This window comes from Astyanax mexicanus, chromosome 15 (genome assembly GCF_023375975.1).
Source record: "Astyanax mexicanus isolate ESR-SI-001 chromosome 15, AstMex3_surface, whole genome shotgun sequence".
NCBI classification, from domain to species: domain Eukaryota; kingdom Metazoa; phylum Chordata; class Actinopteri; order Characiformes; family Acestrorhamphidae; genus Astyanax; species Astyanax mexicanus.
In genome coordinates this window covers 12,506,262-12,578,350 of record NC_064422.1, presented here as the reverse complement: position 1 = coordinate 12,578,350, position 72,089 = coordinate 12,506,262, and the positions used below count along the sequence as shown (strand labels likewise).

The 72,089-nt window shown below is 37.0% G+C and overlaps 3 protein-coding genes and 1 long non-coding RNA gene across 22 annotated transcripts in view; 2 read left to right on the top strand and 2 right to left on the bottom strand.

The window, feature by feature from the left end:
• ebf3a (EBF transcription factor 3a) overlaps window positions 1-15,979 on the bottom strand; it is a 140,513-nt gene extending 124,534 nt beyond the window's left edge. For 5 of the 19 annotated variants that reach the window (XM_022669086.2, XM_022669094.2, XM_022669100.2 and 2 more), the window contains exons 1-7: window positions 15,454-15,978; window positions 14,060-15,100; window positions 13,588-13,744; window positions 13,017-13,080; window positions 12,681-12,736; window positions 10,290-10,363; window positions 8,510-8,578 (exon numbers count right to left, since the gene is read on the bottom strand). In XM_022669086.2, coding sequence (XP_022524807.1) covers window positions 8,510-8,578; window positions 10,290-10,363; window positions 12,681-12,736; window positions 13,017-13,080; window positions 13,588-13,744; window positions 14,060-14,193 — 554 coding nt within the window. In that variant the 5' untranslated portion in view covers window positions 14,194-15,100; window positions 15,454-15,978. Of the gene's footprint in view, window positions 1-8,509; window positions 8,579-10,289; window positions 10,364-12,680; window positions 12,737-13,016; window positions 13,081-13,587; window positions 13,745-14,059; window positions 15,101-15,453 lie in introns of all 19 variants that reach the window. The other 14 variants (XM_022669083.2, XM_022669093.2, XM_022669098.2 and 11 more) reach the window with 5 other exon arrangements.
• Window positions 15,980-16,248: 269 nt separating this feature from the next.
• Window positions 16,249-32,198, top strand: LOC125781176 (uncharacterized). Its single transcript, XR_007424313.1, has 3 exons — window positions 16,249-16,427; window positions 25,558-25,663; window positions 30,224-32,198. It is a non-coding gene; the product is annotated as an uncharacterized LOC125781176 (long non-coding RNA).
• An 11,577-nt stretch (window positions 32,199-43,775) lies between these two features.
• Window positions 43,776-48,600, bottom strand: si:ch211-221j21.3 (uncharacterized). Its single transcript, XM_022669101.2, has 4 exons — window positions 48,170-48,600; window positions 46,348-46,509; window positions 44,896-44,958; window positions 43,776-44,300 (listed from the first exon to the last, which is right to left on the bottom strand). Exons 1-4 carry the CDS (start codon window positions 48,248-48,250, stop codon window positions 44,268-44,270), a joined length of 339 nt encoding a protein of 112 aa, XP_022524822.1. The 5' UTR covers window positions 48,251-48,600; the 3' UTR covers window positions 43,776-44,267.
• Window positions 48,601-49,516: 916 nt separating this feature from the next.
• On the top strand, window positions 49,517-70,254 carry glrx3 (glutaredoxin 3). Its single transcript, XM_022669102.2, has 11 exons — window positions 49,517-49,644; window positions 52,013-52,121; window positions 53,863-53,937; window positions 56,252-56,453; window positions 62,466-62,638; window positions 64,475-64,536; window positions 65,305-65,362; window positions 67,134-67,186; window positions 67,446-67,485; window positions 68,425-68,517; window positions 69,985-70,254. Exons 1-11 carry the CDS (start codon window positions 49,580-49,582, stop codon window positions 70,033-70,035), a joined length of 981 nt encoding a protein of 326 aa, XP_022524823.2. The 5' UTR covers window positions 49,517-49,579; the 3' UTR covers window positions 70,036-70,254.
• Window positions 70,255-72,089: the final 1,835 nt, after the last annotated feature.

Genomic DNA, 72,089 nt, shown 5'->3' with positions numbered 1-72,089 from the left:
TTTATGCAATTTCAGCTTAATAACCGAATAATAGGCTTTCAGGTTAAGGGAGTCAGGTTCCCCAGCGTGATCAAGAACCCCTGCTTCCTCGAGCTGCTTCCACACTTTCTAGCACACTCTGGCAAAGTGAAAGTGTACGTGCACATGTTTTCTTGTTGTTACATTATAGTGGAGGAAATAGTTCTGAAGTGCAGTGTAAAAAGTGTGTAATGCAGTACATCTGTTGGAGTGTACGCTCAGTGCACGCCCGGGGTAGCGGCAGTGAGGTTTTGGCTTTTTGACCACGCTGGCTGTTTCTCGTTTTCTGTGTGAGTGCGAGCGGAGCGCTGCCTGCCAAAAGCAGGTTAAGCTCTCTGCCTTTCCCCCCTCCTGTAGATCTGGCAAACCTGCCTCTCCCCTCCTGGAGATCTGGCAACCCTTCACTTCCTGGCATAAAAGGTGACAATCTTCATTAAAACCTCTTACAGACAACTGTCAGTTATCCTCAGTTAAAGGAAGCCAGCTGTTCTCTCTCTCTCTCTCTCTCTCTCTCTCTCTCTCTTTTTCTCTCTCTTTCCTCCTGTCTCTCTCTCTCCCTGTCTCTCTCTCTCTCTCTCTCTCCAGTGAGACAGAGCTCATGGTTTATAAGCTGTGAGCGTTCTGAAGAGTTTCAAGGTGAGAGTGTCATCTGCTCTGTGCACAAAAAAGGTATTCCTGAATATCATTATTTTGCCGCACAAAGACAAAGGACCAATTAACAAATCATTCTGAAAGACTGCGACGCGACAAGTCATGCTCACTGTCGCACAAAGGCCCTTAAGTATGTTAATGGCTGTAATACATTTGCATATGAAAACAAATACACATTTTTACACTTGTTTAGACAGTTTGCAAACAACTTCACAAAGTCCTAACATACTGAATTAACTCTAAAAAGCTGTCATACTTCAATGTAAGCATATTAAACTGCATTAGCACTCATTATTATAACTTTATAAGTGAATTTTGCCCTGTTACACAATACTATAAAGGTAGTAAAGCCTTAATTAATGTGTTTTACGCTTTATAATAGTTATAATAAGGTGTTTAAGTTCACCAGCATGACCAAAACACACAACAGGAACCACAGAAACTCTGTTAGTTGTCCTACAGTATTTCAGTCTGAGCCAATTTTCAAATTACCTTTAAAAAGGATCACTCAGGTTTCAGGTTTCAGACCTTAATAACACTATAACACAATATTACGTATATTACTTTCAGTATTTTAAGTTAATAGATATAACAAAGCTTCCTTTAAGCCTGTGAATGGCTTAAGCCTTAATGCTTAACATTTATAACATTTATAACCATATCATTACACATGATTTACAGCGATCGAGTCAGAAACAATCCCATTTTTATATTTTATATTGAATGTGATAACAGAATAATAGCTACAGTAAATAGTAATTATTAAGCTTTTATTAAGACCAGCCAATAAGCTTAACAGGTCAAAGAGGTTAAGTTCACCCATATGATTGACATATGACTGCACTAATTCGCACTTTGAAGAACTCCTTTGATATTTATAAGCACATATATTACACATTAGTATGGCAGTAATTACTGAGCAATGAAAAAAAACTGTTATTAATGCTTAATAACATAATAATAAGCCTATAATTAACATAAATATGAACACTTCTGAGCATCACGTCTGCAGTTGTAGGGGTTAATTCACTACAAAAACACAAGCTCTTATAAAATATCACTACTGTAAAATATATAAAACTGCGGTAGTTTTATCGCAGTAATGCTAAGCGACGTGTAAGTGCTGTTTTTTTTATCGTGTAGCTGATAAGGCCGTGTGGAAGAATGTGCAGTAGTGTGTTTGTGCTATCAGCACACTCCCTTACAGGGGTTTCTGACATCTCTGACTGTCTCCTCGACTCCCTCTATCTATCTCACCCCATCCACTCCTCCACACACTCACACACACTCACAAACGCTCCCTTGTACATGCGTCTCCCAGAGAAGGTTCACACGCCACAGGCAGAATCAGACCGACCTGAGCTGAGCGCCGTGTGACTGAAGCTTCAAAAGCACAGCGCAAAACACACCTGCACCTTAAACAAGCGGCCGCTTAGCACGGCCAGATACACACACACACACACACACACACACGCCTATACACACACTTATACACACACACACCGCATTAATGACCTCTTAGAATAACACAAATACCCCCCAGTAGGACGGCAGTGCTCCAGAAAACACATGCTGCAGATGCAGTGCGCAGGGAGCGGGGGCTGTACTGCTGCGTTAGCTGCTTTATCAGTGGTCAGTGTATCTGTAGCACGGCCTCAGCCATCACCTGACTTATTTAGTAGGCGAGCTGGCTGGAAAGAGATGTTCTTTATTTTCTGACTATATATATATATATATATTTATATATGTGTGTTTCTGCGTATGTGAGTTTGTGTGAAAGAGAGAAAGAGAGAGAGAGTGTGTATGTGTTTGTTTTTTACATACTGTTAAGACGAATAGCCCTTTGTATGCTTTTATAGATGTTATAGATCACATACTGTGTATACACATTGTGCACTGTAAAACCTATAGATTATTACCTATAGATTACCTATATAGCTACATATATATAAAATATATATATATATATTTTTAAAATATTATAACATATAAGAATGAATACATTAGCTGATATATTATATTATGTTATATTATACCAAATGTATTTTAATTTATTATACTGTAGTTGCTTGTCTGTATATGTTCTGTATATATGTGAAGTTACGAAATATGTTTATGTTTATATAAAATATTTAATTGGAGTAAAAGTTGGTATATTATAAAGTATAAATCATAGACAGACATTATTAATATTATTTTTTTTTTATTTTTTATTTTTTGTAGTTTTTTTTGTAGTTACCTATGTGTGACCCTACATCCTGAAATTTTATAAAAACAAGTATATATATATATATATATATATATATATATATATATATATATATATATATATATATATATATATATATATATATATATATGTGTGTGTGTGTGTGTGTGTGTGTGTGTGTAAGGTAACAGTAACGGAAAGCTTGCTGACTGCCCCATAAATAAGGGCAGCAGAACACACCTGTGCAGCTGCTGTAGTGCGGCTATGAGGCTGTTACCTGGCCAGAGATATATCTGCTGTCTGCTCCCCCATTAATCAGAACTAATGAAGCTCTAGGCTCTCTCTCTCTCTCTCTCTCTCTCTCTCTCTCTCTCACAAACACACACACACACATACACACACACATAGTGTCTTATAAAAACACAACCTGGCACACATGGACACAAGCACACAGGGTATGAACTTATGCACACACTTGCTTACTTACACACGACACACTCTCGCTCACACACGTGAATGTCACCTGAGCGAAGAGCGAGAGAACGAACGAGGGAGGGAAAAACGAGGCAGAGCTGAAATGGCTGGAGGCAACAGTAACAGCTGAGCATCCCTCTGCTGCTTACTACAGAACGAAAGGACGAGAGAGAGCGAGAGAGAGAGAAAGAGAGAGAGAGAGAGCAACAGAGCACTCTCCACTTAACACTCTCTTAATTACTCTGCGTACAGGTCTGTGAAAATCTGCCATTCAGGAGCTTTTCCAAACAAGCCCTTTTCTCTCTCGCGCGCGTTCCCTCTCTCTCGCATCAAGGTCCCTCTCTCTCTCTCACACACACACCTGCCTGCCACACGGCCCTCTCTGCTCCACCGCTGATATGTAATTAAAGACGCCTCCAAAATCCTCCTCGACAGCCCGGGACGCGGCCAAAAATGTAAATGACATTAAGGGAGACAATGAATTGAATTTTTTTGTCTAATGTCCCTCGGCTTTTTTTCTTTTTCCACCGCCACTCATTTCCATAGCGCTTTCTTTCTACCCCCCCCCAACAAAAGCTCTGACCTTCTAAATGCTGGCATTTGTTCAGCCCAAGCTCGGAGAGGGCCGCAATCGAGCATCCGCACGCCCGAGAGAGGAAGAGGGAGGAGAAAGAGAGATAGATAGAGAGAGGGAGAAAGACAGAGAGAGAAAGAGAGGAGAAAGTGCATGTCGAGAAAAAGAGAGAGACAGAAAGAGACAGAAAGAGACCAACATAAATATAAAAATTGATTTGGAAAGATTGTAAACAGCTTCTGGATGGTCATCAGAAGTCAACTGATAAAACAAACAAGACAAAAAAAGAAGTGAAATTCTCCTCCACCTCATGTGAGGATTTCCCTGCACGCGACTTCCTTTCAGGCGAGGCCTGCTAATAATCAGCCATAATCCGTTTCGGACCCCCCCCCCCCCCCCCCCCCCCTCTCGTATGGAAATATAATGAATGTTAAACGAAATCAACAACAGGCCCGAATTACGGCCCAGTGCCCAATAGGAGAACAGGTGCAGGCTCGGCTCAGCAGCTATAGGACTAAAACCGTCCGCCGCACAACTGTGTACGGACAATAGAAGACGAAGGGGGGGAGAAAAAAGTCAATCTCATGCATTATTCAGCGGAGGGGAGGCTGTCTGCCAAGGGTCAGGCCGTCTTGACCTTAGTGACAGGAAGTGAAAGGGAGATCGGTGGCTAGGAAAGCCCTGATCAGCGGCGGAGTCAGGACGGTATTATTAGTTCTGCGGATACAGACACAGAAATCACCCACAATCCTCTAGCTCCTGATGTAGCAGTGCTGCTAACCCGTCTGGTTAGAGATTATGCAGCATGCATGGCTTTATATTAGACCCCTGTGTTCCATATCTCACTCTCTCTCCATATCTCTCTCTCTCTGTTTTTCGCCCTCGTTCAAAATCCCTGCAGATCAATAATCTATGCCAATGCGGGGGTGAAATATTTAAAGATGCACCGCGATCGAATTTCTGCAACAGCTGTTAAATGCAACCAACTTTTTCTTCCTTTTTTTTGCTGTTTTTTTTTCTCCCTCGATTTTTTTCCTAAGCTGTACCAAAGTCCAAGAGAAAATAGGATAAACAGATGTCTGGCTTGCCTACAGGAAAATAGGACACATTTGGAATGATAAGTCTCCTAAACTCCATTGAAAATGCCAGGAGCGTGAGGGTGCCAGTTACTGTCCGTGCCCGTGCCAGCGAGCAGCGCGCCTGGCCCGTGTGCCATCTGGGAAAAAATGGTGCTGAGAGCGTTATTGATAATGGATCATGAGTTACTCTGGTCAGCATGGCCCACTGCTACATAAAACTGTCTCTTTCCTTCCTTTTCTCTCCTTCTCTGTCTGTCTCACTCTCGCAGAGATTCCCTCTTTCTGCCCCCCCCGCCTTCCTTTTTTGTCCATTCCCTCTCCAACTCCCCCCCTTTAGTCAAATGTTTTGATTGTAACGTAATCGGCCCTCTCTTGTCTGCCTAAACAATCCCTCCATTCACTTTCCAGATTCACTCCCTCCATGTCCGCACAGACCATTATTTCCAAGCGCCTGTTGAACATGCACATATGAAGGCATCCCTGTTTGAGTCACACCAGTCATTACATACCCACAAACCTCTGTGTCGTAGCCTTTTTCTGAGGTACAGGGGATACAGAATTTAGTCCAATGACTAATTGAACACAGCGATTGAACAAATATATCTTTTATTGTGTTCATTCTTTCAATCTTTTGGGTTGTTGTTTCTTGATGTAAGTTTTGTCTAATACAGTTTTGGATACCCATGATACTCAAAATACTGAAATCGTTATCAATGATAAGTTAGCATCATGCAAAGTAGGCTTAAAAAAACTTAAGCCCCAACTCAAAACTAAGCAGCTTTAATTGAAGCAGTCTTGCTATGTGATTTCTGACACTCAACAACTTTTAAAAAAATGGGTAAATCTCTTCTCTGAAGTTTCAGGATTTCAGCACTCTTACAGGCCACCCCAACTTGGCTGCTGATTTCTGGGAGCGAAAGGATAAAATCATCTGCTCATAACAGCGATACGCAGACAATGCAGTGGGCTAATGAAGCACGTCTGCCTTTGTGATCCCAAAGAACGGATGAAAACGATACTCCCGGCCCTTTCAGGCAGCCCACAATGAAAATGTGAGCTTTTTTATCCACTGTTTGAACTTACGACAATATCCCCTCCTTTTTGCCGCGGCCTCTTTCCCTGAGACTCAATCCCTTCTCCACTGTTCCCCTTTTCCTATTTTACTTGTGTTACACACATTGTCTGCCAGATTGAAGCACAAAGCACAGACACCCGATCTCTCCAACTCTATTTAGCCGGGACACAAAGCCAAGCAATTTATGGGAAGAGCCAGTGCGTTAAATATCAATGACGCCCTGTTGTACAGTGTTCAGCATGCGCCTCTTTGAAGGTAAATATATACTGTAAGCTCGGCTGCTTGGATGAATGGGCCCGGCGTGGCCGAGACGTTGCAGGAACCACAGAAGAGGAAGTGAGACATGTTTTATCTTTGCTCGCAAAAACCAAAACAAACCCCCCACATGCACTCGTCTGGGCTGCACTCTTCCTCTCTCTCTCTCTCTCTCTCTCTCTGCTCTGCTACAGGGCAGTGTAACACAATTCTCTCCATTAAAACATCCTGCTACTAATTACTGTTCACACGCTGTAGCAGCGTATCAGCATATCTGTTCAAACGCTTCACCCGTTCACGTGGAAGAAGCTGGAAGGTTACGCAGCATGGCTCAGGCCTGTCACCTGAATCGCTCCGTTTAGCAAAGCAGATACAGCAGGAGAAAAGGTTACACTCGACAGGGACGAGTTAATCCCTTTAATAATCGATGCACAGGACGGTAAATAATCCTCATTCAAATGATACTGACAACAGACCACACTGCAGGAGTACAAGCCTGTAGGTCAATTTACAATACTTGTTCTGCTATCGCTGCTCTGTTTCTGCTAATAACATGTCAGTGCTCTCTCTTCACCGTTGCGCAATAGCACTCTCTCTCTCTCTTCCAGTCCAGAGTGATTTACTCCACATTATCATGTAGAACAGCAATGTTTCCAAATCATAACCATATGACGTGTGACAGGAGGAAACTCGCAGAGCTCAAAGCATGCAATCACCGCCGTAAATTCAGCACCCAGGGAGTGAGCCCCTTTTTCCGACACTTGACACACACACACAGACACACACTCCAGCGCACACACATGCACACAATGCTAGCCATGAGTGACAGCAGCAAGTGGTTGTCCCTATTTGATTACTAATAAGAGAGATGTTCCCTCTGTCAGATACCAAACATTCTCCACTAAGCAAACAGCTATTTCAGCTAGTCAAACATTAGCATTGCTGTCCACTGGCGGTGCATATTTTTGCATCGCCTGGGCTCGTCATGTTTCTACCACCACAATCTACAATCCACAATATCTCACTCTGTGGACAGGGAAGTTCACGATGGACAGTTTAACTTTGGGTTTTAACTTTGAGACATGGACAGAGCTGAGAACGATGGAAACAAACAGAGGGAAAAAATCAAAAAGGGAAAAAAGCAGGACTCGCTCCCTTGCTACTGGCACCGAGCATGTCCACATGTCCATGGCTCTTCTGCAGCCTTTATGGAGCAAGGTGAGCTTGTTCTAGCTGAATGATCTCCAAGAGGCCCAGGCTACAGCAGCAGCAGCGGTGGCGTCGGCAGCAGCAGCAGCCAGCGAGCGCACTGTGCCTCATCTGCCCCACATGTGTACACTGTGCTGAGATAATTGGCGATAAGGAAGCACTACAAGACATGCTGAGTACTTGTAACCTTGAGGTAGAACCCACAAAAGAGAGTCGCAAAAACACATGAAATAAAACTAAACAGGGAAACAGAAGAAGAAGAAGAAGGTGAAAGAAAAACATCAATTACTAGTGCTGCAGGAGCCTGTGTGTGTGTATTTAAGCACGCTAATGCTAATGTTATCAACATGTAAGCGCCAACAACCAGCTGAGAAATGTTACTCATTACCCAGGAGAAGCACTATGGGAGTGATACATAAACACACACACACACATATGTACACTTCGCTAATGCTCTGCCGCACTGTCTTGCGGACCTTATAAGAGAAACAAAGCCCGTGTGAAGCTGTGAACAGGCATCTCTGCTGCTTGCAGAGAAGATAATAGCGGAAGAGGAGACCGAGGTGAATAAAGAAAGCACTTGTTAACAAATTAGGATGAAGACGGAGGCAGAGCCGCAAATCTTAAAGCCAAAAAAACGCTCTCTAGGCATAAAGGACTCGCCCGGCAGAGAGGAAGGGCTAAGGAAACTACTTCCCCTGACAACTCAGCTAGCAATTACAGAGTCCCTAAAGACACCCCCGGGTTTTTCCAAGTCAACCCACCTGCACAGGGCAAACGTACACACACACATACACTCACACACATACTCGCACACTCATACGCATAAGGCAAGCGCCCGGCCTAGCGCCACCCAGCTCATATGGGTACTACACACCAAAACACACTTCCTAAAAGGGGGAGGAAGAGAAGAACAACACGAAGAAGGCGACGAAGGAAAAGGAAGGAAGCAAGCAGGCCCTTACCTGTCGATGATTACAGGGTCCGAGGGTGTCTCGTTTCTGTTGCCGCAGCTTTTCTTGTCACAACACCGGCTGTGGAAGAGATACAGACAAACAAACAAACAAACAGGGAGTTGAGAAGGCAGCCGGCATGAAAGTATTATCGCCTGAGCTCCAGTTCCATCACTTTCTCATCCCCTTTATATTCAGATAGGCGGAGGTTGCTGGCTGCCTGTTCCTGACGCTGTGTGGTTTTAGGGCAAAACGGGTGGTGGGTAAACCAGTAGATGGGGAACAGCATGCCTCGATGTTTGTCTTGGTGCTGAGCAGCGGACAGGACGGGGGTGTGTTGTGGAAGAAAGAGGGGGGTTGAAGGCTGGAAGGGGGGGGGGGGGGGGGGTGTGCGCCAAGAGGCAGGAGGATCACTTTCACAGCTTCGCCTTTTGTTTACCTCTAATTGTCAAGCTGTTATATCTGGAGAGGATGCAAGATGCCACCTTCAACCAGCGTTTCTGTGGGGCACTTATTAATTACCGGCTCAAAAGCCTGCATGCATCAATCTCTCACAATGTGCCAATGCCTCCATTTTGAGATTTTGAGGGCCCTGACGACCACGCTCCCCATTATGAGTGCTTTAATTAATGCCGAAATGCTACAGGAAAAAAAAGTGGAAGGGGGGGAGACGCGTTATGCGTCTCTCGCATTTAAAGAAGCACCACTGGTATAATGGTTACATGTCCAAATGAGCTAAATTAACACCATATGGTATGGAAAATATGTAAAGCTCCTCTAAGCTGACAGCTAAAGCGATTAAAAGAAAGTAGTGTACGGACCTCCACTTGTGTGTGCGTGTGTGTATGTGTATATGACTCAAGTGGAAAAGAAAACACATCTGTGAAAGAGTGTTCTGTGTACTGCAACACGACAACACGTTCACGTCGCGTTATCTATGAAGCACATCAGCGCACACATAGCGAAAAAAAGAGCGCGAGCTTTAGTATGCGTTTAGTATGGTAATGCCTCTTCAAACACAGCCCCGAGTGCAACACATCAGTGGAGACTAATGGTGGGCAATGGCAGAAATTGGCAACGTTGCATGACCTTTATGCCTGTTAGTGATGCCGGATGCTGGTAGTGGTGGGCGAAGCTGGACTGTTTTATCAGCTTGTTTTTTTTTGTTTTTGTTTTTTTTTTAAGTCATTTTAATTATTTACTTACTTATTACAGTGTAATTCTTCGTAATGTACAAATAAGTCTGGATGCTACTACAGTACAATGCGTCTGAAAAAATAAATAAATACATAAATATAATATTAAAACGTAAAGTGTGCACTGAGTTTAATGCAAGCAAGTTGTCATGCAGCCTGATGGGAAATCCCTCTTCAGTCCATCCAGATAAATCCAGATCACTCCGCAGATTTCATTTCCCTCCATACACTGATTTGTTCACGACCAGAGGCGGAAAAGCAAGCCTGTACAGCAGCCTAAAGCAGCGCACAACCTCATCATCATCATCCTCATCATCATCATCATCATCAACCTCCAATCCACAGCTCATCCAGGCTTCTTCTCAGCCAAGTTACTTCCTTGCGTTCATGCGTCTAGCTCCATATCCCCACCTATATACCACTCTGCTTCTTCTAAAACCCTTAAACCAGGTTTCAGACAGAATTCGAATTGCATTACGCCAAATTCAGACGTTCAAACTAAACCTGTCAGATCAGGCACGTGCTTGTATTATACACACAGGCATTCAAGGATAGATAACACAGTTGTGAATTGTGTGAATTTCCTGTTTTCTTACCTGCACATGATTTCGTGTGTAAGGAGGACTCGGCACATTTCTGGGTTTTTGTCTTGGCCTTCATAGATGATTGCCTTTAAAAATAAAATAAAAAGAAATTAATTTTATATTTTAAATAACCAAGTTAAGAAGTTGTAACAAAGAGTATTAGCGCTCGCACCTACTGCGAAAATGCAGTGAAATCTAAAACATATAATCATGTTTATTTTGATTTATTTATTGTTAAAGAATAAAGCTTGAAAACGGAACTGGCGTATTTATTTTTGTAAAGCTCAATTTTACAAGTTTCATAATAATAATAATAATAATAATAATAATAATAATAATAATAATAATAATAATAATAATAATAATAATAATAATGCAATCATATGAAATATAAAAATAATTGCTGAATAATAATTTTATTTGTATAAACACGTGGGTGATGCTGCTGTGTGTGAAAGTGTGTGTGCGTGTGCACGCTTGGTTGGCAGGTTGGTGTTGCTGATAAGTAAAGTGGCATTAATAAGAGTTAGTGAATGAGAAGCCGCATATGCTGCAGCGCGCGCGCGTGTGTGTATGGGTGTGTGTGGCGCTGTGTTGGGTGGATTGGGGGGGTTTAGATGGCCTGCATGCAGATGGCCGCGCTGCACAAGACCCGAGAGCTCTAATGTGCACATATTTGAGGGGAAAGTGCTAATGGGCAATCTGCTGTTTATTTTAGAGCCGCTAACAATGATTTCTCCCTTCGTTTTTTTTCTTCTTCCTCTTCTTCTTCTGCAGATAAAAAGCTGCACGCGCTGTACGGTTCACTAACTTTTGAGCATTGGCTTTAACAGATGGCGCAGAGCTGGAGGTGCGCTCTCTCTCTTTCTCTCTCTCTCTCTCTCTCTCTCTCTATCTCTCTCTCTATATATATATATCTCCCTCTCTTCTTTCAACATTATATTCATGCTATAAAGCGTTGTGCGCGCGTCAGTGTTTATGTGTTTATATATACATGCATGTGTAGTTGGGGATGCACGCGACTATTAATTAATCATTTTAGAACGGAAGTTAATTAATGTTAGTCTTTTTTAAGCGCGTGAAAAATCTGCGATAAAAAGCGCAGGCCTTTAAATAAAAATAATTATCAAAAACATGGTATATATGGTAAAAGTAAAAGAAAAATACAACACGCACTATCACCACTTTTGCTATTACTACTACTCTAATAATAATAATAATAATAATAATAATAATAATAATAATAATAATAATAATAATAATAATAATAATAATAATAATAATAATAATTGACCACACTTGTAAACATATTAAATTGGTCTCTTGCACCACTTTAAGGGCTCTCAAAAGAGAAGATGACCCAAGGGTGTGTACGCGTGCACCCGCGCTCGTGCACCCGCGCATGTGTTGCCCTGATTTTCTCTGCTTTTGCTCTGATTTATTTCCATTCAAACTCTGAAAATCCATAAAGCTGTTGTTCAGGCCCATTGACTCTTTGATCACTCGCACACCAATTAGGCCGCAGCCCACAATATACCCGCGCATTAGAGTTATTATTTCAATATTTAACTAATATTCTCGTCTTAAATGTGGCGACAAAACGGCTCTAATAACGAACGATACGCTTTAAAACATATTTCTTTTTACACTGTAAATCTCCCTCTTTATCTCTCCCACGCTTTCATTCTGGATGCGTGTGTATCTCTCACTACCACAACATACTCAGTCTTTAACCTAATAATAGACTCTTGATTTATTATTAATGTTATTATTAACGCTATATCATTAAATGTAAAACTATCGCAAAGAATACGTCAAATGCAGGAATAAGTCAAATTTGAAGAAAAACAAAGGCAATCCAGGGTTATTATGTTTCGCTTATCGCTTATAAATTATGCTACAATCTGGTTATTATTAAATAACCAATCATTTTTATTTGCAAAATGCGGATTCAAAAATCTGTCTGCTTTTTTTTTTACAGTGCAAAGTTTAAAAGGCTGATCAACTTCATCCAAAATCATATCAGATAATAAATGTGATTGAATAAGAGAGATCGAAAGAGAGAGGGAGAGAGAGAGAAAGGGAGAGATAACAGGGAAGGGGAGGACCTTAGCTTTTACCCCTCTTTCATCAAAACCCCTTATAAATGTATAGGTCGGTTGAATCAAACGCGCGCGGCTGTATTTTATGCTTATTTTAATTTTATTTTTTGATCTCACGCCGCCTGCCAAGTTCAAATAAACCCGCGATAAATTAGGCTGAACTTACACACTTAACACACTCAATCAAACCTGCCAAACGCACCAAAATACAAAGCAGCCCTACAGTGTTTAAGAGGCGAGGTCGTTTAGGATAATAAACGGGATAATAAACGATAAAAATATATATTAAACGTGCTCTTACCTGTTTGGTCATGGAGTCGATTAACCGCACATACAGATCCTGTTCTGTTCGCACTCCTAAAGATAGGAGATACCAAAGGGGGAAAAAAGAGTTTGACTGTTTACAGCACTTAAATAAATAATGCATAATAATACAAAAATATATTACACATAAAAATAGCGCTTTAAAACTAATATAAATAAATGATATAATTAACTCATTTACAAAAAAAAATACAAATATGATTTATAAACAATAGAAACGTAACTGACAAAATCATTTGCGTTATTTAACGACATAAAAATATACTTTTAACGGTGCGCTATTTTCAACACATATAACCGAGTTTTGACTCACCGTTGCTGTATAAAAGTTGTAGTTTGTAATGAATCCCATTGTTAGTTTTTTCACTGTTTGGTTCCTGAAAAAAATCAGTGGTTAAAATAATTAGATCATCAGTTTAAAAAAAATCTACTCGCCTTTTTACAGCAGCCAATGTAAACAATAATAGTAATTATTATTATTACTACTACTATTATAAAAAGACAAAAATAGGGATATATGAGAATATGAGAGTTACTTGTGTAAAGCGAGTGTACATGTACACGCATTTAATGCATTATAGAAACTTTAAGTGTCCAAATAATTTAAAAAATATATTTTTTAAATTTAATTCATTTTCAGTATTAATCAATTTAATGTTCATTATGATTATTACTGTTGTTGTTGTTAAATTGCAATGTAATTATTGTCATTGTTATTACATGCTTTGTTTTTTGGTAGTAATCGCAAAATGCAATATTGCTTTTTATTTTTTTAGCTAATTATTCTTAGTTTTATGATAAATTGTATGTAGCATGAGTAACACGAGAACACACACTCTTAAACACCCTGTAAATCCATAAAACACCACAAACTCGTGGCTTACTTTTTCCTTTTCCACAAAGTCCACGAAGGCCGTCCTCTCGATCTCCACCGGCTGCCCCTGCCTGTCGTACAGCGCCAGCACAAAGTGGAAGAAATTGGACTTTCTGAGGTTGGACGGTGGCTGTTTCTCATAGTGTGCTCGCGCCAGACCAACTCCACTGAAAATAAGCAAAAAAGAAATAAAAATCAAACGTAGAATGCGATTAAAACGAGAGCAAGCAGGAGAGCATGGAGTTGAGTGAAATGCAAAATAAATACTTTTTTCCCGTATTTTTTTTTTTTATATTTAATATTCTATGGAGAATTCCCGAATTCCTAAATTGTTCCTGTCCCGTGGAGAGATGGATGCATGTGGGAGACTGTAACTGATACCCTTGGCAGCAGTGGTGGGATTTGAGAAATGCGTTTTAGGATGGAAATGGAAAATTGGAAAACTAAAGGCCGTGCGTTTGTTTTTGTGTGTTTTCTGGTACCTCTGCGCGGCCGTGTTGGCGTCCACCACCCCGGCCGTGTGCATCCAGGACCGAACCGGGTTCATTCCGCTGCCCAGCGGCTCCTCCTTCATACTCGTCCCCCCTCTCGGTATGTTGTCCTGAATCCCGAACATGAATGCAGGCGGTGCGGTGCAAACGAAGAGGAAATAAAAACACACCACACACTCAAATAACACTCAAACCGAGTATCCTTCGCGCTCAAGCGGCGAGAGGAGAAGAGGAGCAACGTGTGAAGAAAGTTTTCTTGTGGCTTTTAGTGGCAGAAGAAAGAAATAAAAATAGTTAAAGCCCAGTGCGCGAAGAGCCTCGATTCCGATTCCTCAACACGGCATGAACGATCCCGGTGCAGAAGAAAAAGTGAAAAAGTGATACAAAAACAAAACAGCTCTTTGTTTTTGTAGTTTACTTGTTGTTTTTGTCTTCTGTGCTTCTTCTTTATCTTCTTTTTATTTTGTCTCGCGCGATATTCAGCTGAACATTTCTGGCGATGCTCTCAGTCTCAAACTCGCTCCATCGTGCCCGAGCCGCGGGAACGGCAGCAGCATCCCCGTGCACCACAAATTGATATAAAAATAATAAAACAAAAAATGCAGTATTTTTTTTAAAAGAAGCAAGTGTTCAGCAAACACGTGCAGCTTGGATGAAAATCGAGCACTTCTGGCTCCCCCCAAAAAATTAAAAAAAGACACGCGCGGGATGGAGGGTTTTTTTGCGCCGCCGCTCGCGTTTTTTCCCGACACGCGGGAAAGCAGAAGAACAGAGGAGGAGGAGGAGGATGATGATGAGGGGCCTTCAGCGTCTCGCGGACTGGATGGAGGCGCACTAAACTCAGCCCTCTTTCCCCCAGGACTGCAACCTTTCCCGGGAGCCAAAACTCCAGACCCGCGGGAGCTGCGCTGTCAGAGGGTGACGCGCAAAGGGGGCGGAGTTTTCACCAAATAAGGGAAACGGGGAGGGGGAGAAGGGCTGGGGGAGGTAGAGGAGTTGGGGGAGTAGGTGGAGAGGGGGGCTTGATGCTTCCTGTCGCACGAGTTACCCAGGAGGAGAGAGAGAAAAATAGAGAGAGAGAGACTGTGATTGCAGCGTTTCTTATATCAAACAGATAGATAATTATAGTAATAATAATAGCAGCAATAATACAAATAGAGAAAATAAACATATCTTTTTTTAAATCACTTTAAGATGCAAACTGCCTAAACATTAGGCCTGCAGTTTATTTGTTTATAAACACAAATACAGAAAACAATGAAAAACTTTAAAAAACAATAATGAAATCTAAGAAAAAGTTAAAAGTGTTTCCAAAGTGTTTTCTACATTTATGTTCAATTTAAAACAATATTTAAAGAGTAACAAACAAGCAAACAAACACTGACCACTGCTGTGTTCAGAGGGCTCTCGTGAGCTGTTCGCGCGCTTCCAGAGTGCTCTTCAGAGTAAAATCACCACCATCGTCCATGCATCGCTATGAAAAAGCGGCAACAGCAGCGCACACCTGGATTAGCTTCTCCAAACGAGCTTCATCTCGTCCAGTAAACAACAACAACAGCAAAACAACAACAAGTCGTTAAAAAGAGTCTCCGATGCTCTGCAGAATAAAGGAAGGCGCGCGCGTAAAGTAGTTGGAAGTAGTGTGTGAAGCGTTGCAAGGGGCTATACTCTCACTCTCTCTCTCTCTTTCTCTCTCTCTCTTTCTTTCTCTCTCTCTTTCTCTATCTCTTCACTCACTCACACACTCACACAAACACACGCACAAACGCGTTCACACTCGTGCACACGCGCACGCTCACTTCTGGTTGCAATCTTGTTCTGAAAAAGCTGGAAATGCTCGTGGGATGCTGTGTGTCCACCCCACGAGTTCCAGAGCAAAGCAATGCAACAATGCAAAGCAATGCAAGCCTGTCTGATAATAAACTCGGGCTTTTTAAGGAGAGTGAATATTATTTTTGATATGGGGTAAGGTGTTTCTCTCTTTCTCCCTCCCTCCCTCTTTCTCTCTCTCACTCTCTTTTTCTCCCTCTCTTTTTGTCAGGGTGTGTGTTCATGTTAATCTTTGAATTAATGGGCGAAAATTGAACTCCGATGTGGGTTATCCAGGGACCCGGAGGGTGGGATGGGGATGGAGGGATGGAGGGGATGGAGAGATGTAGGGGATGGAGGGATGAGGAAGAAGGAGGAGGAGGAGGGGGATGGAGAAGATGTGAGAAGAGAGATGTGTTTTAGAGAGCAATCTGTTTGGCTGGTGTTGGGGGTTAATGACTATTGCCAAAGATAAAGTGAATTAGCAAAGCTGTTGCTCCTGCCTCTCCTCCTGAAAGCCATTACTCTGCCTGGCCGTCTAATTAAATACGTAAGTAATAAAATTATTACGTTTTACGACGATTTAAATCATAATGAGATTATCTGACGCGTTTTTACGCGTCTTTGAATTTCGTGCAACTGTACGCAACGATATTATTTTATCTTAGCAGTTTTAACTGTATTTAAAAATGCAATATAAAGATGTAACGATGTTGTGTTTGTGTTACGTTTTAACTTCGGCGCTTTTCTTAGGACTTTCGATTGTTTTTAAATCAGTATAAATTTACCACTAATAATAAGACTGCAAAATAATTAATTTGACTATCCAAATCATTCGCGTGTTTTATTACTTAATATTTAATTTATCTGCGGGCTAAATTCTTTAATTTATACTAAGCAAAAATTCATATTAAACACATTAAAACACAACTATATCCTCTAATCTACAGTATCGTTAATACAGATTACACACCAAAGCGATTTCAATCTGATTTCCAAATTAGGGCTTTTAGAGGAAATCCCTTTAAAGCTGATACTGTTGACTAGAGATGGAAACGTAGGGACGGATGGAGGGATGGATAGATGGATGGATGGATGGAGGGATAGAAGGCTGGTGCAAGGAGGGAGGGGAAGTAAGAAAGGAGGGAGGAGGGGGGCAGAGAGAAAAGTTCAACAATCCCATCGCGTAGGTAACGATCCCGTCCTAAAAAGGAGGACTTTTAAACCTTATTTGACAACAAATGCAGCTGCCCCTCTATTTTGGAAGATATTAGGCGAAAATGAATGCAAATCTGTGTTGAGGAGCCATCTGGCCGGAGAGGGAGAATCAGCTGCTGCCGCTGCGCCTGAATCCATCTTAGCTCATTTTGCAGCCTCATCTGGCCTCGCAGCCAAAGCAGCAAAAAAGGGGGCTTTAATTCGCCAAATTTAGGCGTTTCCAAAAAAAGGGGAAAAAACGAAAGAAAACAAAACAAACAAAAAAGAAAAATATATACATCGCTGGTCATTCTTTTATTAGTGTTTAAAACGTTTAATGTTTAAAAATAAGCTAACAATAATTCATAATTTGTTAGTAAATATTTTTTTGTGTATTGTTCATTATTGTTAGTTGATTATTTTATTGTTGTCGCATTTATTATTGTACATTTTGTATGTAAGTGCATCGCTTGTACAATTGGTGTATTAGCGTTTCCTTATTAGTGTTCTCTTATTAGCTTATAGCTTTATTAGTGCACTGATCATTAACAGATCATTGATCATTTTGTTTATTAGTTAATTGTTTTTATTGTTGTCTCCATATTAGTGTGGATTGTTTATCTGAACGCATTATTCATTAGTATGTTAGCTTATTAGTGTGTCGTTGATCTAGTTTTAATTACGTATTTTTATATTGAGTTTTATAGCGTCTAAAAAACGTAAACTGTGTGTTAATGAAGCAATAAATTGTGGGTTCTGAAATATACAAACATATTTACATATTACAACGCTAAATAGCATAATATTATTTTTATTCATTATACCAGTCAACATAATATTAAAATAAAAATAATTTATGCTTTGTTGTTGTTGGTCTTTGTGACAGTAATTGGTTTGTTATGGTGTGTGTTGTGTATGTGTGTGTGAGGGTGTGAGTGTGTTTGGATTTAGTTGTCCCGTGTAAGATCCTATGTGGAAAGTGTGCTAACAGCGAGCAGCGGACAAAAGGAAAGTTAGTCATGCAGAAGGTGTGTGTTTGTGTGCGCGGCTTTGAATAAGATTTGCTTGGTGTTTGGCCGAGACCTCCCGAAGAAACGCGCCCCTCCTTCTCGTCCTCCTCCTCCTTCATTGTGCGCGAAGTGTTTCCTTTTGTGTGAATTTATACGGGCCGAGGCTTCAATGATCCCCTGCAAAAAAAAAAAAAAAAAAAGAATTTGCATTTAAATAGCGACATCAGCCCATTCGCGTGCCACACACCGGCGGCTTCCCCAGATGTCAAAGGCGAAGTCAGTGAGATGGTCAGTGCCCAGCTGTCCTCCTCCTACTCTTTCTTCATCTTCTTCTTTCTTGTTCATCTTGTTCTTGTTCTTCTTCTCAATCTTTCGATCTTTTCATTCTACTCCTTCTTCATCATCGTGTATGCGGAATCCACGTCAAAACACCCCAATCGCCACCAACACGACCTCCCTTTATATGCTCTGAAAAATGTACCAAAAAGTTACCAAAAAATTATACTTAAGATACATGAAAAAAATCCCAATCCCAAGGCTCGAAGGACATTTACTTAATAGAAGGAAGGTTCTAAAATAAAACAAAAAATAATTTCTTTAATTTCTTAATTGAAGTAGTAGTTCATCTGCCGCACTGCTCGAATAATAAAAAAAAACGCTAAGAACTAACTTAACTTATATTACACCAGTCCTGTCCATCCAACCCAGAAGAGCCTCAGGTCAGTGGGCCCCAGAGGTCCTGCATGAGCTCCAGAGCTTGAGGAAACCCCTGAAAACTGGACAGAAGAAGCTAGCTAGTTGTGTTTCAGAACTGAAACTGAATCACTGCGGGGTTTTTTTGTTGTAGCTGTTTCTTCAGCGTGGCTCTGAAAAACGGCACTCTGCACTGCAGTCCACACCAGTCCATCTGAACTGATCTGAAAGGCTCTACTGGCCATCCTTGCACTGCTGACCACACTACTGATAATGATGGATGCAAATGCCAGTCGCTCGGCTTTTAACGCAGGTTAGTTTGAGGATGGATGGACAGGCTTGGTGACCCCGCGTGGACGTGTATTTCTCATCGCCATAAGGCGAAAAACCAGCTAGATCAGAAACTTGGTGCAAGAGCTTAGAATGATATAATGATAGTATCTAAGATTTTACTGAGCATTAAAAAAATCCACTACACAAAATAATAAGCGCGTGATTAAATAAAATTAAAAAATGCGCCAAAAAATATAAAGCTGACTGTCGCAAATTTGTAAAAACAGCTATGAAGCCTGCATTCGCGCTCGTGTGTGTGTGTGTGTGTGTGTGTGTGTGCGTGCACTGCTGGTTTCTGACAGACAAAGATCAGATGCTCCAGCACATGCACTGAATCAATCATTCAGTACCGCGATTTAAACTGTTGCATTCGTTCAGGATATGGACTGATAATGACGCCCAGTGGCAACTCTATTCTAATGATGAGCAGAATGATAGATAGATAGATAGATAGATAGATAGATAGATAGATAGATAGATAGATAGATAGATAGATAGATAGATAGATAGATAGATAGATAGATAGATAGATAGATAGATAGATAGATAAAGAAAAGATAGAAATATGAAAATATGTAAAAAAAAAAAAATACATCGGAAGAAAAAAAGATTTGATATTATTATAACCGGTGCTGTGAGAGTAAATGGATGTAAATGTAAATACGCCAAAGAAAAAATATATGTTTTATGTACAAAAAACGAGTTTCAAACTATTAAAATTATGTATATTTGAGATAAGAAAGAAACATATGAAAAATGACTACTACAATATGGTTAAATAAAACGAGTAGGAAGAGAAAAATATACAAAATTCAAGGCCAAAAAATAAAAAAGTCGCAGTTTTAAAAACGCACCCAATCGCTGTTTAATATATCTGGAATATGTTGGCAGTCTAAGTGAAAAGGAAGTAAATGGACAGACAGCAAAGCCAGGTCTGCCCCGTTCTTTTACCCCCAGCCCTCCACCCCAGCAGCGCCTTTCTGAAATTTGTTAAAGAGCGCCTCCTATTGTTCATCTTGAGAAGTGCTGTTTGCGCTTTCGCCCGACTACAGCGCTCAGTTGGCATTTTTCTTCACTCAGGACTGAATAGAGTATTATTGATTTTACAGCCCCTGGATCAGAATTAATTTGTTTGTTTTATTAATGTATTACACGGAATGTCTGAATGTCTTCATTTCGGTTTTTTTTTTTTTTTGCTGTTCTTGCTAGCCTTGAAAATGTTGGAATGTTTTACAGCAAACGCACTGCTTACAAATATATATATGTATATATGAGAGTAAAAGCGAATAAAAAAAGTTCAGAGGAATAAGATGCAACGTGCATTTTCCGTATTAGTCCATTTCTGATTGAGATCAACAGACCGACGAGGAAAATGCCTAAATCCTGCCTTGCAAGCAAAATGAATTAAGGCCAACGAAAAGGCTTGAGCGCAGTAGCCTATGGCGAACCGACACAGATCAAATGTGAAATATCAGATCTTAGATCAAGCGAGATAAACGTTATGTGGAGCAAAAAGAAAGTAAAAAAATAACAACTCACAATATTAAAAAAATCAAACTGTGTTTTAAATACAGTATCTATTGCTCTTACTCGGTGGAGAACAGCAGGAGCTGAGGGCACCTTCATTGGGAAAAAACAGGTTTCGATTAGGTCATTTCAGATATTGTAATTGGCTTTAATTAAACATGCATCGCGCTAATTAACTCAGATTTTTTTCCTCAGCCACTGGGACTCGAGCATCGCCTGCTTTGATACACTCAGTCCAGATGTCCCAGCACAATTCAGGAAGCACCAAGTTCAGCTACAGCATCACCGGAAATAAGTTAGGGGTTAGTCTTTGCTTTGCTGTACAGTCTGAGCAGATGTTGCTCTGAATAAGGAAATTGCAGGTGTAGGAGGATCTCAGAGTGAACTTCCGGCTGATGTAAACTGACAGTGTGGAAATAAAATAACACAGTGACACAAACAAGATTTACAAACATGCTGAAAAAATGTATATAGCGACGCTCTAAACGCATGATACAACAATGCTTTATAATAGCTTTTATTATCGTTATTTTTCCTATCTTATGTATGTGTTACTGGGTAGGTAGTGGTAATGTCATCGTTGTTGACGTTATTCATTCATTCATATATATCATTCATGATTTTATATATTACACATAATATTATTAATTATATGAATATTATTATATTATAATAATATCATTATAAGCAAAAATGATGACCAGCTATAACTAATCATGCTACTAATAAGACTTATGGTGTTGGTGAGGATGACGATGATGATGATGAAGACGACGATATTACTGATGCTAATAACAATAATGGCGATAATGATATAATTATATTTTTATAATTTAATATTGTTGTATTATTTATAATGTCAATATTCTTTTAAGACTTATTTTATCTTACTAACACTGCTGCTGTTACTTGTACGACCACTGCTACTACGTCTACTACTGCAATATTAATTATATTAATGATATTAATTGGGGCAGAGCCAACAACAAGTATACTACTACTATTACTATTATTGTTATCACATCTGGTGATTCTAAATTAAATAATAGAAATAACAGTAATGATGATGATGATGGCCACTTTATCACTTTTTCATCAGTAATATTAATAACGGCAATGACAATATTAATAACGGCAATAATAATAATAATAATAATAATAATAATAATAATAATAATAATAATAATAATAATAATAATAATAATATATCCCGGTTTCTCAGCTATGTTAGTCGTCGTGTCTCCTTTGTGTGAGTGTGTAAGGAGTGTAAGCATGTGTAAGGATGGGTGTATGAAGTGTGATGTGAAGTGAAAGTAGAGGAACATGTGAGAATGTGAGAGTGGTGAGTTATATGTGAAGGGCCTCTGCTGCCATATAATTAGCATTTTCATTCTGCTCCTCAAATGAAGAGAGGAGCCGGGGCGGGTGGGGGGCCTGCGGGCCAGCCTCGGGCTACATCAGACAGAGAAAGAGGAGGAAAAAAACATGAATAAAGAAACCGAGACCTATTCGAGACAATTAACATGTAAAATATCCGGTGGAGATGAGGAGCGAGCGGAGCGCGCGGGTCAGATCCACCTCAGCGCAGATATGTGGGCTAAAGTCCCGGATTAAAAAGTTTTTTTTATAGCCCAGTAATTAAAGGATGGAGGGCGAGACCAGTGCGTGTGTGTGTTAGTGTGTGTGTGTGTTGGAGTGTGTGTGTGTGTGTGTTACTGCCACCTCCAAGTCTGATAAGTTTGGTCTCCATCAAGTCCTTGATGAGATGATGCTGCTGCTGATGCTGGTGACCCACTTTCCCTCAGTCATGTTCACTAATCACACACACACACACACACACACACACACACACACACTGGTCAGAAGGGAAACCATTGTGAAAAAAGAAGCAGCCACCAATGTGTGTGTGTGTGTGTGTGTGCGTGAGTGTGAGCAGGCCCTTTGTATAGGAGCGCTCTCCTCTCGTGGCCTGTAGGTGAGCTGATGCTGAGTGAGGGTCTTCTGTGGTGACAGTGCCCCACCTACAGGCTGCACGAGGAAGTGCAGAGTGGGATAACAGGAATCACTGGGCAATTATTATATTACAATAAATATGTAATAATTATTATTAATAATGCACCGGTTATTTTATTATTTTATTTTTTATCTGTCAATGATCAACACAAATTTCCAATGAGAAGAAACTGACGTCTATGCGTATACTACTATTACTACTACTACTACTACTACTACTACTACTACTAATAATAATAATAATAATAATAATAATAATAATAATAATAATAATAATAATAATAATAATAAGAAGAAGAAGAAGAAGAAGAAAAAGATAAGGAAGATAAATATAAAGAAGAAAAATAAAAGAAAAAGAAGGCAAAAATAATGATGATGATGATGATGATGTTGAGGATGATTTCTAAGGGAATAAGGAGACTTGAAGATGTGAAGAAATATGGAAAACATCAATATCTAAACAACAATAGATATTGTTATTAAAATGTAATAGATACATTAATAAAGCAGTATTTTAAATAGTAGTTTAAATAATAATAATAATAATAATAATAATAAGAAGAAGAAGAAGAAGAAGAAGAAGAAGAAGAAGAAGAATTGTGTTTTTAAAGCAAAAAAAGTTTACAAACACATAACCACAAAGTTTTAAACACACACTATTAAAAAATATCACTATTCAGTCCAATCTAAATATATCTATATGTTTATATAGCTTGAATTAATAGACATATACATTAATTTATGTATGCGTATTGATTTTTCATTATTAACATACATACAGGCATAATGAGGGAGAGGGAACAGATGTTTGGTAATTGTTTAAAATCTATAAGCTTAAGCTACATATAGAATTAGAGTAAAGGTCAAACTTAACATAGAAGGTTTTATTTCTTATTCTTATTTCCATTTTTATATGAGCCGAAACAGAGGGGAGTTAAGGGTAACTTTGGATAACTTTATGCTGCTTTACTCCTGGTGCAAAAAATCATGTTTGATTCAGGTTTGATGGCTTGTGATCATCCATCTTCCTCTTGATTATATTCCAGAGGTGTTCAATTTGGCAATATCAAAGAACCTCTTCATTTTTAAGTGTATCTAATATTTTTCCAGAGCTGTATATTGTAGAAAATGCACAGAGACACATCAGTCATATGAGGTGTATTAGCTTAACCACATCAGCAAATCAAAGCTGTGTGCAGTTATTTGAGCAGTTGGACGTTGTGTGTGCTATAAATGTCAAATCAAATTATGAATCATATTTATAACAATATTGTTGTATTCTTTTGTAGGGCACAAAATTGAGCCTTTTTTTAGTTTTATTAAAGTGAAATTAAACATACAATATGCTATTTACTACGGGAAAAAAACTAATAAAACAAAACTCCATTAAAATAAAACATTATATTTAATACATTTTGTTGTCCAGGACAGCACAATCCCAGTAATGGTGAGTGAATATTGAGCATCACTGCTATTTTGCCAGTTGAGCGTGATGTTGTTTGGCCAGCTCAGAAACGATGGCAGCGGACATCTGTTAGCCAGCAGATGTGGCACCAGCCAGTTATCTAATATAGGTTAGCTGACTTGGCGAGCCAAAAGCAAAAGAATTTGAGTCAGTATTAATATCTCAACCTCACAACTTGGGATACCCTCACATAAATACAGCACAATACTAATATACTGAGATCCTGAAATCCAATACATCTACTCTCTTTATCTACTCTACTCTTTATAATGTGCCACAATTATATGGTGTAATCAATTCATCAATTCAAAATGTGACGTAATGTATTATTGAACCCTTTTGGTTAAATGTATCCTACATCCATTACAAAATACATCATATATCATGTATTTTCTCTATTTATTTATTTATTAAAGGTTTTGTTGCACAGAACACTATTAGCACTATTTGAGAGGTGTTGTCCATCAGAATAGACCATAAATCAGCCAATTGAGAAGTTTATAAACCAATAAAACAATAAAACAGTAAATTGGCTCTGTATACTGCACAGTAGTACTACTAGTACTACTAAACAAACCATATTCTGTTTTGTTTAGCACTTTTTGTTTGCTAAATACTTCAGCATGTGTTTCTGTATAGCTTTGATATAGTCCTAAAAATAGTCCTAAATATACAACATAAAAAACACACTAAAAAAGAAAAGGTGTCTCCTTCACATTTAAAGCATTAATTTAAAACACTTTCTTATCAAAAATGACTTAGAAAAAGTCCTTTAATAAACAGCAGGATTTTCTCCAATATTATCTTCCAGCACTGTTTTATCAATTCTTTTTCAAGTGCATGACAGACTTGTTTTGTTTGTTGTTCATGTGTATTTATCTTAACAGCACTACTGGACAGGTAAAAACCTCAAAAGTTTATATATGTCATACTTATATTTAATCAATATTTCAATCACAGTTCTCACATCTTTATATAAAAAAAAGAAAAAAACAGACATTGTTTCTTTTAATTAGCCAAAGTGACCCTTTTATGTGATTACTTAACTAACCTTTGGAAAAACCTTAATTTCTAAGTATGGTATTCTTCTATCTTATAGAAAAAGAGTATTTTTGTCTTCTCATTTAAAGCGACCAATTTCCAGAGCTAACATTAAAAGATATAAATTTAAGCAGTATCCCAAATTATGCCGTTTTAACGCCTGAGGCTTTTTCTTTTAAAATCACACACTTGTTACATAATAAGTTTAATTTAATGATATAATTAGCTATAACTACACGTGCTACAATTGAATCTGGCTTGGCTATTCCTAATAACTAGGATATATAGAATATAATAGAGGTTTTCACCTATTTAGGATGCAGTTTTAGGTCAAAAAAGAATCATCCCATATAAAGTAATTTCATGTGACTTTCTTTCTTTTTTTTTTCTCCTCCCTTCAGAATGACCTCAACACTGCTGACAACACCAGATCCAGGCCAGCCTCTGAAATGGAAAGCTTGATGAAGGGAGTTTGAAAAACTTGTGAGAAGCAAGACTGTAATAAAGGTTACTCAGATGGTTATTTGAGCAATAATGTGAAGCTTTTAAAGATCTAAAATACCTTCGGTTGACGTAAGAGTTCTTTACCAATTTGAAGGTTATTCACGCCACAATTAAGCCAAATCAAATTAATTTGTACAGCAAATTTTGGATCGAGTTCTCATTCTGGATTTATAGAGAACAGTGAATGTAATTCTAATGACTCCAGCAGATCTGACTAGAACAGCTTAGGGGATCTTTAAAAGACTGGCTATGATTGCCAGTATGATTGGGTGATTGCTGAATTGTTCGAATCCTGGTCATGCTGCTTGCCACCAGCCATTAGCTGCCGGAGCCCTGAAAGAGCACAGTTGTCCTTGCTCTCTCTGGGTGGGTACAGTAGAACAGTTGGTGGCGCTCTTTCTTTCCCCTCATCACTCCTAGGGTGATGTGGATCAGCACAAGGCTGCATCTGTTAGCTAATGTATCAGAACGGAGTCGCTGCTCTTTGGGATAGCATACATTTTTTCAGACCCTGCATCCATTACAATTAACATTGTGTATTTTTTTAGTTTGTTGTTGTTGCACATAAGACTATTTGAGAGCTGTTGTCCATTAGAATAGTCCATTAATCATTAATAGCCAATAAACAAGTTTATAAACCAATGAAATAGTAGCTTGGCCCCATCCACTGCATTGGATTTCAGACAAAAAAATGCATTTTTACATTTTTATTCCATCACTGAAGATTAATCAGTCTGAAAGGGTTAATTATCAATGCTAGAATAAACACGTGTCTTAGACACAAACATTTTCTGGAAGGTTTTTCCAGAATTAGGATGCTTTGTAAGTAAACAATCTTACTCTATTTAAAATATATGAGTTATAGATGCTAAACATGACTTGTTTAGGTCTTTGTATGTCAAAAGTACAATTTTTCGATCAATAAAATCACATCTCTCTTTATTAAAAACATGGTTATTCAATGGCATCCCCCAAAGATCAATCTTAAGCATCTTAATTTTTAGGAGTGTTTCGTTCTGCATCTAAATGAAATTCCCCAGCTGCACTATTGGAAGTGTGTGTGTGTGTGTGTGTGTGTGTGTGTGTGGGTGTGTATTCAGGGTGGGAGGTTAAGGTCAAAGGCCACTCATCCCTCTATTGCAATATTATGTTGCAGTTCATATCCCAGTGGTTGTGACACGAGGGCAACCGAGCCACTGAAATCACTTAGAGACATATATTACCTGACCATTATATCAGGTCCGGATGTAATGATGCTCATTATCAAGTTATAAATGAGGATTTAAATAGCCTTAACATAAATAAGAGAGCACTTAAAAATGATGAGTTTCTTTGATTTTACCAAATTAAAAACCTCTGTAATATAATCAAGAGGAAGATGGATGATCACAAGCCATCAAACCACCAAACTGAACTGCTTGATTTTTTTGCAGCAGGAGTAAAGCAGCATAAAGTTATCCAAAAGCAGTGTGTAAGACTGGTGGAGGAGAAAATGATGCCAAGATGCATGAAAAAAAACTGTGATTAAAAACCTTCAGGGTTATTCCACCAAATATTGATTATTTCTGAACTCTTGAAACTTTATGAATATGAACTTGTTTTCTTTGCATTATTTGAGGTCTGAAAGCTCTGCATCTTTTTTGTTATTTCAGCCATTTCTCATTTTCTGCTAAAAATAAATGCTCTAAATGAAATGTTGTCCGAAGTTTATAGAATTTAAAACAGCAATGAAACTGAAAGTGGCCTCTTATATATATATATATATATATATATATATATATATATATGTATATATGCAACCTTTGCTAATTACTCCACACAACAATTATTTGCTTAATGCATTAAATGCATGGCATGCTTGTATTGCCTCAGCACTGTTGCTCATATTTACATCATTTTCCCCCCACTCACCCAAAAGGGGATTGGTGCTTTTCACAAGTGAATTACAGTGCAGTTTTTTTAACCTGGGAGTGCAGGGTGCAGAGTGTTGGATGGGCTGATGTCGTGTAGATGCTGGCTGGAAACTGCCTGCTGGACTGCCAGGTCCCTCAGCTGCAGTAAAGCGGAGGTTTTCTGATGGAGGTGAGGGTTACACCAGGCGTGCGCTGCCATAGGGGGATAGCTTTGTGTTCGGACCACTAAAGACTCCAGAAGTACGACAGCAAAAGTGCATTAAAGGATGCGCAGCGTGGGAGCATGCGGCTCTGACAGCGTTTCCTGCAGTCAGACCCGTGTTTCCTCTCTGTGTTTAAGCTCTGAAAAGCATTAACACATTTGGAATAGTTAATCTACAGATGTCTGTCTGTCAGTAGACGGTAGTAGTGTTTTAGCGGATCCAGTATATCGACATGATGTTGAAACATTATGATGTCATTTTATAGGAGACTTAAAAACAGCACTAAAACTTTGTTTCCACTTTAAAATAAGTGAATTTAATAACTGTTCAGTTATCCATTTACACTTTCAGACCTGAATTATGTTCCAGTGATGGGAAAATATAATATGAATGTTGTTTTCTGCCTGTGATGAACACAGAATAAGTCACTAGGACACTTGGAAATCAACACAGCTGCTTTAGTGAATATATACTGCAAAAAGACCGACATCTATAGTCAGCCCAAACGGTCATTATACAAAAAAAAGTCTGGAATGATACTGGAATGAATTTTACTTTTCACTTTGACTTCCACTAAGTTAGCAAGCATTTTTCATTCTTCTGTTAAGTTCAAATATCACGTTCTCTAATTTACTAGGTGTAAATATGTTATGTATATGTTATAACAATTTTACCTATTACATCTATTTAAAAAAAATAATCCTTTGTATTGTATGGACATATTATAATGAAAAAAAAAAATAACTAAACCAATAAACATGTACCATTGCTTCCACACATCCAAAATTTAATGCTTAGTTTCTGTTAAATCAAGTTAATAAACAAACAGTAAGTGTGCAGTCTCTGCAGAGGATTTAATCTTTTTTTGTACAAATCAACAACACACATAATAAAAATCTGCATATTGTAGACACAACTTCTATCTTCTATAGGATATATTATATTTAGGGAAATAAACATACTTAATATAAATTTAATTAAACTTAATTAACTAAACTTAATTAAAATCAATGCAAAGCACTTTTACACATTTATACATGATTTCTAATAAGATTCACTAGAAAAAGCGCAATTTAAAAATTTATTTTATCTGTAATTTTGCTTAGTTACACACTTTTAAAAATAAATATGATACAAATGATACAAAGTATTCATAAAAAAACAATAAAAAAACAAATATCTGGCAGTTGTTACATTGTTACACAGATAAATTGTATTAATTTTGTAATGAATGATAAATGGACCAGTAGAAATCTGACTAAACCATCTAAAATGACTAAAATGACCAATAAAAGCTTTGTTTTACACTTTCAACTTCAATTAAGGTCATTGAAAGTTTATACAAACTAAATGTGTTTCTTCTGTGGCATCTCCCAAAATTTCTCAATTGTCACACCTTTATTAGTATTATTATTATTATTTATTTATTTTTTGTAGGCAAACTTTTGATGTGTTTAAGTGGATTGTAGTGTATACACACTTTGATACTAGCAGGTGGTGAATCATCCAACTTATACTTACATTGTTGCCATTTTTTACTTTTTAGAAAAAAAAAAGCTTTACTTTTATTTTTACATTGTATCAATTTTGTAACGAATGATAAATGGACCAATAGAAAATTCAACTAAAATTACTAAAAATACTAAAACAGAATAACAGTTTTGACTTCAATTAAATGTCATTGGAAGTTTATGCAACTAAATGTGTTTCTTCTGTAGCATCACCCAAAATATCTCAATGGTCACATTGAGTGTAGGCAATCTTTTGGTGAGTTTTGGTTGTTTTGGTGAATTATAGTCCTTACACACACACACACACACACACACAGAGATACTAATACACACACACACACACACACACACACACACACAGATACTAATACACACACACACACTGATACTACCAGGTGGTGAATGTGATCCAGCATGGTGGTCAGGTGTCTCTGATCCACGCTGCCCGAGCTCCACGCCGTGAAGAAACTATCAGCCTGAGCTTCCACTTGAGTATTTGAAGAAGGGAAAACTAATTCTGATGTGTGAATCCTACATTATTAACACAGAGGGAGAAGAAGAGAGTTTGCTGCGAAAAAAGAAAAAAAGGAAAAGCCAAGCAAAAGCTAAAAATAATCAGTGCCAGCTTTGCACAGCGGTGTGGCGAGTGGCTGGGGACCGCCGAGGTGGCGGAGCGGCGAGGAAGGAGGTGGGGGGGGGGGAGCTGGGAGAATGTTTAAATTAAACAGAGAAATTCAACATCTGCGTTCCAAAGCCTTTACCCTCAATTTCACATCTATTGTTGTCACGGATGTGTGTGTGTGTGTGTGTGTGTGTGTGTGTGTGTGTAAATATGAGTTTTCATGTGTGTGTAAGTGTGTGTGTGTCTGAGAGCATGTGTTATCTGAGAGATTTTAGGCACTCATTCGCACTAATCTCCATTTACTCTGATTTCAGCATCTCGGAGATGAACTGTGGCACAAGTGCGGTGCTGAAAGCATCACCCCGGCTCAGAGCTGTCCCACTTTCAGACGTGGAAGGAGGCGGCGTGTTGGAGTAAAAAAAAAAAAAAAGCATATGGACGGCATATTCATTAGCGCGCTGCTGATAAATAGATTAATTGGCTAGATTAGGCAACCAAAGCTTTGATCACAGGGACCAAGCCAAGAATGTGTTTGTTGTTTATTGTGATTTTGTTGGTTCGGGGGGGAAGCGCGGTGCTGGAAAACCTTGCTGTGCAGGCGTTTACGGGATTTACTTCCAGTTAGTGTTAAGAGGAGACCATCAGCACGTAAACAACGGAGCAGCGATGGTGTCTAATGAGTGTGTGTGGGTGTGTGTACACATGTAAATAAAGAAAAAAAATAAAATAAAATAAAGAAAAAGCAGTGCTAATGAGGGCTGGAAAAATTAGTGTACTGATGTTGACTATAAAACCAGTCAATATCCCTCGTCTACACAGGATGCACTGCATTTCACTGGATTTCATCATCTGAACTGTTCCATCTCAATGTCACTCCATTAGGGTGTTGTGTTGTAAAAAAAAAAAAAAAAAAAAAAAACTCGCACACTCAAGTGCTGGTGCACCTGACAGGCCAGTTTACAGTTTACACTGTAGTGCTACACTAATGCTTTTACATTACTACAAAAAAAGAAAAAAAAAATAGTTTTTTGTAAAAGCCACTGTTATGAATGTAATGTAATAATATCTTAATTTATTGAGCTGCATAATAATTGTGAAAAATAGCTATTGCACATAATGAATGAATTGCACTGATTTGCTTTTGTTTAATTTCAATCATCATGAGCTGCCGTAATTCTAATTAGGACTAATCAATGTGGAAAACTATGATAAAAAAAAGACTGGTACACTTAAAATTCACTTTATTAAATACTGTGCATTGCGTTATAAAGTCAGCATTATCATGTAATAACAATGTTGTTACATATTTTAGTATTTAATATAAATAGTACATTCAGTAGCTTCATAACCAGTATGAAAAAATCTTCATAGGTCACTCCTAACACCTTATTACACTGAAGAACAATGTTTATATCTATGAATACAGATTTAAATATTTTAGTTTGAGGCATACAGTACCAGTCAATAGTTTGGACATGCCTTAAATTCAGTGTTTCTTTTCGCTATTTTAAAAAGTTTTGCATTGTAGATTAATACTAAAGTCATCCAAATTATGAAGAAAACATCTTGAATTATTTATTAAACAAAAAAAAGTGTAAAACAAACCAGAATATGTTTTAGATTTTACATTCTTCAAAGTAACACCTCTTGCTTTGTGATGACAGTTTCACACATCTCTGCTGGATTTTCTCAGACAGATTTATGAGGTAGAGTCACCTGGAATTCAGGCTTTCAGTTAACAGCTGTGCTGAACTCATCAAGAGTTAATTACTTTAATTTTTACCATCCTCAGAAAGTTACTACATGATTCCTTATGTGTATGTGTTCATAGCCTGATAGATCACGTCACTATTAATTTACTATGTAGGAAAAAATAATATTAATATTAATAAGTATATAATATTTATAAGTATAAGGTCATATAGTATATCCTAGCCTATTTACACTTTTGCAAACCCATAGGAAAAGATTACAAGCTACTACAAATCTACTACATCCGTGACTTCATCTCTCCAATCCAATCTCAATGCTCTTGATTCAGCTGTCTAAACACTTTCAGAAATAAATAAATAAAAACCCAAAACATCACAATTACGGTGCAGATTGCCAGCGCAGCACTTATTTTGGAGGAGATCTCACTGTCTGGCTGTCTCTGGCTGAGTTCATGTCCTCAGGCTGCTTCTGAATGTGGGTTTCCTCTAATTTCCAGCATCTTTTAGTGATAATCAGAATCAGCTTCAGCGTGTTTCATAATTCTGATGACCTTTGGCTGCTGCTGGTGAGTTCTGGGCTCTCGGTCTGGGCTGAACGAGGATGGTAGACGAGTGGGAGTGTGTGCACTGTGTGTATATATATATATATGTGTGTGTGTGTGTATGAATTGACAGGAGTGTGAAGTTTCCTCTCCAGCTGAAGAGGATGTGTCTTAATTCTCTTTGCCCTTAGCGGCGTCTCGGGGGATCTCCTCTTTAACTGGGGTTTGATTTAACCTTTGAAAGCAAGGTGTGCGCCGTCCTCCTTGGTAAACACATCCAAACACCTTTACGACGGGAAAATAAAAAAGAGTCTGGCAGATACAAACAAGTGGCGAGGCCACGCGTGAACGCTGCCGGCATTATTAATTCATAATATGCTTACTGTTCTTTATGGGGGGGTGATGGTTGAGGGAGGAGGTGTGAAAGGAGATGAAAAGCACATGCAAGAGCTTTCTTCAAACCCGGCTGCTTTTCTGACACACAACCTGGCGTTAAACAGTTTCAGGAGAAGGCCTTTGTATGTGTGTGTGTGTATATACGTGTGTGTGTGTGCCCTAACACTTTCAACAGTGCAGCCATTAGCGCAGGCCCGCCGCTGACTGACAGGTCGACACGGCAGTCCTCCTTTCATGGCTTCATGTATGTTGCGCAGGTCTGTAGGGATTGCTTTGAGCGTCAGGAGAGCTCCGAGCACTGTCAGGGCTCAGGGAGAGAGCCAGAGAGGTGATCCAGCTAAGTAAATAACCTTAAAATATACCAGCATCACTCCTCCTGCCATTGTTTTCCAGCGAGGAATGAAATAAAATAAAACAAAAAGGTCTTGCTGGAGTCCCGGGAGAAGGAGTCGCACTGAAAAAGGAGTGATGTTAGAAAATAAAATAAAAAATGGAAAGCGGTTTGTTTGCAATAACAAATAAAACGGACAATTGAATCCATTAATATCAGTTATTTTTTATGTGCAAAACTGTACAGTACAATAGGATGCAAACACACGTTCATATACTGTGGATTTAAATACATTTATATACAGACCACTTGAAATGATGAGTTTCTTTGATTTAGGAAGATCTCTTAAAAGTTTATGAATATGAACTGAAATATGAAATGAAATGAATATGAAAGCTCTGCATCTTTTTTGATAAAAGAGCCATTTTTCATTTTCTGCAAATACATAATGCTCTTAATGACAATATTATACAGTAATTAAGTAAAGAAAAAAAATGACTTCTTTACTTAGTCACAAAGATCATCAAAAAAAGTTACAGTGATGAAACTGGCACTCATCAGGACCACCCCTGGAAAGGATGGAAGAGCAAGAGTTTCGTCTGTCGTACAGGATAAGTTGATCAGAGTTTCCAGCCTCAGAAACCACAAGTTAACAAACAGCTCCCCAGATAAGAGCATCTAAATACTTCACAGAGTATTTTTGTTTGTTTAATACTTTTAAGTTACTGGATCAGTTCATTATAACTTTTGACTATATGTATATATATATATATATATATATATATATATATATATATATATATATATATATATATATATATATATATATATATATATATATATATATATATATATTGGCCAACCAGACACTATAACTAATGCAACACTCTAACTAATAAAAAAATCGAATTGTTTTTAAATATTGGTACTCTGCATCTATAACAATTATATAATTTATATAATGTTGAAAATCTAAAAATTGCTAATTAACATTAAAAATTTTATATTTTGTTCTTTTTTCTTAATGTTTATGGGGGAATTTGGACATTACTGTAAGTAAAATTGCTTTAACTTTTAAACTTTTTATTTGAGTAAATTACAGGCAGCATTTTATTCCGTGTGGAAAGTTTAGACTATTCAACATGCTTAACATTAGAATATTCAGTGTGTCCAGTTCATTCAGGTCTATGTTTCTGTGTGTTTTAAATTCTGTGCTGTGCTAAAATATATTCATATATATTTTAAATTATTTAAAATAGAGCAATGAACAACTTTTAGCTCATACAGTATATCCTTTTGATTCTCTGTAATTAAATTTAAATATTTAGCGATGAACCCTGTTAAATTATTAACAGTACATCAGTACAAGAGTACAGTCTTTACTTAAATACGTGAATATAATTATAACAAAATCCTGAATATAAGAACTTAAAAAAGTTATTTTGCACTGTTGCATATTTTATGTGCTTTATTTTTATCATCAGTTTTAGGGTTTATAGATAATGATACCTCATCACTTATCAGTTATAACATGTATATTACAGTGTATTAGCCGGATCATGTGGAGTTCAGCGTGTACTTGGCTTCTAGACAGATATTAAAAATGCACATTTCTGCCAGGGTACCATCTGAATCATTCAAAATACAAGACAAGTTTATTTTATTTTTTTTTATTTTTTGGTTTATATATAATATATGTTGTGTATACTGTATATACACAGTGTGCAGTAGTGCATTAAAGTTTGTGAACTCTTTAGAATTTTCTTTATTTCTGCAAATATTTAAAAATGGTGACCTTAAACATCATCAGATTTTCACACCAGTCCTTAGAAAGGGCTATTTGTTGAGGCAATTGTCCAAAAATGACAATATGATGAATAATATGTGTGAGGGACAAAAGTATGAAGCCTGTTTCTCTGTAAAGAACAGCTTTATATATGTTATGTTGTTGGATTACCTCCCATAATCTGCTTAAATATATTAAATTATAAGTAGTTAACCAGTGTGTACAAGTATTTTAATAAAACTAAATAAAGAGAGCTGTTGGTAATAAATCCTTTTTTTTTTTTTTTTTTTTTTTACATTGTGTGTCCTATATTTTACCATTATACATATATTTTTGTCTATTGCTCAATAAAGGATGTTGAATAATAAATAAATAAATAAAAATCAAAGCATGGCAATATACATGTTCCTTTGTAAATACGTTATTGATTCCCGTGCAAAGTGCAATTTCAGCCCTTTATAATAAATAAAAGCACTTTAACACCAGCAGGAAGGACTCCAGGACTGTGGTATTGTATATTAAACACCTGCGGCTGCAGGTATAGACAGGTTCACTTATTATATCAAAGAGATGCGTTTATGAAAATGGGTCAAAGGGCCAAGCGTACAATGTAACGCTATAAAGGCCGGCCTTCACTTCAAAAGACATAATGTCTTTCTCTTGCGTTCGTCTATACGCCTTTATTCACGGCCACAATACGAGAAGACATTCAGGCCGCCGGTGTGATACGCGGTAAAGGGCCGCCCATTCACAACAGCCGCCCATTCATACAGAAGAGAGAGGAAAATATAAGAGAGAAGATCGCAATTTCATCAATTACAGCATCGTCCCTCAAGGGTCATAAACCGGAGTTTATTTAGAGCGTGATGATCTGGAATCAATCGATTACGCACAGATTTGAGGATTACAGCAGCTCCCGATTAGCCGGAGAAATCTGCTAATGTATCTTTAAGTGAACACGGAGGCAGCATCTGAAAAGGAGAGCAAATTTGACTCATTAAAGGAGCATAAAATTGTGTCTTTGTGCGTGACCTTTTGTTCAGCATCTTTGGAGAATTCTGTTACTAAAGAGTGGAGTTTTTTGAGTGGAGCGAGGGAAGGCTCCACGGGTATTGGGTTCCTATAGGGAACAATGCCGATAGGTTCACCTTGCAGAGCATGGGTGTAACTTAGCCTGGAATATTGTGGATCAAAGCCTCATAAACAAAGTAGGTGGAAACGCTGTAAGAGTATATGGGATCCGGCAAAGGACACGGCCATGAAAGAAGCGGGCCGGACTTTAGGAAGCACAGGAGCTAAAACTGATTTTGTCACTCTGGCGTGTTTTTCTTTTTACTCTCTTTTACTGGGAACTTTTTAACTGGTAAGAGAGAGAGAGAAACAGAGAGAAAGTGAGCACAGTAGTAGGTAGTGACTCTGTTACTCTCCCTTATTTTGTTTTTTTAATTCTTGAGTCTTTCTTCTTCTTTATTCAGTGGGCATCTCACTGCAGAACTCAATAGTACTGTAATGATTATATAGTTAATAGATTACATACTACTGTACTCATGTACAGTATATGTATGAGACATCTGACAAATAAATAATAAAAAATAAATTAAGAGACCACTTCGAAATGATCAGTTTCTCTGATTTTGCTATTTTTTTATAGGTCTATATGTTTGAATAAAAGGAACAAAGTTGTTGTCAGCAGAGGGAAGCTGTAAGATATGAAGTGCTGTAAGAACTGCACTGATTTTAGACTTGTAAGATAAAACACAGTGGATCAACACCAGCAGATGACAGACATGACTCTACAAACCATCACTGATCATCAGTAAATTTTACATTTTGTTTGAAGGAAATCAAGGTAGCAGAGTCTGGAGGAAGAGTGGAGAGACACACAGTCCAAACTGCTCGAGGTCTAGTGTGAAGTTTCCACCAATCAGTGATGGTTTGGAGAGACATGTCTGTCATCTGCTGGTGTTGATCCACTGTGTTTTATTATTATCAAGTCTAAAGTCAGTGCAGTTTTGTTTTCCCACAAAATCTTACAGCACTTCATATCTTACAGCTTCGCACTGCTGATGACAACTTTTATGGAGATGCGTACTTCATTTTCCAGCAGGACTTGGCACACTGCCCACACTGCCAAAAAGTATAAATTGGTCTTATGTAATATTCTAATTTTCAGAGACACTGATTTTTTATTATTATTGTCTGTAAGCCATAATCATCAACAATAAAATAAATAAACGTTTAAAATAGATCACTCTGTGCATAATACATTTATATAATGTATGAGTTTTTACATTTTGACCTAAATTACAAAATTAAGCAATATTTCAATGATATTTAAATGTTTTATTTGAGATGCACTAGTATAAAGATCCCTCCCCCCCAAAGATATACTGCCTAATATTTAAGCACATGAGTTAAATGATTTGGATGGGTGAGCGAATACTTTTGGCAATATAGTATATAGATGTATATCGTTGCTGTCCAATGAAAAACAAGTATCTCCATTTTTGTAGATTTTTAGTTTACTACATAATTTGAACAGACAACCTTTTCCTTACACTGTGCCAAAATTTCTTGGACCAAGAATAAATAGACCAATAGAAATACTTCAAAAGGTCCTGAAATAAAGTCTTTTTGCATTGACTTCCATTGAAAGTTTAGAAGGTTTTTCTTTTTTGAGATACTTGTTTTTCATTGGACAGTGACGATATGTCATTATAAGGTTATGAGCCTCACAATTAATCTGATTTAAAGTAGTTCAGTTCAGGTGCAGTTTAATATTGTTTAGACAATTTATGTGAACAATAGTGACAGGTATTACTTAGCAAAACTGTCTTATTTTCCTTATTTAAACTGTAATGGGACCAACATTTGGCCATCTAGGTTAATAGTATTTTGCTACGTTCCTTGTAGTCCCTTGTTTAAGTGGTTAAAATTGTATACATCACGGCAAATTTATAATTAATGCATAAGACACAACTCGAGACATAACAAGAAACTTCACGACTGAATTTTTATTGTCTTGTTTATGACTTGCGGGGAAAAAAAGAGAAAACACAAGAGCGGAAATGTTCTCTTTATGTGTGCCGTGCTGCTCGGTGACCTGCTGATCTCCACAATAAAGCCATAATAGCCCCTCACCTCCCCGAGGAGCACCCCAGCAACCTGGCCCTGTTATGGAGGCAGCAGCAGGTCACCGCGGGCGCTGTGCACGGCGAGGGCGAGAGGGAGCCGCGACACACAAAACGCTGAGCTGATACGTCTTGCTTTATGAGGCCGAAGGAGATCCACCCAAATAAACAGATGTGCTCCTGTCATAAAGCTGCAGAGAGAGAGAGAGAGAGAGAGAGAGAGAGAGAGAGAGAGAGAGAGAGAGGTTGACATGGAGGACTCATATCCATTCATATCCAACATGTCAAATGGCAATTGTCGAGCTTGACCAGCATTAAAAAGAGCTCGGGCCCAGCCTGTAGCCCTGTAGCCCTCACCCACTCAACATCTCATCACTGTCCTTATGAAGTGTTCTTATGGGCCGCACTGCCACGGCTGATCTCCAAATATGAGTTTTGAAGATGAGCTCTTTCTTTTTTTTTCTTTATTTTATTTTTTTTAACCGCCACCCCTCTCTTCTCCTTATGCTCGGCGGCCCTGGCTCCTTTATTAGCAGCTAAGCTCTTTACACTTGTAGCATATTGCAGCAGGTTAGGGGCCTAAGCCTTATTGTCCCACATTATTGAAAATCTAGGCTGTGAGAGCCGGCCCCTGGAGGTCAAGCTTTGTCTGAGCGCACTCCCGCTCTCATTTCTCAGGCGACGAGAGGCAACACTGGGGGAGGACAGACAAGATTGAGCTGGTAATACACTTAAATCCATCTTGGTTGACTTACCACAAACTTCCACCTGTCCCCACGGCTCCTCGTGAGCCGAAATAATTCCTTTATAACTTACAAGAGCAGAAACTATGACTTATGAATTCATGGCAACACGAGCGGTATTATGAGGCGGAGGCTGTGCGGGGCTAGGGCTGCCTTATGACACTGGCTGCGTCCCAATTGCGTGCTATACACTAATATTATAGGGTATAGACTACAGTGTGCAGCGTACGGATGCTGAAATCAAACGCATTTTATCATAAAAACGAATTTTCCACTAATAAACACCATCACATCAACATTAACAAAAAAAAAAAACTGAGTAAATGATGTGTTGGGTTGTTGGTTGATGATGCAGTTGTTCTGCAGGTTTAGGTTCACCAACAGTATGTGCTGGAAGAATGAGGTCAGCTGACTACCTGAATATACTGAATATAGACCAGTTACTCAATAAATCAATGGATATTTTTCTTCATATTTCAAGATAAGACAATGCTAGGATTTATGGAGCTGGAATTGTGAAAGAGTGATTATTTATCATTTTCACACATGGATTGAGATTGAGAGAGTTTACCACAGAGTCCAGATCTTAACCTCATTAAGAATCTTTGGGATGTGCTGGATGGAGAAGAGCTGCTTTGTGCAGTGGTCAGACTCTACCATCATCAATGCTGCTGCAAGATCTTGGTAAAAAAAATTAATAAATTAATGCAACACTGGATTGAAATAAATCTTGCGACGTTGAAGAAGCGTATTGAAACAATGCCACAGTGAATGCAGTGTGCAGCAATTAAAGATAAAGGAGGTCCAACCAAATACTGTTTTAGAGTATGTGACCTTTTTTTTTGGCCAGGCAGTGTTTTATCGATTCAGCACAAACTGAAATTTTCACTAATTTATTGTAATTTAGAACACTTTTTAATCTTTTTTTTTTTTTTTTTTTTTTTTACTGTTTAGGGATGGTTTAGGGAATAAAATAGTATATGAATCAATATGAAATATAAGATATTACACACAGACTTCCAATGCAATTAAAAAAAAGAATAAATATTTAAGTTAATTGGATTTATTTGCTATTTTATACTAGAATATTAGAGTCTCCTTTCTGTGCATTACAGACATAAAAAACAGCATTCTTACATGTTTTTTCATTACTGGAGATAATTCAGGTCTAAAAGGGTTAATTAATAATATATATATTTTTTTTTTTAGAAAATGTGAAAAAGTATAACTATGACACAATGTTCACATAAAATGGACCAGTACTTAAAATATTTTTTTTTCCAAAAAATTAAATAAAGTTCCTTTTAACATTTTAACTTTTCAATTTGAATGAGCATCTCAAAAAATGGAAACATTTTGCTTTGTTGGTAAGCTTACTTACAGTATAATGGATATTTTTGCCATATATTTCTATTCATATATTCTATTATGGATTAGAACATTACTCAAATATTCACTATTCACTGTATACCTGTAACTCTACCTCTTCACTACTTTACTTTAACTGATGCTCTCAAACTTTACATTAAGAGACAAGAAATTCAAGTAATTAACTCTTGATGAGTTCAGCACAGCTGTTAACTGAAAGCCTGAATTCCAGGTGACTCAATAAAGCTGACACTTGTTTATTAAATAATTTCTTCTTCTTCCTAATTTTTCTTCATAGTTTGGAAATATTCAAATAATGCTTTATAAATGCATTATCCTATGCTCAAATAAATGGATGTTTATCTTTAAAGTATGGATCCCATACTTCCTAACATATTATTTATTTCACTGTAAGTACAGAATATGAATTATTATGTAAGCTTACAACAGTCAATATAAAGATATTATAGAGGCTATATAATGCATTATGAATACATTTACATTTACATTATAGGAAGTGAAACTGTAACTTTTATCTATACAACATACTTCATACTCAAAAAGTAGTTAGTACTTGTAATTAGTCTCCAATTGGGACTCTCCAGTATACTTGTCACAGTCCTGTCAAATTGAGTATCTCTTCCAAGGATGAACACACAGATACAACAGATCTGCTTTTCAGAAAGATCAAATAATTATACATTTATGATCATATTATAGAGGGACCTCACTTTCTGGAGGCCACCATTTCTCCAGACAGTACTAAGTCACATGTAGCATCTTTCATTTGTTAATAAAATGTTAACATGCGCTTCTCCAATGATGTATTAAAGAATTAAAACATTAAAGTGACATTGAAAGTGTTCTCCACTGAGAGAGATAGAGGGCAGGTGCTGTTCAGAGTGGCACAGCACCACCTGCTGTTCACTGAGGAAAGTGCTTGCATGCTGTACATCTTTATACTGAGCTAAATTTGTTTCAGATTATTCAAATTATTCAGATTACAGAGATTATCAACACAATTAAAACACAAACACAGGCTTGTTCAAATTGTACTGTAAGAGTTTATGCATATCAAACATTATATAGTTTCATTGTGTTACAAAAATAGGGTCATTACAGATAAACAGATAAAAAGGAAAAGCTACTGACCCACACTTTAAAGCACTTTATCCCAAAGTACAGTCATTCTTCATAGAGTAGAATTTAATACTGGAGCTCTGAAGAGCAATACACAGGTATAGTCTTAATTGGGAATGGGCAATTAATAAAAAATGGATAAAAAAATAAAATAAATCATTTAAAATGTTTAAACAATGTAAAATTTCTTAGTTATTTTCTTTTTTTTAAATTTTGTTAATACTTTTTAAATCCTGCAGATACTTTTCCCCACTTGAGTTCTCATGTACTGTCCCTTTAACAACTGTCCAATCACCACATGGAAGCAGCATGGAGAACACATATTAGCCAAATCTAAAATATAGCAGCAAAAATGTTCACTGCTAAAAATTGAGGAGAAATGTTCAATTAATCAATTAATTGTATATCGTGATATTCATATTTAGCACCACAATAAAATAAGTATTAGTCAGTCATTAAAGTAATAATACTTCATTAATCGTACTCAAGACAATAAAATGTTCAATTGATTGTAAATTTGATTTTGTAAATCTATACATTCAGGGTTTATAACTGAAGCTACAACAAGAGAGCACTTAAAAATGATGCGTTTCTTTGATTTTACCAAATTAAAAACATCTGTAATACAATCAAGAGGAAGATGGATGATCACAAGCCATCAAACCAAACTGAACAGCTTGAATAAATTTTTGCACCAGGAGTAAAGCAGCATAAAGTTATTCAAAAGCAGTGTGTAAGACTGGTGGAGGAGAACATGATGCCAAGATGCATGAAAAAAACTGTGATTAAAAACCCTTAGATTTATTCCACCAAATATTGATTATTAACTCTCAACATTTTATGAATATGAACTTGTTTTCTTTGCATTATTTGAGATCTGAAAGTTCTGCATCTTTTTTTGTTATTTCATCCATTTCTCATTTTCTGTAAATAAATGCTCTAAATGAGAATATTTTTATATATTTTTATATAAGTTTTAAAAGGTACAGTGGTTTATAGAGATCAGTGCTTTTTTTTTTTACAGGAACAGAATATGGAAGATAATACACAAATCATCTAAAGAAATCTATTCTAAAGTCTAGTCTAGTCTAGAGGAGTTTAGAAAAGAAGGAAACACACTTCAAATGGCGATATAACATTGGAATTGACAATTATTCCCTTTTTCAGTCTTCACAAAAGGCATAGTAATCTATAAAAAATCAGCTACAAAAGGTTCAGCATGGTTTTGGAAATATCTAGAGTTATTAAACGTCTAAAACACACAAAATACTATTTATCTTGTACTGAATAAAAACTAAACTAAGGGCGTTTTCACACCTGAAAGTCAGGAACAGAGTTTTATCCATTTAGTTTCAGTTTCACACTGCAGTTTGTGTTTTACTACAGCCCATCATCATCATTATCAGCTACGTGGGCGGAGTCTCTCTCTAAATTACATTTCATAATTAATAATAGGTTTGTAGAGTGTTAGTTATTGTTAACACTGAGTTTTGCGAGTTTGAGACATTCTTTGCTTTCAGGTGTTGTGCTGAATTTTAGCTCTTTGTCAGAATCCGACTCCCCTTTCAGTAAATGCTTTCCCCTTCCCCTTATCCTCAGATTCATTTTATATCTGTTTATAAATAAAAGTTAATCTACTGTTACAGTAAATAAACTTACTCCCAGTTTATAAGCATTTGTGCTCATACTGCTGCGTGATGCACTGCACTTTACCAAGGGGAGACGGATTTCGGCACAACACCAGTTCTTTATTCCTCTGGTTTGTTAAAAGACCAATTTATCTTCTTGTAATTGGTCTAAAAGTCTAAAATATCAAGAATACAATTATTTTTTTTCACACTGCAGAGAAACCGGACCATGGTTCAGTAGATCCAGATAGAGAACAGCTCTTTCAGTCAGACCAAATTCTGGTTCTCTAGTCCTAACCATGGTTCACAATCCCTGTTCACACCTGATACTTTAATTCGGATTAAACACGGTAGGTGTGAAAACGCCCCGAGTCCCTTCAGGAATATAATGTAAATCATGATGGATGAATTTCCCTTAAACTACATTGTAGTGGAATCTACATTTGGCAACACTTCATTTTAAGGAACTTGGATTACAAATTAAGGGTTTATTAACATCTTGTTCTTTGTGTAGTCAAGCTTTGATTGGACTATTTTCACAATTATGTCTTAAGATTTATTCATCATGGTCTTTATTAATGTGAAATTTAATCTACACTATGTGAAATTCATAATTGCATTATTACTTGTGAAAATTTACAACAACCACCTCTTACTTTTTCACTTATCACCTTGTTACCCTGCAAATTAATGTATTATTAAGTACTGTTAAATAAACGTGCATGCTATTAACATGTAATCTCCAATTACACCACCACACCTTCACATGTAATTGGCAGCACTTTGATTATATGGGTTCTTGCTAGTGCCTCATTTATTGGCAACTCATACATGTTGCAGTGATTTATATATTTTACACTTTACCTTATATTTAACTGAAATACAAGGACATTATGTTTACACTGCGCTTAATATAAAAATGTAGAAATTTTTAATCGATCATAAATGAGAGTGGCTTATATATTTATTGATTATATATATATATATATATATATATATATATATATATATATATATATATATATATATATATATATATCGAGATATTATATATTTTTTTATTTATTATTATTTATTTATTTATTTATTATTTATTATTATTTTTACAATATCGCCCAGCTCTAGTTCATAGTGTCTTATATCCTTTTACAACATCCTTAAAATTCTATACTGAAATGTCTAATTTAGACCTTACTGAACAAAAGAACTGAACTTAACGCATCTTAATAAAACCCTAATTTGTGTTCCTTTAAATTAGGCGTCACCCTAAATCATCATGCAGGAATATTAAAGCAGTACTAATGTCCAGTGGTCATTCAGCCCTTTCATTAACTCAGCAGTGATTTGATGCTAATATAATATTAACTACAGGCGACAGTGCAGCAGGGTGATACAGTACTCGTGATAAACGGATAAACAAGGCACAACGTGTGCTGCTGTGATATGAGCTGGACAAAGTGCAGGCTACTACTCCTCCTCCTGTTTCTCTTCCTCCTTCTTTTTCTTCTCACAGTGTGGCCCGTTCCCTCCAGTCTCCTTCCTTACTCATCCTTTGCAGGACCCGCAGAGCTGACCTCCTGATCAATACCTCTGCATGATATGATTTATATGGCCCTGGGAGACACACAGGGAGAAAACATTGATGTGACACAGGTCACCTTTCCGCAGCCGCGGTGTCATCCCGCACATAATGTTCATTAACCCTTCGCAAATTGATATTCATATATGCTGACTTCGGCGTCTAAAGGTGCGTCTAAAGACCCCTGCGCTGAGATTGGCCGTGAGCTGCCCCCGCCTGCAGGTAAAATGTTCGGAATGTACGTTTCTTTATCATCGCGGACGTAGCGTCGTATCGATCGGATAAAAGTGAGACATTTCCAAAGGCAATCCCGATGCGGTCGATAATGCTGTGGGGTGCAGGGATGCACTCGCTGAGAGAATACAGTAACCAAATAAAGTTAAGTTTGCTCTGTTTATACGTGTGTGTGTATAATATATATATATATATATATATATATATATATATATATATGTGTGTGTGTGTGTGTGTGTGTGTGCATACACATAGTTACCATAACCAGACTGTAACATCATAACATTGCTATGCAGAACTGCAGCCTCTGGCTTTATAAACAAGGTGAGAGGAGAGAAGACAGACTGTTTACGATATATGTTAATATTTATCTTAATATATTAATATATATCTCACCGGTTCTCCTGCCAGGCATCGGGGGCAGCACTGCGGACCGCCGCCATTCTGAGCTTCCAGCACCTGTTTAAAATAAATAAAGAAATAAATCTATTAAAATATGATCATTCTACTAGTTAAAACTTATGTCTGTAAGTTTTGTGATTTAGGAGATTTAGCGCCTCTCTGGTGAGAACGGGTAATTGCACTGAATATGCAGAAGAATCATTTTAAACTGGGTGGGTGTGATGCGGTCTCCTTTTCAGAGCGGATGAATGAATCCGATTCCAGGTTGTGTTCAGACAGAGAGAGAGAGAGAGAGCTCAGTCAGAAACTTCACTCCTTCGTTTCTTTGGTTTTACTATGAGTGAATGAGCTACTAAGCTCTGAGTTTCCTCTTCTGAAGTCTCCATTGCTCCACCAGCCGCTCACGTTCATTAAAACTGAACCGGATCCTCTTTTAGAGGCTGTACGTGTGACGTACTGTAAGTACGTAAAGACGCATGACGTGGCCAGAAGAAAAACTCCTGCGAAAAGCAACCCAACGCCCCAGTTTTTAGAATGAATATATTATAAGGCCTAGCAGGGATGGTCGTTCCAGCAGAAGGGTACCATTAAACACTATATTTTTTCCATATTCTTCTCCACTCAGAAATGCTTAACTGTTAAATTATTGCCAGAAAATTCTATTTATCTTATGACCAATTATTTATAAACATAAACTAAATAAACATGTTGCTTATATAAGGTTGCATCACATTTCATTTATTCAGAATGTATTTCTCAGAGCAGTAAAACCATGTTATTTTGTTTTGTTAGTTTTGTGTTCCTGGTTAAAGATGACTGACATACATTGGCTGGCCAAAAAGTACAAAAAAAAAAAAAAAAAGAAAAAGTTTACACACTGCTTAAAATAATATTTCGTTGAACAAAAAATGGCTGTTGATTGGCTTAAAATAAGTGACTGACATCAAAAGCGGTTGTGTGATTGGCTTCAGTATAAAATGATTAACACGTCCTAAACTCTTTGCTTATGCCCACTGGTTCTCCCACTGGCCTGCACTAGCAGAATTCTGTCCTTTGGTGTTCAGACAATGCAACTGCATGATTGCATAGTGACAGAGCGTGGAATTATCTGTTCTTGTGATGCACATTGTGTTTCTTTTCCATTGTGATGCATTGTTGAACCTCTATTAGACATTAAGTAGTAACTATAAACTGATAATAGCAGGTCTTTTTACAATGCTTTTTCAGGGCAATCTATTTTATAATATTTAATTTTGCTGTGTATATTTGAAAAATAAAAAAGTTGATTTCTCTGAGCTATGACCAGATTATTTCTTTCTTTATTTCTTACCATATGCAACTCTTATCCTCTGAGTGCACTTTGAGCCCGTGACTCATAATTGCTCGAGTGCACTCTGACCAGTGAAAACAGGCAGTAAGGAAATAAGCCAAGGTCAAGAACCCTACCTTATGGTGGTGGTGGTTGTTGTTGTTGTTGATGATGGTGGTGGTGGTGGTGTCCTTCAGATGGCTGACCTGCTGGATCTCCCATGTGTCCATTGGGCTCTCGGTCAGGGCTCCATATTCAGCCTGGACACAGCTTTCCAGTCCATTGCACACTCTTTTAGTCTGACAAATACAGACAGAGGAGACAACCTTGTGTTTTTTATCATATATCTTCATCAGATGACCTCTAAAAGCAGAGTGCACTGTGGGGCATGAACCAGCATTTCCTACGGGTGTGACATCGTATGCAATAATATTGCCAACATTTTTTAATATGGTGATTATTGATATTATACCCTGAAACATGGTGCCATTTCACCAATTCCTAATTATCACATCAGGGTTCTACTTTTTCCCCCATTATATATCTACTAGAGACAGATTATATCTGTCCAGTATCATTTATTCTACTTTAATCCTGGATATATGGAGATATTTGGAGTGCATTATTATCAGTATCATGACTGATCATTCTGGATCATTGACTTCTGTTAGAAATCTGATACAATTCTTGTATTTTTTTTTTTTTTATATCTCTGTTAGGGGTGTGCCATATCATATTGGATGCAAAAAAAAAAATAATAATAATACAAAAAATGTGTTGCAGTAGTGTATTCTTTAAATATTTCTTTTGTAATTCAGTGTTTTGTCATATAATAGCTAGTTATCTGAGCATGGGAAAATTAACCAGAATAAATTACCTTTCATTATATTCTATTCTATTCCAAGTAAAGCTAGGCAATATGTAAAAAAAAATAGCTAACAATATTTTAACACATTTTCTTAAAAGATCTGCAATAATATGCAGCTCTGTAAAAAAGTAAGAGACCACTTAAAAATGATGAGTTTCTTTGATTGTGGAATATAATCAAGAGGAAGATGGATGATCACAAGTCATCAAACCACCAAACTGAACTGCTTGATTTTTTTTTCACCAGGAGTAAATCAGCATAAAGTTATCTAAAAGCAGTTTGTAAGTCTGGAGTAGGAGAAAATGATGCCAAGATACATGAAAACTGTGATTAACAAACAGGGTTATTCCACCAAATATTGATTTCTGAACTCTTAATACTTTATGAATATGAACTTGTTTTTTCTTTGCATTATTTGAGGACTGAAAGCTCTGCACCTTTTTGTTGTTTCAGCCATTTCTCCATTTCTGCTAAAATAAATGCTTTAAATTACTATATTTTTGTATTTGGAATTTGGAAGAAATGTTGTCTGTAGTTTATAGAATAAAACAACAATGTTAATTTTACTCAAACATAAACCTATAAATAGCAAAATCAGAGAAACTGATTCAGAAACTCAAGCGGTCTGTTTTGAGAGATATAACAAGAAATAAGGCAGAGTGAGGTAGTGGTCCACAGTTAACACTCAAACCTAACTACTTCTAAACCTGGGAAAAATAATTGCAGCCAAGCCAAGTGTGGAAAAAACCTTTCTTCAACTTATTTAGGAGAGATTTATTTATCTGTCAAATATAGACAGAGGAGATACCCTTGTGTTTTTCATCAAATAACCATATAATCTTCATCAGATGACCTCTAAAAGCTGAGTGTACTGTGTGGCATTAACCAGCATAACCCCTATAATTTATTTCTGCTAATAATAGCTTTGTCAGAGGGCCACACTACCATGAAGGGCAGTGCAGGAGCTAGGTTAGTTATGTGAGCAGAGGGGGGAAATGAACCAGAATAAATGACCTTTAAGTGCATTACAGGTTAATGATATCTGCAATGCTTTTAAACGTGAATAATGGATTAAAATAGATGTTATTTACCGGATTGAAGCCCCAATCTTCTGGATCTCCTTCTCGGCCTCTCTTGTTCTGCAGTAGTGCACTCATATAATCCATAGACATGATGATGAAGGGGGATCTTTATTCCTTTATCTATCCTAAACTAGTCCATGAACTATAAAAAGAGGTAAAAACTTCCAATATCCTCTAATACAGACCCGAAAAACGAGCAAACATAAAGAAAACCCCGGTAAAACAACGTGTCAGACCACTAATCCAGCTAATTACATGAATTAAAGCTCTTAACGTTCACCTATTCCCTCTATAGCTTTATTTAAAAAGGCAAAGCATATAATTACATAAACACTTTAAATAATCACTAAAAACATAAAAACAACGTGTCCCGCCTCCAACCTACGCTTTCCTCTGCTGTGTGTAACAGTTACTTCCCCCTGTTCAATTTTTCCTGGTCTGCACGTATCATAAGACAGACGGCTGTGTTAACCAATAGGGTGTAAGCATATGCCCTCGAAGGCGGGCCTATCACAAATGATTTTTTTTTATTGGCTGCAATGACTTTTAGCGCGAAAACGCGACCTATCAGCTTTAAAGTCACTTGCCGGTGTTTTATTTTTACTTATATAAATATATAATTATATAATTAGAATCAGTAAATAAATAGAATAGAATAGATACAATAGAATAAAAAAATATATAATAATAATATAGAACAAAATATAATTTACTGATTACAGTGATGAAACATTAATACACTATAAAAGAACAGTAATAAAGTCATTGCAAAGATGAGAAAAAATAAATAAATAAATAAAACAGTTTATCTCGGTCATGCAGCACTGCTACTGGACTAATGAACAATAGCGTATTACTGTTCTAAATCTTTTGACTGGTAGTATATTTAAATATCAATTAACCTTGCAACACTTTTGCACACACCAACGGCTTAAATAAATAGTAAATAGCAAAATAAATGTAATCTCAGTATTTGTTATTTGTTATTTAAATTATATTATTACATTTATTATGTAGTACCTCATATATTTATTTAAATATATATTATTTTTACTTATTTCCTCTGAATATATATACAGCTCTGAAAAAAATATAATAAGAGACCACTTAATTATGTTTTTGCATTATTTGAGGTCCGAATGAGCGGCATCTTTTAGTTGTTATTTCAGTCATTTTAAATGTTGTCTGTAGTTCTGTAGTTTATAGAATAAAACAACAATGTTGATTTTACTGAAACATAAACCTATAAATAGCAAAATCAGAGAAACTGATTCAGAAACTGAAGTGCTCTCTTATTTGTTTTTTTTTTACATAAACGATTTAACTCTCGACACTGCACACAATCCGCGGTTTGATTAGTAATGCCTTCACGGAAGGAAAACACTGGGAATCGATGAGCGGATACTTTTGTCTGTGATCATGGCGAACCTGACGGACGCAGCGACGCCGAAGCAGTTTGAGGAGCTGCTAAAAAATGCCGGCAGGTAAATAAAATACCTCCCTGCGGGTTAAATTCAGCCCGGACACAGCGCGGAACACGTTCAACCGCTTAACCAGTGGGTAAATAGCATAAATAACCCGGTCTGAGAGCGAAACGGTAGACGGTAACGGAGCTAAAGTGAAGTTAGCCGTTAGCCTTTAGCATTTAGCTCCGTTCAAAACAGCTGCAGCAGCAGCAGCATGTGAGCTTAGCTGTGATAGCTTCAATATTTAATTATGTATACTCTTATAATCCTTTACTATTAATGATGTATTACTGAATACAGTTAATGTACGGGTGTAGTAGTTTAACTGAGGGGTTTTAAGAGCATAACAGTCATGAAAAAAGGAGTTTTAAAACGAATGTAATGGTAAGAATCGTTGGTCTATAAATTCTATGGTCTCATCTAAACTATCTGACAGGATAAATACATTAAAAATGCAGCTGGAGCTGTTCTGCAGGTAATTAGAAAGAACCAGCAAAAGGAAAACTGAAAGTGAAGCTTTGGAAGATATATATATATATATATATATATATATATATATATATATATATATATACATACATACATATACATATAACTCTGGAAACAAAAACTAAGAAAACACTTCAGTGTCCTAATAATTTCTGATTTTGCTGTTTATATATATGTGCTTAAGTAAAATGAACATTGTCGTTTTATTCTATAAACAACTATGAACAACATTTCTCCCAAATTCCAAAAAAAATATTGTCATTTAGAGCATTTATTTGCAGAAAATGAGAAATGCCTCAAAAAAAAAAAAAAAAAAAAACATGCAGAGCTGTCAGATCTCAAAATAATGCAACAAAAATGCAGAGTTCATATTCCTAAAGTTAAAGCTAAAGCTAAAGAGTTCAGAAATCAATATTTGGTGGAATAACCCTGCATAACATTATGCCACGCCTGGTGCAAAAATCAGGCAGTTCAGTTTGATTTGAAGGCTTGTGATCATCCGTCTTCCTCTTGATTATATTCCAGAGATTGTCAATTTGATAAAATCAAAGAAGCTATTATTTCTTTTTTCAGAGCTGTGTTTGATTTAGACAATAATCATATATTTCCTTTGCAAACAGCCAATAAACTTCAAGAACACATAGTGATGTTCAAACATCTGGGGTTGGTGGATAATCCATAATCTGTCAGTGGCTGGTGTATATATATATCAGTGTGTTTGTAGTACAGTTTTGGATTGATGATCGTTACACATCACAGCTGCTCTCTCTGTATTGTGATTGGGCTACTGATTATCTGTCTATCTTTTTATCTTTTATCTATTTAAATATCTAAATAGCTGGATAAACAGTCTTTTATACAGCCTCAGTCTTTAGTGGAGAATCTCTATTGGAATCGACACACTTGGTCTTGAGGTCAGTGCCAAGTATCAGCAAGGGGTGTAAATAATAAAGTGTGAACAGTAGGCCTGGGTTGTCTGCAGTGATGGAATGGAAGCAGTAAAATGGTGCAAACTCCCTGTTGATACATTTGACTTCAGAAGAAACCAATGAGCAGTTCTCTACACACTTTTAATGCATTAAATACAATGCATTAAAGAACTATTAAGGATTATATTATCTGTAATAATCTGTGCGTGCCCACAGCCATTCCCCAGTCCCATTTCCACACCCCGGGCTTCCAGGTATAGAACACAACAACTGAACTTTAGTAAGGTCCTCTAACCAAGATAACAGAGTTATATAAAATTCCATGATTTGTTTATTATGTGAAAATAATAAAATCATTGCAAGCATATACATATTGCTGATCAGCACACAGAGTATGAGTTGTCACTTTCCAGAGACCCAGTAGGGCCAGTGGTTTGGTGGTTCTTGGTCTGGGTCATGGGAATCCTATACCATATATCATATGCACTACTGTGTTTTCCATTATTTTACAAACTTTACTTACTTAACTACATTGATATTATGGGTCTAGACCCAGCTGACATTAGATTTAATAAAAATGAAAAGACTAGGGATGCACTGAAATGAAAATTTTGGTTAAAACCACAAACAAAATTCCTTGAAATTCCTTTTTTGCCGTCTAGTCAGAAAAAATCTGTGCATCCATTAAAAATTCATACAATAATATATTGATACAGTGCCCTCCTCCAGCAATTTTAGAAATTATCTTAAGTTTTAACTATACTGCTTATAGATATTTTATTATTTGGTCACCAGAACAGAACACTTGCGGTGACATAACTAACGCATGATTGTGAAAGTGTTGCTTATGGTGGTTATTTAACACATCAGTACTAAACCCCTTACTTCAGTTTTCAGGATCATGAATAATAATTTAAATTTAGGATTGTCTCAATGTTTTTTTTTTTTTTTTTCTTCTTTTCTCCCAGGTCTCTCACAGTTGTCCATTTCCACGCACCATGGGCTCCACAATGCTCTCAGATGAACGATGTGATGAAGGAGTTAGCCAAGGAGCACAAACAGACCATGTTTGTCATGGTGGGTTATTGAGTATATGTAATTTAAGCTGAATTAATTACTTTGAATATAAAAGAGATTGCTTAACTGACTGTTAATGTAATTTATCAGTGCTTTATCAGTGGCAAACTCCACCATTATCTCTATTTAGTAAGAGGAACTTTGTTTCTGTTGGAATCAGAGTCAGTAAAACAGTTTTGAGGATATCTGAATCAATTATAATCAAAAATCTTATTTTTTTAGGCCATAATCGCCCAGCACTACATCAAAATGAGTCAATATTATTTAATACATCTTGTTTTTAACTAACATCACAAATTCTCACACAGGTGTATACACACACATACACATACATATACACACTGTTCCAGACCCACACCCTCCACATTCTACGCAACCTCTGTAATAGTTAGTGGACCACAGAGACTTTACAGCTCCAGCTGCAGAGTTGCCTGAGGCTGTGTGTGACCTTGCCTGCCTTGTGTCCCCAAGACCACTAGAGGGCAATCTCCTCATCCATCAGTCAGAGGTCAATATTACCTTTGTTCCAATGAGAGAACAGTACAGTACAGTTTGTTTTATCCACACGTCAAATTTATTACTTGGGTCATTGTGAATTAATTGACTTTGTGTAGCTTTAACCTTCTGTTATATTTAAATAACCTTTTATACATTTTTCCAGAAATATTTTTTTTGAAAAGTCACTTTATTTGCACATATGTACAAAAACATGGTTTAGTACATTTGTACTGTATCTGTACATTTACTATTTAAGACATTTGGCAGACACCCTTATTCAGGGTGACTTACAAAAGTGCTTTGTTGTTTATGCTGAAAATTAATAATAATCCTTAGCTTTAGTTTGTAGAGACAAAAGAGTTAAAATATACCTCAAACTAGATAATGCTGAATAAATTCGGTATAGGTACCTAGAACTGTGAATAGATAGGTCATTAGTCTGCATTTGAAGGTAATGTGTGACTTTACTGTTCAGACACAATGCATAAAAGCCTGGTTGACTCTCTTACATGAGCCCTTAGGTATGGTGGGTTGAGCCACTTTTGAAGATCCCAAGTTGACTGACATGGCTTTCGCTGGGTTTCCACCAAAGGCGGGACTTTATCAGTAAACAGACACTGTGCTAAGCAGAAGGAAAATCATATTCAATCATATTTCTCCTCAAAAAAAAAAACTGTTTATACCAGGATTCATTTTACGCAAATTCTCTGTCCCCAAAGCATTCTAAAAGAGCTTTAATCTTGTCCTGTGTGTAGTTTTTGACCTCGGGACGGTGGGACGGTGTTAGTCCGGAGCCCTGATGACCTTAAACAAAATTCAACCACCACCACAACCAGCACCACAGTGTGTAACCCATGCACAGGCCTTTTTTTTTTTTTTGTAAATTCTATTGACCTGTGTTGGAATGCAGTACACGTAGATGCTTGCAGTGGGACCACACAGCACTGTTTTGGTGTAGTGTCCCTATTTATGTCCTAATTTGCCCAGGTAGTCCCTAGCCAGGACTTGTCAGCTATGATCCTTCAGCTCATTGTTCTTGTCAGAAGCCTGAACCGCAGTATTAGCCTGAGGCGGAGGCTAACTGCAGCAGTCACGACATAACCTGGGTCAGTGATTTATGGATTTCAATATCTGGTGGCTAAATATGACTGGAAATCTAGCAGGTCAGTAGTGTTTCAAGGATCTCTTCTCATTCATTCACTCCATCTCTCTCTCTCTCTCTCTCTCTCTCTCTTTTTCACAGCTGGAGGCTGAAGCAGTCCCTGAGGTGTCTGAGAAATATGAGATCAGCTCAGTTCCTACGTTCCTCTTTTTCAAGGTATGATTTCACTCTTATGGAGCTCTTCAGGCTTATCTTCATAAATGCTTCCCAAACCATAATAAATCATAAACTATAATAAATCATTGTTAGCAAAACTGTCAGCAAAATATTCCACATTATTATTATTATTATTATTATTATTATTATTATTATTATTATTATTATTATTATTATTATTATTATTATTATTTTGGATGTTGTCCTGAATGTTTTTTTTCCTTAAAAAAAGTAGAAGAATGCTGACTAAATCATTATAATCATTTATAATATTACTGAATGGTGCTGTCAGTACTGTTAAGTTGTGCTTCTTTACTGTGTTTTCTTTAGCGTAGCATTATCATGAGCTAGCATATATAGTAGGTATGGATTTTAAAGTTTTCAGAATGTTTCCATAGTTACATTGTTAACTTAAAATTAAATTGGTAAATAGCAGGGCTTCAACTAATGATTATTTATGTAGTCAGCTAATCTGTCCATTATATATATTTTTTTCTATTAGTCGATTTATCCTCTATTAGTCGATAATTTCTGCCACAAACTCCATCTTTGCTTTGTTCTAGATTTTTTATCACTTTAAACTGATAGAAACAGCTGAACATGGACGATAAATGCCTTTTTTAATTCCTAGTATATGTTTAAATGTGTAATGTGCTGATATTTAGTGAATAAATAATCAAATCTGTTGTGTTTGATGGTGAATGACTGGATGAGTGAGCTGGAACATTTTTTTATTTTACATATATATATATGTATATATATTTAAATATATGTGTATATATATATATATATATATATATATATATATATATATATATATATATATATATATATATATATATATATATATACTTTTTTTATATATATATAACTGAGTTGCCTCTGTGTAGAGTGTAGAGAATTTTGTCAAGGTATTTTTTCCTGATATTTAATTTTATAGACGTTTTTTAGTTTGTTGATTTAGGAAAAGATGCCTAAATAAATGGAAATAATTGACCAGTATTTGGCTATTTAGTACTTATTTATTTTGTTATGAAACAATTAAGTTTGGATACTGTTGTTTCAAAAGTGTTTTAATAACCGTTGTTTTAATACCATCTATGCTTTAAAAATGTTTTGTTTTTTTTCATAATAAATTCATAATATTTTAGTTAAAAATACACATTTTAGCTGTGTTCCTTGGTTTGACTCAGTCCTGTTACCGTAACACACTACCCCTGAATCTGAAACATCTGGGACATTCTACAACAGGAAGTGACATCAGCTGGCATCATGGGAAGACCAAAATTAAGTTCCCTCATTAGTTTTTCTGTATTTTTGATTTGATTGTAACGATGGCTGAGGAGCTCAATCTCAACACTCAGTCCTTTTACCCAAATTAATTCTTAGATCTTATTGGTTTATTTAAAAAAAAATTTTTTTGGAAAAATCACTAGAACGTGCTCAGTGTCCTCATGCTATTAGCATATTAGCCGCCATTTAGCTATTTTTCATGTTTTTGCAAATTCAATGCTTAAAAACTCATTCCTGTTACTACTTTCAGTCCTGTTACTCAAAACATAAAATGTAACAGTTACTGTTAAGGGTGAATCAATTCAGAATCATCATTTGATAATTGATTTAGGTCAGACTCAACCTCAGTCTCAGAGTTTGGCACCAGTTGTATTTTGGATAGAACATATTTTTACTGGCAAATATAAACATTTTTAATCTGCATATCAATGCAGAACTCTAATTAAAAGGGATCAAATTTTTAACATAAATGGGCTGATATAAAATTTGATATTTATTGAAGTTTGGAGTTTGTGAATGAAGTGATATTACAGATTGATAAAGTCTCTGTGGTGCCGTTATGAAAAGGCTGGGAGTGAAGCCCGTATAGTCCTGAATGGGTTTAACGATCGAGCTTTTAGAGGTAAAGACCAACACGATGTCAGGATCAATCAACTGAGAAATAATCAGAGGTTAACCCCCCCCCCCCCCTCCAGACCCCCACCACACCACCAATACATCACCACTCTGCTCAACTAGCCTTTCACTCACACGGCTTAACATGCCAAAGAGACAGAGGAGCCTGGGGGCCTCTCTCTCCTTTACTCTATCCATCGCCCTCTCTCTCTCTCTTCCTCCTCCCCTCCTTCTTTCTGTTTCCCCTCAAAACAATCAAAACTAACAAACAGGCTAGCACTCTGAAAAATTAATGGTGTAGTCTGTCCCCCCCTCTCCAACACCTCCACCCCCCCACCCCTCCCCGTTTCTCGAGTTTGTGGAGTGCTGCTCTTTACTTATTTATTTATTTCTGGACGCGCCTTAGGGTGGCGAGAAGATTGACAGGCTGGATGGCGCGCATGCCCCTGAGCTGACCAATAAGGTGCAGCGGCTGGCGTCCAGTGGGGGTGGGCCTGCCGGGGTTGGAGATGTCCCTAAAGAGGAGCTTAACAAGAGACTGAAGAAACTCATCAACGCTGCGCCCTGCATGCTGTTCATGAAGGGATCGCCCCAGGAGCCACGCTGCGGTAAACACACACACACACACACTTATACACACACACACACTTACACACACACACTGCAAATCCACAGGAGGGCTCAGGTAGAAAGAAGGAGTGTGTGTACTTGGGCGTGAGTTTGTGTGTTTCTGTGTTTGAGGGTTTGAGTGTACGGTTAAGGCCAAAAGTTTACGTACACCCAGGCAAAAGACCTTCAAACTAGTTCTTTTTGCTTGTTTGTTTTTATCACAGCTCCACAGCTGTGTTTAATTGGGGTATGTGCTGTATTGATAAATAAATATATTAATATTTTTAGAATAATAGCTACAAGACTAACTTATTTCAGGTTTTAATAAAAAATAAGTGACATATTCTGCCAAATTGGTGCAAATTTCGTTCCCCAGGTAATTACATGTATAAATGTGCACACAAAATAACTTGAAAATAACTTTTAAAATGTTATTAAGTATAGTGTCTTCTACATTGACATAATTGTAAGATATAAAGTAGGATATGTATTTAAAACATTAATAAAAACTACTTAGAACACTAAAAAAATAGCAAATCCTTTAGAGATGTAATTTTTTTTTGCATTATTGTGTGACTCCATAACCCATCTGTGCTGTAAAAATATATATTTTTCATAATAACTTCATAAGATTTAAATACACCACTAATGATGTGTCCAAGTCGGTGCATCAGAAGACTAAATCATTATAGACTTTCATTGACTTAAAATACGCATTTTAGTTTTAGCTAGCGCTTAGCTGGTAATGCTAATGCTGCTCCTGTAGTGCTAGCCGGGGGTTAAAAGTAGACCACAGGCCGATAATACTCACCTCTGAACAGCCGATTGGAAAGCACGGTTAGCGGCTAATGCTAATACTGCTGGAGAACTGAACTGAAACTCCTGAATAACTCTGTACTTCAGTGTTCAGAGTGGCTTTACTGCCCCTTAATACCTTTTTTGGGACAATTAAAGCATTTTAAGCTCGCCTTTTACTGCAATAAATATATTATAACAGCCTTAGCTATATGTTAACCTTTGTAGTGTAAATAATAGTGTGTAATGCTAAGGAAGAGTGAAGGAGTGATATTGTAGCTGATAAAGTGATTCAGTTCTACAGTAAAGGCTGAATTGAATAAGAGCAGGAGAAGAGGAGGGGGCGGAGCTCAGAGACCAGGCCTGTGTGTGAGGTGGACCCGGCACTACAGGGTGCTAATCTGTGTATTGATGTGTAACAGCTCTTTAGCCCCGAGCTCTCTGAGGTTAGTGTGCTTTCATACGTGGGAGGTTTGTGTGTGTGTCCAGTTTTTATTTCAACAGAAATTCTTCTTGAAATCCTTAAATCACTTGTGGAATTACAGCTTTTATTGGATTATTACCGTATTTTTCGCACAATAAGGCACACTGAATTATAAGGGCACTATTAATAATTGTCTAGTAAAGAACAGGGGTGTTTCCATGTTTTCTATCTAATTCAGCAGGTCACACCACACTGGGTGGCAAAGTCTGTAAACCTTAACTAAAGTAAAGTAAAAAAAAAAAAGTCAAACAGATTTTTTTCACAGATTTTTCTCCCGAAAACTGTTTATTTGGGTGAGTAAAGCACTTCTTTTTATTTACAGTAAGCTTGGATTTACAGATTTCCACTGAAGCTGGATCATTAGCATTAGTAGCTAACCACAAGCGGCTAATGCTAATGCTGTTCCAGCAGTGCTAGCTGGAGTTAGCAGAAGGCGCACCGGATTGTAAGGTGCACTTACTTTTTTGAGAAAAAATGATTACTGTGTGCGTTATAGTCCATAAAATACAAACAAATATATAGCTAATAAATAAATTAGATAAGCAGTGAAATAAAGACCACCTAATCTTTTTTTGGGTGTCTTTTTCGGAAAATAAAAGTTAAAAGATAGGACTACAACGAAATGTCAAAATCTGAGACTTAATTAACTGTCTGAATTATATTGAAAGCCAGAAAACCTGAAGAACATTACCCCCCCCCCTTTGGTTGTACAGATTAAAACACAGTAAAACATACAGGCACCAACTGGAAATTCTTAAATTTAATTACAAAAATAACCTGATGAAATTAGAATGAGAGCCCGTATGTTCTTTTGCTGGCGATGCTGAATTGTATTGGCACAATCATAAATAAATTGTAGTCATTTGTTAACAATAAATTAATTTTACAAACAGGTTGAGAAAATAAAAATACATGTTTTCTTTATTTAAAGAACTAAAAATAAATAAATCCAGTCTCCCAACTGCTTCCATTTAAGCGCAGCAGTACGGTTTGCAAGTTTGCAGGTGCTCTTTGGAGACCTGCAAAAATATGCAGAGTTTGGAAGTGAGCGGGTTTTGAAGTCTTGTGAATGTTTAATGTGCTGAAGTATTGGACAGCGAGTTGTCTCTGGAGTTGCCCCTTCAAAGACATGTTTGGAAATATATAGAATATAGACTGGGGTTTTTAACACGATTTATTTATTTAATAGAATGTACACCCAACAGCCCTAACTTTTCAGTTTTACATTAAAGTAGTGGAGGATCTTCAGTGTTATTTTTATGCTTATTTTTTTTTTTCTTCTGAAATTCAATAATAAATCTAATCAGTTTGCATCCATATTTTAAGATTTATTATTTCTTTATCATATTCATAATATATTAAGAAATCAGTATTTCTTAACGAATCCCCTTCTTCATGGTGCCGTTTACGCTCTGAAGGGCAACAGTGCTCTACCAGCAAAACAGACCAACATTATGATGCTACCACCCCCACGTTTTTCTGCAAGGAACCATTTGAGATCAGATCAGTTAAAATAAGAGACCATATAAAAATGATGATTTTCTTTGATTTTACCAAATTAAAAACCTCTGCAATATAATCAAGAGGAAGATGGATGATCAGAAGCCATCAAACCAAACTGACCTGCTTGAATGAATTTTTGCGCAAGGAGTAAAGTAGCATAAAGTTATCCAAAAGCAGTGTGTTATTCTGGTGGAGGAGAACATGATGCCAAGATGCATGAAAAAAAAACTGTGATTAAAAACCTTCAGGGTTATTCCACCTACAAGCTCCAAGCTCTACATCTTATTTGTTATTTCAGTCATTTCTCATTTTCTACATTTATAAATATAAGGAAAATATGTCAAACAAATATAGACACAGTGTGAACACACACACTCATGCACCCACATACACAAGTCAGCATAAGCTCAGCTACCCACACTCTATGTATACGATTCATTTTCCAATGTTTATCATGACCTCCTCCCGCAAGTTTACGTTCATTGTTAATTTTTTAAAGCCCTGCGTAACTTTACATGCATACTCTTGCATGCATGCATACTTATTTATTTGTTTTTTTGCATGCTGTGTTTTTGCATAGTTCAGAGTTTCTTGTTCAGACATGTTTAGGTTAGCCTTTCCCTTATAGATCTGATAGATCTGATCTGATAAGAGTTCAGCCTATACATATTTCATGTTGGACTGAGGCAGATTTGAAGAATTAGCATGTGGACCAGGGAAGGAGAAGTCAAGTGAAGAAAGTACAGGTTCTGTTGTGCACGGTCTCGTTCTCTCTGAGCTTTATCACAGAAGGCCGGGGCTCGCGGGTCCCGCGGCCGCGCTCTCGTAGGCAGGCTGGCTCTTTCATGTGCTGCCAGTTCCTCTAGCCCTGTTTTATATAAAAAGGATCTGCTGCATTTATTCATTTGTGACATCCAAGCCAGAACCTGTTGCTGAGCCGAGGCGTGTTATTTAAAGACGGACCAGGTGTCAGTAGGTGGGTCGGAGTCGGAGGAATTTTTAATGTTGTGAGTGATTGAAGTTCCCACTCGCCTGGCCGCGCTCCAAAACGGCGAGATTTCTCGGCGACCGCGAGTTGCTCCTGTTGAGACTGTTAATTCGTAGCGCTTAAGCTTTTTTTTTTTTAGGCAGATTTAACACACACACACACACAGATACACTCAGATACACACTCGTCTTCGCCGTATGAGAGCTCACAGACGAGCTCAGCTAACTCACAAAGCTCTCAATAAAAAAAACACACATGAAATGCGCCTCCCCATCTTATCAAATTAAAAGGTTACCTGCTTCCATGTCAGACACATCTATATAAATACTCTCTCTCTCTCTCTCTCTCCCCCTCTGTTTGCATACTAAGCCACAGCCGGCTCTCCTCGCAGGGAAGAAAGTGAGACTTTTATGTTGCTCGGCTCCCGGAGCAGAGTCGGGCCGAGCGAGCGCTGGGCTGTCCCTACAGGGAGGAATAAAAGTGGGGGAAAGACCTCAGCAATCAATCCAGCGTGTCTGGTGGAGCTCGCCCGGAGCCAGAGAAGGCAGCTGGACCGCGTGTTCGCCCGCTCTAATAGAAACAAGTTAATATAGTGCCAACTGCATGAGCATTAGTGAGCCGCCTCCAGCTGTTTTATAATGAATTCCCACGTGAGCGGGGAAAAATCAGAATGGGTATTTTACTGCAGGGGGTTACACCAACCCAGCACATCACCTTCTCACACACATCTCTCTTTCTCTCTCTCTTTTTCCCTCACTTTCTCTCTCACATGCTTTGCTCTCTTTCTTTTAATTCTTTCTTTCTGCTTATGCATCCTATCTTCCTTGCTTTTGCTTCTCTCTCCTGCTGCATCTTCTTAACCCCAGTGCTGTGAACCTTCACTGATATTTTGTAGGATGAGAAGAATAAAAAAAAAGCTCATGACTGGATTATTCAATATAATCAAATATTGTGAAGTGTAAGAGTTTTTGATTTTTTTTTTAGTCTTTTTATTTGTAGTACTTTCTTTTCCTGTGATCTTTAATCAAAAACTACAAAATCTTGACTGATTATTTAAGTAAAATGTTTAGGGATGCACGGATATGTGAAATGTAGGCTAAATCTGATGTTTAATACAAATGTAAATTTTGTTGTGGTCATGTAAAAAAAGAAATCCCAAACAGGTTCAGTATCTCACATTTCTGTAAATATTTTATCATCTTTTCATGGGACAACACTAAAGATGTGATACAGGGTGAAGTAGTGAAATTTGCAATGTAAAATTTGCTTTGACCTCAAAATAACTTGCATACTTTTAGACAATTTTTTTTTTTTTGAGAGTGTGAAATGAATAGTATAAAATGAAATGCGCTGTTCCTTAATATAGTTGACCTGTACATAGCAAGTATCAAATTTCAAATCAGTCAAACTTATCTGATCTTTTTACTTGAAGTACTTACTTTTCCTGTGATTTTTAATCAAAAACTGAAATCTAATTTAATCTGATGTTGAATACATTTATATATTGTAAATTAAATAGAAAAATATCCCAAAAACAAGTTCAGTATCTCACATTGTTGTAAATACTTGAAATCATCTTTTCATGGAAGAACACTGAAGATATGACTCTTTGATACAGTAAAGAGGCTAGGCAGATGGAATGCCTATGGAAATTCTCAAGCCATATTGGCTCTATGATCAGTAGCTGACAAACAAAGGACAGGAGAACAGCAGCACTGAAAGTTAGGATAAGTCAAGGAAGAAAGAGAGTTAAGAGTTTATATGTTAGTTATATATATACGTATATATATATATATATATATATATATATATATATATATATATATATATACGTATATACGTATATATATATATATATATATATATACGTATATATATGTATATATACGTATATACATATATATATATATATATATATATATATATATATATATATATATATATATATATATATATATATATATGGCCAGTAACGTACACTATGCCATAATTGGGCTCAGTATAAACTATAAAGTTTTTGTGTATCTTAAAATGTTCTACAAAGTATTCAATTTAATAGTAACTGTCAACTCTTTTGATTTATTGAGACTACTGAGTAATTAATGTATCTAATCTGTTATTGCTGTAAAAAAAACACTTTTGAAAGAATTCAAATATCAAGTCCTTTGCATGTTCACACTTGCATGTGAACTGTTACAAATGTATAATAATAGTTCTGTTGTTTTTGTGTTTGTTTTAAAGGCTTCAGCAGACAGATCGTGCAGATTCTAAAGGACCGCAGCATCCAGTACAGCAGTTTCGATATCCTGTCTGATGAGGAGGTGCGACAGGGGCTAAAGACCTACTCCAACTGGCCCACCTACCCTCAGGTGTACGTTAATGGAGAGCTGGTTGGGGGGCTGGACATTGTCAAGGTGAGAGATGAGAGCTGGTCTGCTGTTCCTGTGGTTATTCAGTCTACTAAAGTACCTTATGGTCATGTACCACCACTAAATAAATACAGCACAACAATCAACATATCTTACAGAATTGACTGGCTCAGGATCTTTAGTTGTAAAAGACCCTGTTTTATTAATTAATCCATGATTATACAATAAAATAATGTTTTACACATACTCAAACTAATATAGGGCTGCAGCTGTTGGATATTTAAAGGAGAACTCTGGTGTAAAATGGACCTTTTTTGTAGAAAAACATGATAAAGAGTACCAACCTTGGTCACCTAAGCTTCAGATCCTGCTGAGATCCAGCATTTTTGTACTTTTCCCCAGCACTCTTTACAATGGCCACTTCTGGGCATAGTTTGGCCGGATAAATCGTTTTTTCCACTGTTATTCAGGCTCAAAGTAGCTTCAAACCTCATTATTAGAATCTGGAGAGCTCTTGCATTTAAAACGAGGCATTTAAAACTTAAGAAGTGCACAAGAAGCTTATTAAAAAACACTGTTTTTAATGCTGGGCAAAAAGCACAAAATTACTGGATCTCAGAAAGCTGCAAAAGAGCGGAGGTGAGCTATTTAACAACGGTAAGTACTCTTTATCATGTTTTACTACACCAAAAGTCCATTTTACCCAAGAGTTCAACTTTTAGCAACTCCTACGATTAAACAAGTAATCAGATAAAACATGTTTTGCTTGGTTAAAGAGCATTTATTAAAACTCTACTAAATTACATATTAAACAATCTACAAAGATTTCTGTCCAGAAAAAGAGTGTTTTTTAGTAGTAAGATTTCCAGTATTTTAGCGTGGTTCACAGCAGTGCTAGCCGTTATCAGCAGTGCTTATCGCTAGTAAATGCCACTAGCAGTTCGTTCCATGTAGCATGGTAAAAAGCAGACTACAGTCCGGTATACTCACCTCTGATCGGCAGAAGAGCTAACGCTACAGTTAGCGGCTAATGCTAATGTTAATGCTGCTCCAGCCTTAGTGCTGGAGAAACTTCACTGAAAACTTACCCTTATAACGCTGTACTTCAGTGGAGTGGCTTTACTGCTGCGTAATATCTGGTAGACTGGTAGAATTCATCATTCATTTCAGAGATTTTGAATTGTGTGAAATACTGTAAATAAATTTTGAGTTATTTATAATATTAGCCATACAGTAGTGTCTGTTGAAGGATAGATACTCTTATTCCATATCCTAAGCCTGGTGAAAAAGTTTGAGACAGTTCTCCACTCTCCACTTCTAGAAGTACCTGCAGCTTTGATCCCTCCCCATTTCTTACATCACATTCAGAAAATTCAGAATAAAAGTCCTTTCCTGTGAAGATGCTGAAGCACTGATGATGCACAGAGAAAGCAGTGCGCTCGTGGATGGGCTGAGACTGTGTGTGTTCTCGTTCTTGTTCTTGTTCTTCTCTCTGCTTGTTGATTTTAGCTTCAGTGCGGTGCTCCTGCGGTCCCTTCGAGCTGGTTCTGCTTAAAGCAAGCACAGCCCTCCTGCTGAGAGAGGAGATATAGATTAGCCAACAACAGAAACGCTCGTTATTCCTGCTTTCTGTCTCCCGGCTCCTGCAGGAGCTTTCTGTACCCCTCCCTCATTAACAGAGTCTGTTCACCTGCACAGCATGGAAAAGCAACTCAGCAGGGTGCCGCTTAGCTCTCTCTGTATGTGTGTTTGTGTGTGTGTGTATGTGTGTGTGCGGGGGGGGGGGGGGGGGTAGTTCAGTAAGCTTGACTGTAATAAAAGTGTGTGAGTCTGAACTTCAGTTTCACAGTGTTTCTGTATCTTCTTCTGTATCTACTGTAGGAGCTGGTAGAATCTGGCGAGATTGAGAATACCTTCCCAAAGACAGTCACACTGGAGCATAGGTAACACACACACACACACACACACTCTCACAGACAGACAGACAGACAGACAGACACCATACATCATATAGAACTTATGACATAGACTGTCTGGATTGATAACATTGATAACATCATCGCCTGCTTATAAGCTAAATAATCATGTGGGAGACTGTGGTTCAGTTCCCGTCCTGGGTGACTGAATGCTGCTCTACACCATAGACTGTATATAATAAGTACGAATAGAACAACAGGGGTTGAAAAATAAAGCTGCTATGTCTCTTACGCCCTCTGGTGGCTTCAGGCTCCAGTACAACTTTTAACCCCACCTATTTCAATTCATTTTTTCTTCTTTATATACACAGTTAATGCGTTTTATAGGAGTTATCTTGTGATATTTAAAGGGGTGTGGCAATGTGGTGATTGACGAGCTGGCTGTGCGGGCCCTGTGCGCGCCCTGGGTGGGAGAGGCCTTAGACATGTGGGCGGGGTTTGGGCAGTTACACAGCCTCGCCTCCCACCTCTGCCGCAAGATGGCAGCTTCCATTTCGGCCATCTTTTGGTTTCAAAACGCCGTAATGAGAGTGAATGGGGGCATCCAGTCCATACTTATATACAGTCTATGCTGTACGCCAATCGGAGTCCTTGGGCAAGACTCCTAACACTACACTGACCCAATAATAGGAATAATGTTAAATAATAGGTATTAGGAATAGCCTTATAAGAAACTCTGGATAAGAGCATCAGATAAGTGCCGTAAATTTAAATGTGAATATGCTCTTTTAACAGGTTGAAGGCTCTCGTAAATAAATGTCCCATCATGCTCTTCATGAAAGGAAATAAAGAGGTGAGTCAAAAGTGACCTGAAACACATTGGTTTTCTTTTATTCTCTCCTTCTATTTTCTTTTTTCCCACTATCAGCTCTGCTGGTTTATGGTTCTGCACAAGCTGCGGACTGGTATATGGTATGGTATTGGTATTGGTATGCGGGCGTACTATCAATGAACGTCTATTTTCTGGTCTATTTTTATACATAAAGCGCAACCAGATTATAAGGCATGTTACACTAGTAAAGAATAAGGGTGTCACCATATTTTCCTTCTAATGAGGAAAGTGCCTAAATAAATAAAACTGTAATTCTTAAAGATTTGTTCTCTTTCAAAGTCAAATGAGTGTTGGATGTAAATCTACACAGATTTCTCTACTGAAATCTGTTTATTTAGGTGAGCTAAGCGCTTCCGTTTATTTTCAGTAAGCTTACATTTCCAGTATACTATATTTTTGTTGAAAATTAACACAGTTTCACATTGCATCATAATTTTGACTCGATATGGTTTATATAACACACATACAGTCCTCCTGCATCAGTAAAATGTTTTTCATTTATTCGTGACTGAAATTGACTGTATTTGTGTTCCTTTGGTTGCAATAAGCTTCACAATATACTGCATTTTTTGTCTGTGTTTTGGCCTTTCGTCTAGAGATGGGTCAGATCCAATCTGATATAGATATCGGGCCTCATAGACATAATTAGTGTGTCAGATTTTGGACGAACAAGGTTGATCCACATACCAATACCTACCCCTAAACCCATACATCATCCAGTGCTCCTTCCAAACTACCCCTGCCATTTTTTTTTTTAATATAGCCTTTTTCAAATTTGAGCTGAGGGTGGAGTCAGCAAGAATTGGGGGGTTTAGTGCCCCTTTGAAAAATATATTGTGATAAAATCTAAACGTGAGCTCAGTATCAATGACTGGAATCGAATCGTGCACCGAGTGTATCGTTGCATCCCTAAAAAGAATACTTAATACAGAACCACCTTGCAGAGTTCTAAGGTAGTGCTCTCCCTAGTTCCTCTCTCTCTCTAGTTCCTCTCTCTCTTTCTCACTCTCTCTTTCTCTTTCTCTCTCTCTCTCCCTCTCTCTCTCCACTGAAATGTAACTTAAAGCAGCAGCAGAGAAAGAAGGACATTAACATACATTTAGTGGAGCTGTGCAGAAACCGGGCCGTACAGGAAATCGATGTGGTGAGCCTGTAAGAGTGAAAAGAGAGAGCCGGAGTTCTCCATCCTTAATGGAGGAGAAAGACCCCTCACCTCTCTCTTCATATCACTATTGATTTCTGCAGCTCACACATGAAAGCAGTTCTTTGGAGTAGTTTTAAACCTGTTCTCCTGAGATTCTCTCTCTCTCTCTCTTTCGCATGCTCACTTTCTCTTACTACCTCCTACTGTCTCTTGCCTCGCTTGTGCTCGCTTCCTTTCTTGCTTTTGCTCTCTCTCTCTCTCTCTCTTTTCTTCTTGTTGATAAGGATCTTGCTTCTTCTTTTCTTTTCGCGGTGGAGACAGTTCTAAAGTGTAGACTCTGCAGACAGGAGTGGTGCTACGGTGCTAAATGAAAGGCTGGTTCGGTAGCAGCCTGTGGTCTGAAGAGTTAGCAACGTCTGGCTGTGAAAATCTGCAGCGCCGAGCTGCTTTTGAGCTTCCAACAGACTGGGAGAGTGAGGAGAGCGTCTACAGGGAGACTAAATCCCTGCTTCCTCTGATTGCACTCGTTCTACTCCTCTGCAAACAGGTTGTTCTTCTACCTTCCCTAATGTGTGTTTATGGATTTAGGTCGCCAAATGTGGATTCAGCCGGCAGATACTTGAAATAATGAACAACGCAGGGTAAAGACTTTTACATGTTGGTCTTGATCAGTTATAGAAATTATTTTATTTGGTCAATTAGTTAATTAACGTAGAGTTATGTGTTTTTTGTTATAGTCAGCTTGTTTGCTTTTTATTCTAAACTATATAATTTCTTTAATATATATATATATATATATATATATATATATATATATATATATATATATATATATATATATATATATATATATATATATATATATTTTTTTTTTTTTTTTTTTTTTTTTTTTTTTTGCAGGGTTGAATACGACACCTTTGATATTCTTCAGGACGAGGAGGTAAAACACCAAGTTCAGTCTCTTTGCTGAAGTTTAGTCTCTTTCAAATGCCTTCACACACACACTCTTCCTGTAGAGTTCCCTATAGAGTTCCCTGTTGAGTTGTCTGTAGGAACAGCACTTTATACACAGTGGCATGCAAAAAAATAAAATAAAAATGTCACTATATGAGAGTTTCTGTTACTGTGAATTTTTTCACAGTTGAATGAAATTGAATGAAAATTCAAGAACTTATCCCCAAAAGTTAAAATATTTTCAGTTCTTAAACTTTTTAAACAGTGCGTGAAGCACATCAAGGTGTTACACACTCAAATAAATTATTTTAAGGTATCAAAAACTAAAGATTATACAAGCAAATGCATGTGGGGTCCCAATGTGTCCAATGATGTCCATTTTCTTATTCACTGTTGTATAAAAAACAAGTTTTTAAAATGTGTAAAGTATAAACACGTAGCTTAAGTTTGTTAAAATGAGTGAAGATGAGCAAAAAAGGATGGAGAAGTTCATGAAAAGATGAAAAGAATACCCTACCAACTGTTAAATACTGTGAACTTGTGTTACAGCCAGTGGCTTTGTGAACATTTCCCTCAAATAGGGAAGAAAATATTAAATTATTTACCACCAGATGCTGAAATTATACACCTCACAGTCTGTAAAAAAAAGCGGAATATGAAGTAAAAGTGGATTTTTAATCCTTCATTTTTTGAGACTGTAAAAGATGGAAACAAAGAATTAACATTGCTTGAAATATTAAATAAATGTTTTATCTTTGACTTGGAAATCTTTTATTTAGATTATTATAATTCATTTTTTTTTAATTATAAACTGATTTTTAATGTATCTATAACTATATGTGCTGTATTTGCGTTTTGTACTTGTAATTCATTACAAGTTCGTTTTTTTTGTGTTGCTTTAATAAGACTTTTATTCCTTCCTCAGGTTAGGCAGGGCCTTAAGGCATATTCCAACTGGCCCACATACCCACAGCTGTATGTAAAAGGAGAGCTGATTGGAGGCCTGGATATTATTAAGGTGATCATCTTATTATTATCCAATTATATTCTTCCACACTTAAATACATATATAACCAGAGATAACTGGGGTCAAATAGGAAACATCACAGTTAGTTACTTACTCGGCTTATACATATTTTAGTGTATAAATAATATTTGAATGTAATTGATTTATTTTTCCCCCAGTAACTTTTACCGTATTTTTTGGACTGTAAGGCGCCCTATCAGTGAACGGTCTATTTTCAGGTTATTTTTCATACTTAACCCTTTCAGACCTGAATTATGTCCAGTGATGGAAAAAAGAATGGAAAATGAATGGTGTTTTCTGTCTGTAATGACCAGAAAAGAAGATTCTAATATTCCACTATAAAATTTGTATAGCAATTAAATCCTAAATAACTAAAATATTGATTTTTTTATCCATTGCATTGAAAGCCTGTGTGCATTATTTTTTGTTTTTATATAAAAAAAAAGTGTTCTAAATCACATTAAATTAGTAAAAAATTAGCTCTTATGTTGCCACAATAGTTCTAGTTGTACTGTTTTTCCAGTACAGTGTATGGGACCAAGCTACTGATCAAATAGTGTTATAGTATAACATTTAAAAATAAGTTAAATACGTGATGCCTATTGTAATGAACGCAGGGTCTGAAAGGGTTAAGGCACCAGATTTTAGTGTTTTAAGCGAAACAAAAGTCAAATAAGTCAAAGTATTCTGTAAAAGAATGGAAAAAATACTAACAAAAATATAATCTAATAAATTTCAAAAGATAAAATCGATAAAATTCAATGGAGAGAGTCACCTCATGCCGCTGTTCATGCTGAGTTGCGTTGCGTTGAACGAAGCCCCGCCCTCCGGCAAAAAAGTTCTGCAGAGCTCAACTTTACTCAAATGAATCAGGGAACAGTAGGCTGCGACTTCACACACATACAAGCCTCACACACACTGAACAGTCACCTTTTAACCACAGAAGAAGCTGAAAATTAATGAATTTATAGGATTTATAGAACTATAGATTACAGTGAGATTTATTACAAATTAAAAATCTTAAATTTATGATTGTCTACGTCTGCATGGTGACATGCGTTGAAGAAAAGTGGCAGTGGACAGGCATCATTTAAAAAAAAAAAAAAAAAAAAAAACATCAATACATTATTTGAAAATGCTACGTGCCTTTTAGAAATTGCAGTGCAGATTTTACCTAAGTATTTCCATTTTCCAAAGTTTTTCTCCAATGGTCTCATATTTTCTACCATGAATCCCTGCTTGTAGCAGCAGCTTTTACCCATTAGAGGGCAGTAAAACCTCACATATAAAACACCAACACCTTCAGGCCTGCCCTCTCTTACTCTTTATAAGAATAAGAGGGTAAGGATTTTACGATATGCTGTAAAACTGACAGATTTAAAGATATGTTGGAGTCAGATATATATAAATAAATATATGCAGGTTCACTGTTTAACAGAGCTGTTTGTGCTTCATCAGGAGCTGAAGGAGAATGGTGAGCTGGAGTCAGTGCTCAGAGGAGAAAACTGAGAGAGGAGACGGGAACAAAGATACGCTGAAGTCTCTGCTGCTGCTGCTGAGGACATCGGAGACACGTCCAAGAGGTCACAAGGGGGACACAGCCGTCATATTCCAGCCAGTTAATTTCTTTTTGGAGATCAGCTAGTACCGGAACTGCTGTATAATTGTCCATGATCTGGCTATATGTGAAAAATAAGTCCAATAAAGACATTGCCACAGAGATAATAATCCATACATTGTATTTTTTCTTTAAGCAGTCTCTTATCAGAGTGGTATGTGTTTGGGTTTGGTTGTGCTTCTGCAGCTACATGCTGACGTTCTAGGTTTTATAACTCAGATATGACTTGATATAAACCTCATAACAAACAGCAAAACTTATACCATCCCATCCCGTACCATTGGCGGCACGGTGGATTAGCGGTTAGAATGTTGGCTTCCTAGCGCTGGGGTCTTGGGTTTAAGTTCAAGTATCTGGGTGGAGTTTCCATGTTCTCCCTGTCTCTGCGTGGGTTTCCTCCTGAGACTCCGGTTTCCTCCCACAGTCCAAAAACATGGAGATCAGGTAAATTGGAGATAGATAAGGAGTAAATTGTAAAATTGTAAAAAAAATATAAGAAAATTTAATACTTAAAATTGGTCTGGTAAATTGAATACTCTAAATTGCCCAAAAAATGTAACACTCTAAATTGATCTGGTGTGTATGTGTAAAGTGTGTGATATGTATGTAAGTTTGTATGTGTGTAAAAGTGTGAGTAAATGTATTTATGACTGTGCCCAGAAATGGATTGACACTCTGTCCTGGGTAATTGCTGTAGTGCAGTCCTCCTCCAGCTGGACGGTTGTTTCTGGTTGAGAGTACGCTGTGCGCTATTGGCTGCCGCTTCTCACCGGTGTGTGGATGAGTGTTGATGTGTAATGTGCTTGTGTATATAAAAAAAAAACAACATGTAAATTCTAAAGCGTCCTTGGGTTTCTAGAAAGGTGCTATATAAGTTAAACTTCATCATCTAACCATCACAGGGACACCAACCTGCTCTGAATTACAAGCCAACGGTACAAACAAGAGACAGATGCAGACGTGGAGATACTTCCAGAAATATTTAATATAGAAATGTTCATCTCAAAATATTTGTATATTGTTGAACTTACTGGTACCAATACTTTATTTCGGTAATTTAGTTCAAATATACATATATACACAGGGTGATCTATTTTAAGCGTTTATTTCTTTTATTGTTGATGATTGAAGCTTACAGCCAATAAGCATCACTGGGACACTAACCTGTCCTCAACTACACAAGCCTTACAACACCAAATGGTACAAACAAAAGCCAGGCAAGAGGATACTTTTGGAAATATACAGCTGTGTAAAAAAAAATAAGAGCGCACTTAAAAATTAATTAATTCTTTAAATTAACCAAATTGAAAATTTAAAACCTCTGGAATATAACCAAGAGGAAGATGGATGGTCACAAACCATTGAACCACCAAACTGAACTGCTTAAATTTTTACACCAGGAGTAAAGCAGCATAAAGTTATCCAAAAGCAGTGTGTAACACTGGTGGAGGAGAACATGATGCCAAGATGCATGAAAAAAAAAACTGTGATTAAAAGCAAAAGGGTTATTCCACCAAATATTGATGTCTGAACTCTTAAAATTAGAACTGTTAAAAATATAAACTTCATTTCTTTGCATTATCTTTTTTGTTATTTCAGCCATTTCTCATTTTCTGCAAATAAATGCTCTAAATGAAAATATTTTTATTTGGAATTTCTAGATATACTAGAGAGTATAGTATATTTATTTATGAAACTTTTTGCATCGTTTTTTTTAATACACATAAGAAATACAAGTAAGAGAAATATGTCTCCTCATTTTATGTCATTCAATATTCTTTTGAAAGCTGAATCCAGAATCTTTATATTTAGAGTGCATCATTACACCCAGAGTATCCGGCTGAAAAAGGAGGGAGCGAGGAGAAATGGAAAGAGACGGATCAGAGCATCTTTTAGTATTATACACTACATGCAGTCTGTATTCTCGTGTCTGTATATGTGTGTG

Excerpts from the sequence above, each read along its gene's own strand:
- glrx3 (XM_022669102.2), top strand. The coding sequence starts at position 49,580 with ATGGCGAACCTGACGGACGCAGCGACGCCGAAGCAGTTTGAGGAGCTG. Across the intron at positions 64,537-65,304 it reads ACAGTCACACTGGAGCATAG|GTTGAAGGCTCTCGTAAATA; the intron begins GTAACACACACA and ends CTCTTTTAACAG. Across the intron at positions 65,363-67,133 it reads TCATGAAAGGAAATAAAGAG|GTCGCCAAATGTGGATTCAG; the intron begins GTGAGTCAAAAG and ends TTATGGATTTAG.
- si:ch211-221j21.3 (XM_022669101.2), bottom strand. The coding sequence starts at position 48,250 with ATGTCTATGGATTATATGAGTGCACTACTGCAGAACAAGAGAGGCCGA. Across the intron at positions 44,959-46,347 it reads ACAACCACCACCACCATAAG|GTGCTGGAAGCTCAGAATGG; the intron begins GTAGGGTTCTTG and ends TATTTTAAACAG. Across the intron at positions 44,301-44,895 it reads GATGCCTGGCAGGAGAACCG|GGCCATATAAATCATATCAT; the intron begins GTGAGATATATA and ends TGTGTCTCCCAG.